Source organism: Perognathus longimembris, chromosome 20 (assembly GCF_023159225.1).
Source record: "Perognathus longimembris pacificus isolate PPM17 chromosome 20, ASM2315922v1, whole genome shotgun sequence".
Classification (NCBI taxonomy): domain Eukaryota; kingdom Metazoa; phylum Chordata; class Mammalia; order Rodentia; family Heteromyidae; genus Perognathus; species Perognathus longimembris.
This window is the reverse complement of record NC_063180.1, coordinates 20348489-20409270: the sequence shown is the minus strand read 5'-3', so window position 1 is coordinate 20409270 and position 60782 is coordinate 20348489. Positions and strand designations below refer to the sequence as shown.

Sequence of the window (60782 nt, the reverse complement as noted above, 5' to 3'; positions counted from 1 at the left end):
TGAACTTAAGATCCTCCTGTTTCAGATCCAAGTCTGTGTGGTCTTTTTTTTTTTTTTTTTTAAATCTCTGTGCTCTCTTCTCAATTTTCACACCAATGTGGGCTGCCTCCATATTCCTCTGACCTACAGAACACACTGTGCCCCAGGGCCTTTGCACTGGATGTCTCCTATACCTGGCTCTCCTGATACAGTTTTGGCTCCACCAGGGCCAGGCTTCCTTCACTGCCCAGCCCCTTGCAGGTACCTGGTGCTGAGCAGGTGCTGGGGGGGGCCAAACCCCCACCATCCTGGGGCCGAGATCTCTCCTCTTGTGAATCACAGAGGGCAGGGGCGATGATTTAGTGGTGTCAAGCTCTCTTTTAGTTGCATATTAAGTCCAGCCTCCAACTGAACGCAAGGGCTGTCTGTGCAGAAGTGGGGTGTGGGGGTGTGGGGGTGTCACTGCTCTGAAACTGGGAGTCTAGAGTGAAGGACTTTTTTTTTTTTAATGGACAGCAGCACTGGGGTTTGAATTTAGGGCCTCACACTTGCCAACCCCTAGAGCCATACCCCAAATTCTTTCTGCTTTAGCTATTTTTCAGATAGGGTGTCAGGTTGTTGCCTGGGCTAATCTGGACTGCAGTCTTCCTCTGTATGCCTCCAGAACAGCAGAGGTGACAGGCACGCTTCACCTCTCTCAGCTTTTTTGTTGATATAGGGTTATTATGCTCACGTTGACCTCAAGCCCTGATCTCCCTCCTCTGTAGCTCTGGAATAGCTTGGATTACAGGTGGCAGCCACCGTACCTGCCCTTAGAGGAGTCATTCCCCTAGCTTCTGGGGGTCATGGGCTGTCAGACAAGCTGGGAATCCCCCTGGCAGGGGAAGAGAGCTGATGGACCAATGGAAACGAGATCAGTGATTGGTCAGTGGTCAGATGGCTCTAGCCTCCTGACTCCAGGCTGAAGGACAGACACCCCAGCTTCTACATTGGGAGTGTGGGAGGGGAGGGAAGGACAGCTGCCCAGACCCACTTCCTTCTCCTCTGTGGATGGGTGACTGATGGGAGTCAGTCCCCCAGTTAGCCCTTCCTTTCCTGGGTCCTCCAATCTGGGGATGAGGTGTGTGTGGGTGACCCCTTCTCTTCCAGGGTCCCCCAGTCTGGGGATGGGGTGTGTGTGTGGAACAAAGCTCAGCACTCTAGTGCCTTGCCAAGTCTTTGACTCCCAACTGTGCAATAGGAGCTAGCTTCCCAGCTGATTCTGGGGAGGGGTGGGGGGAATCCTGGGGGTCTCCCATGAGGGAGGGGCTTTGAGGGTGCAAGGTCCACTTGCAACCCCCCATGTAGTGCCATCCAGGGCAAAGTCACATGATTTGATGTGTTCCCTCCCTCCCCCCCCCCCATGAAACGCCGCAGCTCATGACGTGCCACAAGCCAGGACAGATTAAGCAGGTGACTCCCAGCACCAGCCAGATTTAAATAGAGAATGCTGGGGTGGGTCTGGCCCGGCGCCAGGGCCCCCCACCCTGCCCCCACCACCTCCCCTGACTCTCCCTGGATGCTAGCTGGGGTCCCTCCCTGGGCAGGGTGAAGCCAGGGCAGGGGCAGTGAAGGATTTCAGAGAAACCCAGCCGGGCTGAGTTCCCATAAACTCGAGGGCGCTGGGGCGGGGCGGGCTGGAGGAAGTGGGGAGGGAGGGGAGGCCCAGCCCTGGACTTCCAGTAACAGCCTGCCGGTTGGGCGGGGCTGGCTTCCTGCTCCCGGGGGAGGGAAGCCGGTCCCTCTGGGGATCTACCCTACACCCCCCTCTCACACCCCAACTTCCACTCTCAAGTAGGATGGGAGGTGTGTGAAGAAAAAGGGCTCTGTGTTCTCCACTTTGGGGGTGTGGGGTAGGAAGAGACGCCCCCCCACCCCGTGAGCCCCACTGTCTCTGGGTACTGAGTTCAAGGTTCTGCTATGCACTGTGCAAAGGAATGGAGCTGGCCTTCCCCCCTTAAGGCTTTTCTGGAGCCAGGTCCTGCAGCTTGTCCCTTCTCCCATTTCCTGGGATATACACAGCACCCCAACTCGGAGGCATGGGTCCCCTCTCTTGGAGACTTCAATTTCTAATTCCTCTGTCCCTCATTTCTTTGGGATCAAGCTATCCTGAGGCTCTGTCATCTTTTCTCCCCACCCCCACCCCCTTTGTGCTGGTCTCAGGGCTTGAACTCAGGACCTGGGTGCTGACCCTGAGCTCTTCTGCTCAAGGCTGGCCCTCTACCATTTGAACCACAGCGCCACTTCTGGCTTTTTTTTTTTGGCGGTTCCTTGGAGATAAGAGTCTCAGGGACTTTCTGGCACTGGCTTTGAACTACCCTCCACAGACCTCTGCCTCCAGGCTCTGGCTCTCTTAATAAGGGCTTTGAAGTGCAGCCTGTGGGACTTTGCTTTGTTTGGGGAGTCAGACTTAGCACACCCCCCTGTGCAAAGGGAGGGGGGTGCTGGTGGCTGCCCTTTCCGGTAAAGTCTGGGCCCCAGCAGAAGGGGTTAAGGTTGGAGGGAACAGGGAGGGTGCCTGGGGTGCTGACGTGGGGCAGCTAGCAGCTGGTTGTGGTCAAGTTCCCCCAGAAGGGATTTCCCCGGGCAGGCAGCTGAGGCACAAGTGTTTGTGTTGGGGTTGGGGGGAGGGGACAGGGGACAGAGTGAGAGGGCTGGGGCCTGCACCCTGCTTCCAAGACAACTGACCCGTCCTTCCTGGGGCTGGCCACATGTGACACCTGCTTCATAAGTGGCCAGTGGAGGCATCCAGAGCAAGAGGTAGCAGGGGTGTGTGTGTGTGTGTGTGTGTGTGTGTGTGTGTGTGTGTGCAGGTTTTGGGGCTTGAACTCAGGGCCTGGATGCTGTTCCTTAGCTTTTTCTCTTCAAAGCTAGTGGATTTCTGGTGGTTCCTTGGAGATAAGAGTCTCATGGACTTTCTTGCCCTAGGCTGGCTTTCAACCTTGATCCTCAGATCTCATCTGGGATTACAGGAGGGAGCCATAGGCTCATGACCACCAGCTAATTCAAGCTTTTGTACAAATACATTTCTCCTACAGCTACCCAGGGGTCCTCTGTCCCAGTGCTCAGTCTCAACTAGTGAGCCCTGACTGCATACCCGGCTCTGTTCTGCTTCTCAGTGGGCTGGATTCTAATTATGACAAGTGCTGGGATGGGGCCCAGTTTGCAAAAAGGGAAATTGAGGCTTGGGGCCATGAGGTGGTGAGCCAATGGGTCTATGCACCTTTCCCTGTGGTTTCTTGTCTCCCACCCAATTTCCATGAAAGGGCTTTAGAGACATTGCTTCAGAGAGGGGCACACCTTAGAGTTACTGTTTGTATAGAGAGGGAAACTGAGGCATGGTAGGGCAAGAAAGTGGCCAGCCAAGAGTCAAACCCAAGTCCAATGAGGGTCCATGGCACTGAGTGACAATTAGGCACCAGGCACCCAGCGACACTGTCTCCTGTGCAGAGTCCTAGGGGAGCTCAGGGACAATGCCCAGGCTCTGAGATCATGAGTTCAAGTCTCAGGACCAGCAAGCATCCACACATGCGCACATGCACTCACATACACACACACACACACATCAATCAAGAACATGGGTGCTGTATCACACGCCTGTAATCCTGGCTACTCAGGAGACTGAGATCAGGGTAGCACACTTGGAAGCCAGGCCAGGCTCCCCAAATTAGTGAGACTCTTTATTTCCATAATAGCCAGCAAAAACCTAGGCTGGAGACATGACTCAGGCAGTAGAGCACCAGCATGAAGGAGCAGGAGGCCTTGAGTTCAAATCAGAAAACCAGAAACAAATGAAAAAAAAAAACACATAAGATGACCAAGAAATGTCTGCCTCCTATTTGAATTATGATTTTTAAAAGAGTTTGGGGATCTAGGGGTATAGCTTAATAGATTAGAAAGCATGAAGGCCTGGGTTCAAGGAGAGAGAGAGAGAGAGAGAGAGAGAGAGAGAGAGAGAGAGAGAGAGAGAGAGAGAGAGAGAGAGAGAGTGCAAGCACCATTGCCTCAAAAGCAGTCCCAAGAGATACATGTTCTTAGAAGCCATTTCTCAGAGGTGGAAACTGAGGCTCAGTCGGGCTGGTTGTGCAGGTCTTGGCCTCCCCCCTCCCCCAGCAGCCAGGGGCTGTGTTCGTCACTCACGTATCTCCATCCTCATCTGCTCGAGTGGCCAGCGCAATGTCAGCTGCCAGGGGGTGTTCCAGGGGGTGTGCCATGGGACACATCGTTGGGTACAGGGGTGCAGGTAGGTTCAGCAGAGGGAAGGGGGACCCCAGAGTTGGGGTGGGGTAAAGAGGCAGTAATGGTCCTGCAGAAAGGGGGACAGAAAGGGGCTGGGTGAGGCCAAGCCTTGTCTGAACCTTGGTTCCTGCTGTGCTCCCCCCCCCCCGCCACTTCCAGGTCCCCTTTCCACCTTTTTAATTTTATTTTGGGGCCCAAGACCTGAACTTGAACTCAGGACCTGCCACTTTCGCTCACTGAGGCTCTACCAATGGAGCCATGCCTCCAACCCCCCTTCCCACCCTGAACTGGGTGCTTAAAACCCCAAGATCAAGCTGAGCACCCATCCAAGTCCACAGCCCCCCTCTGAGCTCCCGCAGCCCCCTGTGCCCCCTTTGTTCTCTGCGTCTCCTAAGCGACCCAGCGGAGGTCCCCAGGGGCTTGTTCACTCAGATTTTGTGGTTGATGGGTAAGGGTGTGTGTGTGCAATGAAGAACTGGGTGCCAGTTGTGGAATGAAGGCACAGTGGGTTTGGGGAGAGGGAAGGATCCCTCATCTTTCGCTGGTCAGGTCAGTGAGAAGGAACCTTGATAGAACCACACACACCTATTGTACAGATGGGAAAAGTGAGGCACAGGTTCTAGCTGAGGGTGTGAGAGGAGGAGGGAGAGGCTGGCCTCCTGCCGTCCAGAGGGATGGGCCGCAGAGCCGGTGAGGAGCTAGGCGCACTAGAGGAAGGCTCTGGACAGTTTTGAGGGCACCTGATCACCAGGAACCCCTCCCCCATCCTTATGTTATAAGGATATAGTGGGCAGGCGTGAGTGGCTCATCACGCCTGTCATCCCAGCTACTCAGGAGGCTGAGAGCTAAGGATCACAGTTTAGAGCCAGCCCCCGCAGGAAAGTCCATGAGACTCTTGTCTCTAATGAGCCACCAAAAAACAAACAAACAAAAAAAAGCCAGAAGTGGAGCTGTGGTTCAAGTGGTAGAGAGCTAGCCTTGAGCACAAAAGCTGTCAGGGACAGGGCCCAGGCCCTGAGTTCAAACCCCAGTACCAGCAAAATAAATAAATAAGTACATAAATAAAAAAAAGTTTAAATTGAAAAGATAAAGAGAGTATGTGGCTTTCTCTAGCGCCCCTTCCCATCCATTTAGGCCCAGTTCTTTCCAGTTGCCAGCCTGGGGACTGACACTAAGGCCTCCCATTCAGGGACTGCTCAACCTGTATTTTTTTTTTTTTCTTTTTGTGCCAGTCCTGGAGTTTGAACTCAGGGTCTACACGCTGTCCTTCAGCTTTCAAGGCTCGGGCTCTACTACTTGAGCCACAGCTCCACTTCCGGTTTTCTCATGGCTCATTTGAGATAAGACTCCTAGAGACATTTCTGCCCTGGCTGGCTTTGAACCGCAATCCTCACATCTCATCCTGCTGAGTAGCTGGGGTGACAGCCACGAGCCCCCAACCCCCAGCTAGGCTTTCAATTCTGGATTCCCTGAATTCCCCAGTCCCCACCAGCATCCCTGAATTCCTCAGTCCTCAATGTCCCCCGAGGCCTCCTAACCTTGTGACCCCCAACAGGAAGTCCTGACCACTGGGGAGCACACATACCCAGGTGCCACAACACTGGGTCTCCATCCCCCCCTGCCCTGTCTAGGTCTTGAAGCTTTGAATTTCTAGATGCTGGGGTGTGCAGAACCCCAACTTTATCTTCTCCTATGCCTACTCCTTCCTGATACTTTGCTTCCTGAAACTTTTCACCTCTTAAGACCCCTAATATCTTACAGAACCCCCGTCTCCGGTGGACTGACGGCCTTCCCATCATCCAGGTGCCAGGAACCCAGTTTCTCAGGTCAAGAGTGGATTCCTAACCCTACCAATCTGGTTCACATTAATCTGCTTCTCCAGAGCTTGTAACTCCATGTCTGTGGGTGCCAACTTCTGACTCCTCGGCACCCCCAAATCGGCCCCAATGGGGACTTGTGGCCTGGCTTTCCCCTTATGGGAGACACCCCCTGGGCTCCATTCTTGGGGGTCCCCTCCCCATGCCTTGGGACCCAAGTCACTGCTCCCTGGCTCCCAGATCATTTTGTCTTTGTGCCCCTGGAACCTCAACTTCCATTCTCCTGGCTCCCCAGAGCCCCATCTCTGTGCCCCTGGTTTTGCCTCCTGGCTTGGCAGGCAGTGGCTTCCAGTCCCCCCACCCCATACCCGGCCCTGACCCGCAGAGGGGGAACCACTCACCCGGGTAGTACAGCGCCTCTGGCCTGGCCAGCCCGTGGGGGACCCCGGGGACCCCCGGCGCGTCGCAGCCTCCACGCAAGGGGTCCGCTGGAACCCCAGGATCGGAGGCGCCCCGGGGGACTGCGCACTCCGGGGAGGGCGCGCGGTAGGGGCGCTTGCGGAGCGGCAGCGCGGCCCCGGGGGTCCCGGGAGCCTTGGGCCGGGTGCGTAGGTCCACGGGCCCCTCGTCCATGGCCCCCGCGGGGCATCGGGGCATGGGGCGGCCCGACACGGCCGGCCGGAGCGCGGCCAGGGAGGCGGGATCGCGGGGCACAGGGACTTCCCCCCGCCGCCCGCGGAGCCGAAGGGACTTTTGTCGGCCGGGGCGGTGCCGCCCGCCTCCCCGCCCCCGGCGCCCCTCCCGGGCCACCCCGCCGGCCCCAGGGGTTTCCTGGACCCGCACCGCCCCCGCCGCGCCCGCGGGGGCGGGGTCTCAGCCGTGGGACTTTACCTGTGCGGCCTCCCGGGTGGCCAGGTTCGAATCTGCGTTCCTACTTCCGGGCTGGGTGACCTTGAAGCGGGCACCTGCCCTCTCGGAGCTGCTTCCTCCTTCCTGGAGGTACGGGGACAAACCCCAGCCTGGCTGGGATTGGCACCGGGGCTGGCACCAGGGCAGGATCCCGGCTCTCCTCCCTGGTCCGTCTTGGCCTCTCCCATAGGCCTCACTTGGGGGTGTAAGGGGTACGGGGTACACGTGCAGAAGCGCTGGATGAATGCAGGGGCGTCTCTGAGGCTGGCCAAGGCCCACCGAGCGCAAAGAGGTGCTGGGGAAGCCCCAGATGCAGAGAGAGAGAGAGAGGAGAGAGAGAGAAAGAGAGAGAGAGAGAGAGAGAGAGAGAGAGAGAGAGAGAAACAAGCAGCAGTTTTGGGCGCCCCTGGCCCGGCCCTGCATCTGGGGAGCAAGCAGAGCGCCCCCCCCCGCACCTCTATTTTCCCTCCCACTCTTGGGAGGGGCGGGCTGGTGGTGGACAGGCCGGTGGTGGACAGGCCAGGCGGGTTGGGCACGTGAGTCAGAAACAGATGCGTCCTCTCACCAGGCCACGCCCCCACATCGACCACGCCCACGAAGAAACCACGCCCACGACGGGACCGCGCCTCTCACACAATAGCTCCGCCCGTTCAGACCACGCCCCTCACTCTCCCCGCCGGGCGGCGCGGGGCTTTCCCGGATTTCTCCGGGGGCGGGGCCGCCGCTGGGGTTACGTCCGGGTCACTGAGTCACAGGAGGCTTTGGGTGGGTGGGGGGGGTACCGGGAGATGGTCAGTAGGAACATGGAGACTGCACCCCAGAGATGTCCAGGGGACGGGACGGACGCCCCTGGCTCTCTTGTCCTGGGGGCACCCCCCCCCCACCCTCGGCTTGGCTGTCCCTGCTTCTGGCCCCGCCCCCTTACCCAGGGCCTGTCCAATCCCTGGCTCCGCCCCGCCGTGGCCCTGCCCCTACCAGGGCCTGCCCGGTCCCTGGCTCCGGCCACGCCCCTCCGTGGCCACGCCCCCGCGCCTCCGTCCCTGTCTGTGTCCTCCGCGGCCTCCTCTGGGCCGGACACGGGGTGCGGCCCGGTCCCCGGAAGGGACTTTGGCCGGCTGGGCCCCACCCGAGTGGATGGTTAACCAGAGATGCGGGGCGCAGCGGGGGCCAGGGGGGCTCTCCCTCCTCCTTCCGTCCCCTCCTTACCCCCTTTCGGTGAGGCACGGGAGGGGCATAGGCCGGGTTCTGGTCCCTCCACACCCCCTTTCCCGTGGGACCTCAGCCCCCACTCGTGAGACTCAGTTTGCCCTGGAGAGTGGGCGGCTGTCCCCCGCACCCGGCCGGCGAATGGTGGGCCTGATGCCCACAGCAAACTTGGAAGCAGTCCCCCCACCTTCTCCAGGCCAGGACTTGGGGTGGTGTCTGCACCCCAGGACAGCTAGGAGCAGCTGAGGGGACACCCCCCCCCCCCCCAGGCTGACTGTTCCGTCCCTGTCCCTGGAGTCCTTGTCCCCCTCCCTGTCCCCTCTCATGGACGAGGTGTGATGGAAGAAGGCAGTCTTAGGGGTGGGAAGGAAGAAGACCAGGTCTAAGGGAGGAGGTAGGGGTCTGAGGGAGGAGGTGGAGGTCTGAGGGAAGTGATGGGGGGCCTGAGGGAGGAGGTGGGGGTCTGAGGGAGGAGGCAGAGGTTTGATGGAGGAGGCCGGAGGCTTGAGGCTGAGGCAGTTGGGGAGCGCCCCCCCCCTTGGGGGCAGGGGAGGGAGGCGTGCCTGGGGGCCCAGCCCCGTTGGGGGAGGGGGGAGGGAAGGGAGGTCTGGAGTGAGCCCCGCCCTGCAGCTGTCTCTAATTTCCCAGAACGATCTGCTGCTCAGGAAAGTCCCTGCTCCCACCGCAGCCTCCCTCCAATGTCGGGAATGGAGGATGTGGAACCAGGATGGCCAGCCCCTCCTTCTCCCCGGCCCAGAAGGACGAGGGTCTCCCCTCTCCAGCCCTTGAGCTTCCCGTTGGCAAGGGACAGCCCCTGGATGAGTCCCAGAAAGTTCTCAGAGAAAGCCTGGAAGTCCTGCTTGCTGTCTAACCACTTTCCTTTGGGCAGGCCTGCCTTTGTATCTGTTCCCATTTTCTCTCTCTTCTGCTTCTCTAACTGCTACTGGGGGGAGGGAGGGAGGGCCACATTTTACCTGTTCAAGGTTCCCAGAGGGAAATTAAGCCTAGCTCATGAGGACTGGGGACAGGTTTTGTTTTATTTTATTCTCTCTCTGGGCCTCGATTTCCCCTTCTAGAGGAGAAGATGAAGTTGATCAGACCCTGAGATCCCATCTGCCTCAATTCCTGGGCCTTTGTAGCATTTTGCTTCCAACTGTGGCCCCGGTGCGAATCCTGCCTCCTGCTCTTCAGCTCTGAATGAATGTCACGGAGCTTTGGAAAGGTGAAATGAGGGAAAGCTCCCCTCGGTCCTCTGAGCCTGGTGTGTATAAATTGCTGGAATCAGCCCAACTGCCAGGAGTCACCAAAATGAGAGAATATTCCCCTAACAATCAATCAGTGGGGACCATGGTTCATTGGGAAAGTGGATTTTGGTCTGCTGGATTTAAAAGACATGCCAAGTTTAGAGTCCCAGCTCTGCTAGGTGCACACTGAGTGGCCTTTGGCAGGTGGCTTTCCTTCTCTGGGCCTTGTCTACAGATTCCCTTTTTGTTGTTGTTGATTTGTTTCTGAAGTCAGGGTCTCACTATATAGCGCAGGCAGGCCTCTAACCTGTGATCCTCCTGCCTCAGCCTCCTGAGTGCCGGGGTCATGGGAATGCACCATCATGCCCAGCTCTAACCATTAATAACAGGTCTTACTTCAAATGATGGCTGAGAAAGTGGAGAGAAGTGTGTAGAATGAATGAATGTATATATGAATGAATGATGTCCATTCTCCACACTGTTGCTTTAACCCTTACCCTAGCCTTCATGCCAGAACCTCCTGGGTTTTTCTTTTCTTTCCCTTCCTCGTTCTCTCCTCTCTCTCTCTCTCTCTCTCTCTCTCTCTCTCTCTTCCTCCCTTCCTTCCTTCCTTTGTTTTTTGGCAGTACTGGGATTTGAACTCAGGGCTTTGTACTTGCTAGGCAGGCACTGTACCCCTTGAACCACATCCCCAGGTCTTTTGCTATTTTTCAGCTAGGATCTCAAGGGCCGGTTAAGTGGACCTGGACTGTGATCATTCTACACCAGGCCTCGCACAGAACTGGGATCGCTTTGAGCCTCCTCTCAAAGCTCACTAGTTGAGATGAGGTCTCACTCACTTTCCCCCCCCTGGTGCTGGACTCCAATGTGGGATCCTCCTGATTGTCACCTTCACAGTGGCTGGGATTACAGGTGTGAGCCACTGTACCCTGCTTGGTCACCCTCTGCTGACCCACCACACATGAGACACTGTGGTCCCATTCAGCGGTGGCCAACCGCACACGGAAGGATCCATTTAATCAAATCAACAAGTGTGAGGAGGGAAAAATGTCCAATGAAGGCTGCCCAGGGAGGAGCAGGAAGGCAGGGGGATTTGATATCAGGACTCTGCGCCCTGGCAGCCTGGCTCAGAAAGGTGGCCATTAATCCCAGTCGCTGTGGGCCAGCATCTCTGTCTATGCCCCATAAGTTCCTCTGAAGGAGGATTTAGATGGGGGAAACTGAGGCAGGGGAAGGGGTCACGTGCTAGGGACTGCCCTTTAGCCGCCAGGAACAAGAAGGGCAAGGTAGTGGAGAGAGACCCTGCATGCAGCTGGAGGAAAGAGGGTCAGACTTCCATCGCTCCCGTGATGCGCCTGGGACCATCAGGGAACAAGGAGGTCTGCAGATAGGGAAACTGAGTCTCCAGCCTGGGCCTCACAGGGCTGGTCCTCTACCTTGGACAGAGGCTCTGCTCCCCTGGCTGCCCTGCCCTCCAAGGGAGAACGTGGCAGCCCCTCCTACCCTGAAGCCTGGGCCCTGGATAGAACTGGCCCATTTGGGGCCCAGGCCAAGGCCTCAACTTCCCCTTTCTCCCTCACTGTCCAGCTGAGTCAGAAGATTCGACCATCTGCTCTGGACATCGCCTCCTTCTCAACTGCCCCCATGTGGGGACAGGGTCGGGGGGAAGGCCGTGTGGAGATTGCCCTGAGGGACTGGGGTTAGGACAGAGGCCACAGGAGTCCCACTGAGGCAGTGATAGTTAGCTGGGCTGTGAAACCTGAGGTCCCTTTTGCAAGCAGGACATTCAGATGGTTTGGGTTCAGCAAGGCATGGTAGGGCACGCCTGTAGTCTCAGCACTCAGGAAGGCAATAGGAGAATTGGGAGATCAGAGGCAGTTTAGGTTCTATGGCAAGTTCAAGACCAGCTTGGGTCACATAGTGAGATCCTATCTCAAAAAAGTAAATAAGGGTTGGGAATGTGGCTAGCCTTGCCTAGCATGCATGAAGCCCTGGGTTTGATTCCTCAGTACCACATACACAGAAAAAGCCGGAAGCAGCGCTGTGGCTCAAGTGGCAGAGTGCTAGCCTTGAGCAAAAAGAAGCCAGAGACAGTGCCCAGGCCCTGAGTTCAAGCCCCAGGACTGGCAAAAAAGAGAGAGAGCGAGAGAGCTCAGGGACAACACCCAGGCCCCAGCACCAGAGAGGGAGACAGAGAGAGATAGAGACAGACAGACAGAGAGAGGGGGGTCCAGGTGGGAACAGGGGGGTCTGATGGGGTGTCCTTTTTCTCCAATGCTGCTTCCCCCATCTTTTGTTCCCCTTCAGTTCCACAGACGCTCTGTGGAGCTGCCCCACAGACCTCCACTCTGCCTTGTGCTCACTCGATCTCCCTGGGCCTCAGATTCCCCCTGCGTCACAGCATGACGGTAAGGCCAGAAAGATGCTAGCTGGGAAAAATGGGGCGAGTCAGCCACAAGGCCTCAGGGCAGGACAAAACCTCTCCACAGCACCCGGCCTCTGGTGTCATCCACAGTTCAATGTCTCCATGGCCCCTACAGGACCTGCCCCCACCAATTGTGTGTTAGATGGGGGGGGGGGTGCTTTCAGGCCAGGGCAGGGCAGGGAAGGGCAAGGTTGAGTCTGGAAAGCCCCGAAAAACCTGGCACGCTCTCCCGTCTGCCTGGGACACTCAGTCACCAGCTTGGGAGGGGCATCGATGTACCCTGATAGCCTATTGGGGCCCTGGGGGGGGGGTCATGGCCCTAGAACTCCCAGGCCTCAAACCATGGCATTCCTGGTGCTCTAGGAATTCCTCCTTTCTCAGATCCGTCACAGAGCGAGGAAGGGGAGGCCTGTGACCCCTTCGTTCAGTTGCCAGATGGAAAGGAGAATGGGCCAGAACGATTCTGAGCCAGTCATGGTCGTGCACACCTGTAATCCCGGCGCCAGCGCAGCTGAGCCAGGAGACTGCCAGCCTGAGGCCAGCTTAGGCTCCATAACAAGACTCTGTCTCCAACAAAAAGCAAGTGACAGAGGGAGGGAGAAGGCTATGTGTTCCTTCCTGTACTAGAAGCCCCAAAGAGCAGGCGCAGGAGGGAGGAAGGCCTCTACCTTGGACTAGAGGCCTTGCAATGGAGGCCAAGCTCGCCCATCAGTTTCAAGAATTCCTTGTGCGTCTGACTTGCATTCTGCCTCCTCTGTCCTGAAAACCAGGGAGACTTCCCCCGGATACACAGAGGAGAGGCCTCCACCATCAGGCTTGGCTCTCCATCAGGATGAGGAGGTCTCTCCTCTCAGACTAGCAGTTCCCTGAAGAAAGGGTAGCATGGGAAGGGCCATCGGGCTAGACTGCGTCTACCAGCGTGAGTTAGTTAAGGCTCCGGGAGTCTCATGAGTCTGCCTCCTCCATCAGACTCCAGCAAGACTCCTTCATCTGACTAGAAGCTTCTGCTCTTTCTTTTCTTTTTCTAGTTGATGGTGCTGGGGTTTGAACTCTGGGCCTTCCACTTGCTAGGCACGGCTCTACTACGTGAGCCTAACCCTTCCCCTGCCTTCTTAGCTATTTAGGAGGCTGAGGTCTGAGGATTGTGGTTCGAGGCCAGCCCAGGGCAGGACAGTCTATGAGACTCTTATCTTCAAGGAGCCAGCAAAAAGCCGGAAGTGGAGCTGTGGGTGAAATGGTAGAGCGCTAGACTTTAGGGACAGCGCCCGGGGCCCTGCATTCAAGCGGAGACTGGACACACACACACACACACAATGGAGGCAGGGGCTGGTGGCGGCCCGGCAGGGGGCAGCCTGGGGCCCTGGCACTCTGAGGTACTTGGGAGCCACAGCAGGTTGTAAGCAGGGGGCAGAGCCCAGGGCTGGACACACAGCAGGCAGCCAATCCCAGAAGGTGACAACCTTCTAGCTGGAGAAACTGAGGCACAAAGACATAGGGAAAGGAGGAGAGGGGAGGAGGGAGGAGGGAGGAGAAGGAAGGCGAGGCTTGGGGAGTCCCCAGCCTTGCTGGGTTTGGGCCTACCTCCCCCCCCCCCCACTCCATATCCTCTGGGAGCTCCGGACTTTAACCCCTGCCGCCGCCATGGCGCCATGGAGGGCAGACGAGGGCCATGGGGCAGAATTCCCCCGGTCTCTGTGCCAGGGGAGTTACCCAGGGCGTGAGGCTGGGTGGGAACAGGTATGTAGAAGGAGCCAAGGCCGAGGGAGGGCGCATCTGCAGCCCTGCTGAAAACCGAGGCTTTGCGTTCCTGGGCCTCAATTTCCCTCTCTGGGTTTCGGTTTCCTTCCTGGGATGGAAGCAAGGAGGAAGAATGTTCTGCAGGGGGATGAGGGGTAGGGAGGAAACTTCCCTTCTGGTCTGAGGGGGGGGGGGGGGAGGACTTGGGTTTCTTAATCTGATAGGGGAGTCAAGTTAAGAAGTTTCCCCTAGTCTGAAGAGGGAGGTGGGAGTGTGTGTGTGTGTGTGTGTGTGTGTGCGCGCGCGTGCGCATGCACGCATGTGCCAATCCTGGGGCTTGAACTTTGGGCCTGGGCTCTGTCCCTGAGCTCTTCTTCAGCTCAAGGCTAGGACTCTACTACTTGAGCCACAGCGCCACTTCTGGTTTTCTCGTGGTTCATTGGAGATAAGAGTCTCATGGACTTTCCTGCCCAGATTGGCTTTGAACCGCGATCCTCAGATCTCAGCCTCCTGAGTAGCTAGGATGACAGGCGTGAGACACCACCGGTGCCTGGCTCTCAGCCAGCTCTTGCAAGCCGCAGCCTTGGGGGTCACCTACCTGGCGGCCAGGACGGACTGAAGGCCAGGGGGGCTCTGCTGGGCCCCTTCCAGCTCAGGGCTGCCTGCTCTTGGCCAGGCCCGGGCAGGTGGGGGCCCCGGCTGCCGGCTCACCAGCGCCACCTCATGGCAGCCATAGACCAGGCTCCCACTGGGACCACAGAGCCGCACAAGGCCCAGAAGGGAGGCTGGACCCGGCCCCATGTCCTCTGGCCCACACAGGGCATCAGGGCATCTTTCTGAAGGTCAGTTGTACCCCTGTATTCTCCAGTGTTCTCCACATTTCCATAGTCCCCCCAGTGCTTGGGGAGGAAGACACAAGGCTGGCTCAGACGTAGCCTCCGAGCAGGTTTTTAGTGTGCCACCCTTGGAGCTGACGGCCGCTCCTCCCACAGGCTTTTCCCTGCTCTGAAACACCCTTCCCTGAGCCCCAGAGCTGGGGGTCACACCCCAGGATGCTCCCCACAAGGCCCCAACACCCCCAGGTGTGGTGAATGAATGAGGGTCGTGCAGAACACATGGCTGGGTCTCATGGTGGGGGAGACACAGTCAGCTTGAACGGCATGGGTATGGTTTCTTCTCCGGGACACGGTTCTCAGAAGAGCTGCCCCCTCCTCCAGGAAGCCCCCCTGGACTCCTCTAGCCCCCCCTCAGCCTCCGGGCTCTGCCTTTGGCTGGGCTGTGACTGTGGGGGCTGGTGAGGCTCTCTGGGCATGGATGTGGATTCAGAGGGCCGGGCTTCCCTCTGTCCCAATACCTCCCCCCTCCAAACCATTCTCGAGAGACCTGGGTTTGAATCCCACTGGCGGAGACTTGCGAGTGAATGTAATGTCTCCCCATGCCCCATTTGCTTCCGTGAAACCTGCGGAGCCTCGAGAGCCGCCGAGGAGGCTGGGGACGCCAGGAGATTCTCATGGCCTGAACTGACCCCTGTTGTGGTATGACTTGGGGTGACCCACTTCCCCTTTCGGAGTTTGTCTGGCTGGATGAAGGCCTCTAGGAGCCCCATCCTGTTGGGATGGGGAAGGAGGAAGAGGCCACTGGGGGCTCAGGGGCTTCCCGGACAGGAAGAGGGGTCTGTGGGCTAAGGGGAAACCCAGAGAGCCCAAGCAGTACCGGCTGGCGGTGGAGGGGGAGGCCCGGAGGCCGGGGAGGGGCTCAGAGGGGGGCTGATCAGGCCAGGTGGGCTCAGCTGGTGCCCTCAGGGTGGGCCTGCAGCCTCCCTGCCCTGCTTGGCCCCTTACCACTTCCCTGCCTCCCCCTCCTCCTCCTCCTCCTCCTCCTCCTCCTCTCTCCTCGGCCTTCTGGCTTTTTCATGTTGAACCCACATTCCAGTCCAGTAGGAAAACAGGGCAGGCTTCCTTCCTCTCCTGGGCAGGGCTCCAGCCAGAGACCAGCCATCAGGGCAAGGTCTCCGGGCCACTCCTGCCCTGCCCGCCCCTTCTCTCCCCTCCCATCCCCTTCCCTTCCCCAAGGCAGTGACTGGGGGCCAGGGGAGGGATGAGGCTGAGAGAGGCAGAAGGGTCCTGGAGTCTGAGTCCTGCTCCCTTCCTGGGTTAGTGCTCCAAGCATTAGCCTGATGGAGCCAGGAGCTGCTCCCCAACAGAGGAGGGCCAGGTGTCAGCCCTCAGCCAGAAACCTGCTGTGTGGTCCTAGCCTGGTGTCTGCCCCTCTCTAGGCTAAATCCTGACTATGTGCAAGTCTATATACAAGTTCTCCCCTCCTCCTCCTCTTCCTCCTCCTCCTCCTCCTCCTCCTCCTCCTCCTCCTCCTCCTCCTCCTCCTCTTTCATCATCTTCTTATTCTTTCAGTACAGGATCGCAGGGTTGCCTGCTAGGCTGGCATTCTACCACTTGAGCCATGCCTCTAGTGCGGGCATTTGCTGGGTAATTGGAGACCTCTCTGCCTGAGTTGGCTTTGGACCACCATCTTCTAGATCTCAGCTTCCTGAGTAGCTAGGATTACAGATGTGAACCACCTGGGTCTGGATCTTTGCTTTGCTTTGCTTTTTCTCTGAGATAGGGTCTTGCTACTTCACCCCAGCTGGCCTGGAACTTTTGATCTTACCTCTGCTTCCTGAGTGCTGGGATTACAGGGGTACCCCACAGTGGCACCCAATTACTGTTGTTGTTTTCATGTAGACCATCAATCAGTCCCTATAACTCTTAGGAGTAGGTATTGCCAGTTTTCCCTGTGACAGGGATGGAAACGGAGGCATAGAGAGCTGAAAACCTGGCTCCAGAGCCTGTGGTTCCCCAAGCTGCCAAGAAGGGGGCGCTGGTTGCATGTGGCCTCAGGGCTCTTCCCAGGGGGATGTCTGGGACTCAGGACCTGTGCACATCCTTGCCTGTGAAACAGAGGCAATCACGGCACCCCTCTCCTAGGAGCCACTGATAGCTCAAGCCACTGATAATGCCGGGGAAAACTCGGCGGCTGGGCGGGCAGCTGTGTCCTGGACTGAGAATGAAGGATCCAGTAGCACCTCCAGAGAGACAGGCTCCTGGGGACACCTGATGCCCCCTCCCTGAAGATAAGATATCTGTCTTGACCTAGAAACCTGAGCGGCCTCTTGTCTCTCCCTCCTTCTGCCCCTCCTGCTGGCCTCGTTTTTGCATCCCCGTCCTACACAGCCCTCCAGGTTCTGCAGTTCCACTCTGGGTGTGGCTGGGTGGGGCACAAGGGACAAAGGCCTTTTTTTTTTTTAATGTCCAGTTGGGAGGTCAGCAGTCCATGGCCCAGCCTGCCAGCTACCCATGGAGGGATGCATTCTTCAAGACCACATCAGAACCTGAGGGGGAAAGACTATATTTCCCAGGGTCCCTTGCTGCTAGGGCCAACATGTGACCAAAATGACCAATCAGATTTAAGTAGGAGTTATGGGAAGGCACACACATACACACACGCACACACACTGGCTATCAACTGTCTTAGGGGATCTTTTTTGCCTTTTTCTGTGTGTGTACCAGTCCTGGGGCTTGAACTCAGGGCCTGGGTGCTGTTCCTGAGTTTTTGCTTCTTTTGTTTTTGCTCAAGGCTAGCACTCTACCACTTGAACCACAGCTCTACTTCCAGCTTTCTGGTGGTTCACTGGAGATAAGAATTTTGTGGACTTTTTCTGTCCAGGCTGGCTTCGAACCACAATCCTTAGGTCTCAGCCTCCTGAGTAGCTGGGATTACAGGTGTGAGGTGCCATTTCCTACATCTCTTACGAGTCAGTGAAGAAATTCTACCCAGAATTTTTCTTGTGTGTCACTGAGCCCTGGGACCTGGGGTGGGTGTGGTGGGAATGTGGCTAAGGGAAAGAGGCGCAGGTGATGTTTGAGGGAGACACGGGGGGGGAGGACCCCCCAAAACAATGCAGCAGATGAAGGACCATCTCAACTGGGTGTGATCTAGAAAGTTCTGGAACCTTCTGGAACCCAGTGATGGAGCAAGGTGCAGTGTGGGGGTGCCTGGGGCCCCCCTTTTCCATTAATTGGCTCTGGTTAAAGGGGGCTGTCTTGTCCCCCTCCAGGGAGGCCTGGGGACCACCATGCAGCCATGGGGGCCCAGGGCACTGAATTCTGGGCTGTGGGGGACATGTGTGGGTCCTGAGGTCAGGTCTGCAGTTGGGCAGGAAAAAGCTGACACACAAGTGCGTGAACCAGGACGTTTATGGCCAGTGAGACTCTGTGACAGCTCCAAGTGGGGAAGGAGTGGGGTGCTTCTGGCTCTAGCTAGCAGAGGTGGGGTGGGCACCCGAGGCACGTCCTTGCTGGGAGGCCCATGTTCCCACACTTGAGGGGGTCAGGGGCGTGCTGAGGGTCGCTGGTGCCAAGGGCTCTTCTCGCTTGCTGCTACTCCAGGGCTGCGGAGAAGACGGGGCAGGGGACCAGGCCATCAGCCAAATGGAGAAGCCACCCCGGTGCCCCCCCATCCTGCTGCCCCGCACCCGGCCTGGCCTCCCCTGCCCCTGCTCAGCCGGTGCCAGGGTCAGGCAGCTGCCAAGTTCCGTGTCCTGGAGCCAGGGAGGAGCCTGGCTGGGAGAAGAGACAAGGTGAGGCCCCGGCCCCCCCCATTTCTGGGTTCCCAGGGCCCCAGGCCCCCCCATCCCTGGGTTCCCGGGCCCCCAGGTGCCCGGTCTCAGCTTGGGTGGCAGAGGCCAGGGCCCAGAAGCTTCCAGTCTGAGCAGGACAGCAACACCCCTGACTCAGTCATAGGACGTCCGAGAGTCTGATGGGGGAGGCAAGACTCCAGACTGGGGAAATGGCCTGGTTCCCAGGATCTGGGCATCTGTCTAATGCACTGTGTCACTGACCAGGCCTGTCCGAGTTCTGGGAGCTCCCAGTCTGATGGAGGAGACACGGTCCCTAACTTTCTGGGAGCTCCCAGTCTGATGGAGGAGACATGCTCTCTAATTTTCTGGGAGCTCCCAGTCTGATGGAGGAGACACAGTCCCTAACCTTCTGGGAGGTCCCAGTCTGATGGAGGAGACACAGTCCCTAACCTTCTGGGAGGTCCTAGTCTGATGGAGGAGACGTGGCCCCTGACTTTCTGGGAGCTCCCAGTCTGATGGAGGAGACATGCTCTCTAATTTTCTGGGAGCTCCCAGTCTGATGGAGGAGACACAGTCCCTAACCTTCTGGGAGGTCCCAGTCTGATGGAGGAGACACAGTCCCTAACCTTCTGGGAGGTCCCAGTCTGATGGAGGAGACGTGGCCCCTGACTTTCTGGGAGCTCCCAGTCTGATGGAGGAGACACAGTCTCTAATTTTCTGGGAGCTCCCAGTCTGATGGAGGAGACACAGACCCTGACTTTCTGGGACTTCCCGATCTGGTGGAGGAGACTGTGGTTCTCACTGTCCCCCTGGTACAGGTATCCCCATCACCGAGGCACACTGAGGTCCCTGCGACACCCCTGTGCTCTGGCTCCAGCTGGGTGGGGGAGGCACACACTCACCAGGCGTGCCTCCCCCCAGTTATAGCAGAAGGGGTGAACCATCTTGGGGGGGGTCCACTGAGCTGCAGAAGATGCCTGCCCTCAGACTGTGCGCCCTTCGCCAGCCTTCAGTTCCAAGTGTGGGGTGGCAGGGCCGGGCCCCTCTGAGGAGTCCCTCCAGTCTGATGGAGGAGGCCTTCACCCTCCAACCTAGTCAGATGGAGGAGGCAGGCGTGTTCCCCCCTACCCCCTGGCCCTGTACACTCACGAGCCACCTGCAGCTCCACCTCCAGGGTGTCGGTCCGGCCCTGCAGGGTGACCGTCTTGAGGGTGTAGCGGCCGGCGTCGGTCAGGTTGAGCTTGGCGATGAACAGGGAGCAGTTGGCGAAGCCCACCTCGCGGCCGGTGTGGGCGGGGCCGGCAATCCAGTTCCCTGACGGCAGCTGGCTGAGCAGCCGGTTGGGCTCGGCGGCGGGCCCGCGGTACCAGGCGTACACCAGCAGGTCCTTGGGGTAGCCCTGCACCGTCAGCGTGGCGTCCTGGCCCTCCGTGGGCTTGGTGGGCACCGGCACAATCATCATGGCCACGACTGCCGCTGTGGAGACAGAGAGTTGACCCCGCGGCATCGAGCCTCCCCTGTCTGACGGGCCCTGCCCACGGAGGTGCTGGGGGAGAGGCAGAGGGCAGCAGACATGGGGAAGGTGGTCATCAAGGGCAGCGTCTCCCCCAAACCAGCCTCTGGGGAAGGGGGCATCTACTCTGTCACAGGAACACCCTGAAGGGGTCAGACTCTGTCTCCTCCATCAGATCAGAAATTCTACACTGTGTGTGTGTGTGGGGGGGGTTGGGGTCTCTGCACAAAAGAGGCTTATTTGTGACCCCACACACATCATGTGGGTGCTGTTAGGTCAAGACCCCCACCCCCCATCACGTGAGGCACCCAGCTCCTCCTCAGATACAAAGATTCAAGAGAGAGGAGGCTGAGTCTCCTCCATCAGACTGGAAAACTCCATATTGTTGGAGCTGCGTGCAACTTGGGGGCCCCAGATTTTTTTTTTTTCTCACGGGAGAAACAGTCCTATCCTATCAAATGAGAAATTCCTAGAGAGAAAGAGGGGGGCCAGTACTCCCCCATCAGATTAGGAGTACTGCAGCAGTAGAAAATGGGCCTCCCTCATCAAACTAGGAATATTCTCCTCATCATGTCTCCTCCATCAGAACAGAAGTGCGCCTGGGGACGGCAGGTGAGCATGGCCTCTTCTCTTGAACTGGCAGCTCCTTGAATGAGGCCAGGTCTCCACCATCTGACTAGCCCCTCCCCCAGGTAGGGAACCACCGAGTATCTCTCTGTCTCTGTCTCTCTCTGTGTGGGTCTGTCCCCACTGTTTTTCCCTGACACCTGCCAGGGGAACTCTCAGGGTTATGCATTTGAGGGATGCTCGCTCCACCCTCTCTACATGCCCTGGACACCCCCCACATTGACCCATACAGCCAGGGCTGGGGGGGGGCAGGGGTCCCCAGAAACCATCTGACCCACCACCCTTATCTCCTGCCTTGGCCCCGGGCAGGCGGTGGACTTACCTCTGTGGCCACCATCACCATCTCTGCTCTGGGGTTTATTTGTCACCCCCTTGGGGTGACACCCAGCCTGTGCAGGGGAGGGAAGGGCAGAGGGCGGAAGGAGGGGAGGACCATCCTGCGGGCCCCTCCCCCCGGGGGGGGGCGAAGATCACCGTTTAGGAGAGAAACCCAGGTAGAATTAATGAATTCCTAATGTTCAAAGCCATCCCAAGCCCCCTTCCAGGGGATGACCAGAACCCTCTAGGACGCCCCTGCTCCCCAAAGGCTCCACAAGCCCTCCCCCTCCCTCCCAGGTCAGAGGTGAAGCTTTTCTATCTACCAATGGCTGTGACTTCTGGTTATGTTCCCGCCCCCTCCCTCCCGGGCATGGCATTTGTGTGGCAGGGTGGGGTGAGGAGGAGCTGAGTGGCTGATGGGGGGGGGGGCATCAGGGCGAGGAAAGACTCACCGGAGAGTTTGACCACCACGGAGGCAGACCCCGAGAGCAGGGTTTTGGGGTTCTTGGCAATGCAGGTGTAGGTGCCCTCGTGGGCAGCTGTCATGCCGGAGATGTTCAGGTGTGCACCGCCGTTGCTCAGGGCCTTCCCGTTGAAAGCCCACACGTATTGGGGCTCCGGGCAGGACCGGGCCACGCACCGCAGCCCCAGCGAGGCGTTGAAGTCAACCTTGATGGTGCAGCCGGTGCGCGTGGTGGAGTCCTGCAGGATGGCCACGCGCTCGGGGCCAACTGAGGGGGGGGGGGCGGGACGGAGAGAGAGCCAGGGTGGTGGAGGGCCGGGGTGGGTGCAGAGGTGCCCTCTCACAGCCTTTCCTCCCCAGCCTCTGGCCAGGGGCTGGGGAGGAAGGAATTCCCACCTTTGCCTAACCCACTTGCTGTCTAACTCACTCGAGGGTGGTTTTTATTTCATCGTCATTATTTTCTTTTTAATTTGTGCCAGTACTGGGACTTGAACTCAGAACCTCAGGCTCTTTCTTGGCTTTTGTACTCAAGGCAGGCACTCTACCACTGGAGCCATGGCTCCACTTTTGACTTTTTTGGTGGTTCATTGGAGATAAGAGTCTCATGGACTTTCCTGCCCAGGCTGCCTTTGAACTGGGATCCTCAGCTCTCAGCCTCCCTAGTAGGGGTGTGTGTGTGTGGACTTACAGGCATGAGCATTGGTGCCCAGTCCTTGTTTGAGGATGTTAACAATGACTTTCCTGAATCTTATGTCCTCTTCTCTGTGGGCCCAAGTGACATTTCTTCAAGGGACAGGGGACACTTGGGGCTCTGGTAGGTAAAGGAAGAGTCCAAGTGATTTTTTTTTTCTTCTAGAAAGCCATATTAAGAGTCTAAAATTCGAAGGTTTCAAGAGACCATGCTTCTAGAAACTCTGAGATTCCAGATGTCCGCTAGAATTATAGAGCAAAGCTTGATCTGAGCAAAGCTGAGCTATAGAAGTACCTTGCTGCATGATTCTGGAATCTTCTGATCTTAGGTTTCCTAGATCACCCACCCTCATGTAGCTGGGTGGGCTATGTCCCCCCCTGGGATTTTGTCTGCAAGGTGCTGTGTCCGGGGCTGCCTGATGCTTGTCTCTTCCACATCCCCACCATTCCTGTCTTTTGTGCCCTGGGTCCTCTGTTGGTTTATTGGTTTGAGAGAAGGTTCCACTACGCAAACCTAGGCTGACCTTGAACACCTTGAATGGCCCATGCTGGCTTGGAACTCACCATCCTCCCACCTCAGCTCCTCAGTGCTGGGACTGCAGATAGGGGCCACCATGCTTGGGGGAAGGATTTTGCTCCTGACTAAAGTGTTACTCAAGGCCCCAGGCCCATGTGGCTCATTAGGACCAGGGTTCCTTAACCCCGTTAGGTTCTTCACCAGGACTGCCTGCTGACTGGGTGTGTGCCCATGGCTTTCCTCTCCTGGCCTCAGTTTCCCCATCTGAGACAGTGATTCTGGGGCCCAAGAGGACTTACAGTACACTGTCAGGTTGAGGGGTTCGCTGCGGCTTTCGCTCACGGGGTTCCACACCTCGCACTGGTAGGCCCCGGCCTCTTCCCTGAGGACCCCGCGCCGGGTCAGTACCCGGCCGTCAGGGGACAGGCCGAGGCGGACGGGGACAGGCAGGGCGTCACCATTGAAGAACCAGCGGACCTGGGCTGGGCTGGCACTACTGCAGGTCAGGCGCAGGGTGTCCCGCCGCTCCACCAGCGCAGAGTTGTTGGCTATGACCTTGGGCTGAGCCAGGATCTCTGTGGGGGAGAGGCAGAGGGGGAGGGGGCCGGGCACCACCTGCTCTGGGGGCGCTGCAAGCCCTAGGGAAGGGGTGTGGCCCCGAATATGGGCGTGGTCGTGCGGTGGATGCGGCCTATAAATAAGGCGTGGCCGGGGAAAGCACATGGTCAGAGTGGGCAGGGCCCATGAGCGAGGTCATTAAAGGATGGGGCGTGGTCAATCGAGTGGGCGTGGCCAGGTGCTGGGCGTGGTCGAACCTGGAAAGAGGTCTTGAATGGGGGTCAAAGCGAGCAAGGTTATGAATGAGAGGGCGTAGTCTGCATGCGGGGGCGTGGCCTGAACGTGGGGGTGTGGCCGGAGGGTGAAGGCGGGCTTTGGGGCGTGGGGGTTTGACTGCATCTTTGTGGAGAAGAGTTTACAAGGCAGGTTGTAATCCTGGAAATCATGCTGGAGGTAATGAGACATCTTAGTGGTTTTTTTTTTTTTTTTTTTTTGCCAGTCCTGGGCCTTGGACTCAGGGCCTGAGCACTGTCCCTGGCTTCTTTTTGCTCAAGGCTAGCACTCTGCCACTTGAGCCACAGCGCCACTTCTGGCCATTTTCTGTATATGTGGTGCTGGGGAATCGAACCCAGGGCTTCATGTATACGAGGCAAGCGCTCTTGCCACTAGGCCATATCCCCAGCCCCCTTAGTGTTTTTTTTTTAAGTATTCTTTTTCTTTTTCTGCTTTTAATTTTTTTTCTTTGTTCTGCCTCAGGTTGTGGGGCTTGAACTCAGGGCCTGGGCACTGTCCCTGAGCTTCTTTGGCTTAAAGCTAACACTCTAGCACTTGAGCCACAGCTCCACTTCCAACTTCTTCTGAGCAGCTTATTGAAGACAACGGTCTCACAGATTTTCCTGCCCAGGCTGGCCTCCAACCGTGATCCTCAGATCTCACCCTCCTGAGTAGCTAGGATTCCAGATGTGAGCCACCAGAGTGCCTGGCTTTTTTTGGGGGTGGGGGAGGAGAGGGTATTAAAAGAAGGGTTGAGAAGGAGGAGGGAAAGAAAGCCTGGCCGGGTGGGAAAGGGACAGTGGACGTGTCTCACCATAGACCTGCATGTGTCCGTAGCCCACCTCGGTCTGAAATTGCCTGTTGAGTGTCTGCAGGATGTAGGTCCCCGAGTGGCTGGGCAGGGCACCCTGGATGTCCAGGCTGCCATCGGGGCGGACAGCCTCCCTTCCTGTATGGGCTGGGCCAGGGGTCTCATCCCCTGTGCTCACGATGTAGCTGGCCACCAGGTAGGTGAGGCTGAGCGTGGGCCCCGCATACCAGTTGTAGGCCAGCAGCTCCCCCTGGAGCCCACGGACCACCAGCGAGACGTTGTCCCCCTCGGCAGGCTGGGCCGGCTGGGGGGTGATGGAGATTTCAGCCCCCACATTCAGGATCAGAGCTGAGAAAGAGAGGACCTGGGTCAGGCACAGCTGGATGGGATTCAAACCTGCAGCTCGCTGATCCCTCACAAGGAACCAACTAAAAAACTCTTTCTTAGAGTCTGTCTGGCCCTCTGCCTGGCCTCTCTCTCTTCTTGGGGGAAAACTGAGTGGCCTGGAACAAAGCTCCAGCCTGAGGCTTTGCACATAGCTGTGCCTACTGAGTGCTTCACAAAGCAGAACTTGGGGTCCTAGGGGTCTCCCCAGGGTAAATGCCTCCCCAGAGGCTGAGGCTTAAAGTGACTACACACACACACACACACACACACACACACACATACACATATACACACATTTTTTTGTGTCTCATTATGTACCCCATGTTGGCCTCAAACTCAGGATCCTCTTGCCCCAGGCTCCAGAGTGCTGGGATTACAGGCACTACCACCATGCCCGACACTACAGCACCTTATTAGCAGTTCCAGGTCCTGATGCTCAGGCCAGGCCTTGCAAATGCCATAAGCAGGGATGGGACTGGTGCACCCCACCACCTAGGGGACAGAGAACACCCCCACCCCACCTTTCCCGGGGATGATTTGAGAGCTGAGTGAGATGGTCTGCAATGGCTGGCCCCTACTTTCCAAGTAACTGCTTCTAGGCTTGACCTGCCTTCTGTTATTTTCTAGCCTGAGACAATGTGGTTGGGTGAGAGGGGCTTTGGGTCTAGCTCGTGGCTCTGCCACTGTGTGCTGTGGGTTGCTCTGAACCACAGTTTTCCTGTCTGCAAAGTAGGATCCTTTCACTCAGGGAGAGTTCCTGGACAAAGAAAGCAAACCCATACTGCTCGTGTGACCTTCTAATGACCCGAGGATGGGAAGCTAAGGGTTGGAGGCTGAGGGTCAGGCTGCAACCACCCCAAAGCCCCATCCTCAGGGAGGCCCCCTGGATGCTAGTCAGTCTTCCCTATCTGCACTGGGGTTTCCTGAGCAGCTCTCCCTCCCCAGCCTGCAGGGTTCCCTTCCCCTCCCCGAGGTCCTTGAGGGGTCTCAAGAGCAGGGGTGCAGGGGAGGCCGGGATGTTCCTTGCTCACCACTCAAGAGGAGGTAGAGGCACGGGGCCGGCGCCATCTTGCAGTCCCCGGCCGCCCTTGGCTCTTGGCGATGATGGCGTTGGGGTGCAGCACCCACAGACCCCACAGGCCCTTTGTGGCCAGGGCTCAGCCGCGTCTGCCTGGGGACCTGAGAGGGCTCCGCAATTTGGAGCTGGGGAGGTCACCTGAATTTGGAGGGATCAAGTCACCAAAGATCTGAGGCCCCGTGTGGGTACCAGGGCGGGCGTGGCGGGAACAGCCAAAGGCCTTGACCCGGTCAGGCCTCCTGGGGCCGCTGCCTAAACCTGTTGGTGCCAAAGGCCTGGATTTGGTGCTAAGAGAAGAACCAGGTCACCTGGGGAGGGAGGGACAAGGGACAGGGCATGATTTCAGGGGTGCAGAGACACCCCTCTGCCTGCATGGGGGCCATGGTCATCATTGTGGAAGGGCTAGGCAGAGGCAAGCAGTGGCTGTCCTACTTCTGCCCTCCAGCTAAGCCCAGATGTGGTCTCAGAGGACAGGGGTAGGAAGGAAGTGAGGGGGGGGGCTGGGGGGCCTGGGGGACTCAATGGAGGAACACTTGCCATGGTTTCCATAACAGACATGGAAGGAACAAGCGAATGATGCTGGAGATCTGAACCTTTTGCAAATGAAGAGGCTGAAATCTGAGGATCACAGGTTTGAAGCCTGCCTGGGCAAGAAAGTCCATGAGATTCCTTTGTTGTTGTTGTTGTTGTGATTGTGGGGCTTGAACTCTGGGCCTGGGAGCTGCCCCTCAGTTCTTCTGCTCAAGCCTAGCACTCTACCACTTGATCCACAGCGCCACTTCTGGCTTTTTCTATATATGTGGTGCTGAGGAATCGAACCCCGGGCTTAATGTACGCGAGGCAAGCACTTTACCACTAGGCCATATTCCCAGCCCCTACTTCCAGTTTTTGAGCAGTTAATAGAAAAATAGAGTCTCACAGACTTTTCTGCCCAGGCTGGCTTCAAACCATGATCCTCAGAACTCAGCCTCCTGAGTTGCTAGGGTGATAGGCGTGAGCCCCAGTGCTTGGCTCCATGAGACTCTTATCTTCAATGAACCACTGAAAAAATCCCCAGAAGTGGAGCTGTGGCTCAAGTGGTAGAACACCAACCTTGAATGAAAAAGTCAGAGACAGTACCAAGGACCTGCGTTCAAGCTATGAGACTGGCACAAAAAAAAAATTAAAAGGAAAAGAGGAGTGTACTTACTAAGAGTTGGGAAAAATGGGGGATTAGAAAGGGGATTTGGGAGTTAGTGGCTCATGCCTGTCATTCCAGCTACTCATGAGGCTGAGATCTGAGGACCACAGTTTAAAGCCAGCCTGGGCAGGAAAGCCCATGAGACTCTCATCTCCAAGGAACCACCAGAAAACCGGAAGTGGCGCTGTGGCTCAAGTGGTAGAGCGCTAGCCTTGAGCAAAAAGAGCTCAAGGACAGTGCCCAGGCCTGGAGTTCAAGCCCCACGACCCACAAAAAAAGGGGAAGGGACTTGCAGTGTTTGTAGATGGCACTGGGGTGGCAGAGGAGGTCTAGGGGGGCTTCCTGCCACCTGAGCAGTACCAGATCTGGATGACTTTAGGTCCTGGCACCTCTTCGGGCCTGTGGACACCTGGCTATGCTCACCGCTCCTGGCTAGCTCCCATGGGCGGACGCAGTGTCCCAGGCCGCCCTCTCTGGTGGGGAGGGGAACAGGAGGGGGGTTCTTACCCTCCCCATCTGCAACCTCGCCTCACCCCGTTCAGTCCTGGTCCTTTCTCTGCCCCAGGGGCCTGGAACTGGGTCCTGGAACTGGTGGTGATGTCTCCCCAGTGTCCCTGGGTCCCCGTGACTCACCTGTCCCTGATTGCCCTGGGCATCTTGTCTGGGCCTCTTATCAGAGAAGGCTCTGTGACTTACACCTACCTGCCCCTTCTCCTTTCTCCCCCTCTACACTCATCCTGTTCCAGGTAGATTTGTCTCCCTGCCACCCTTCCAGCCCCGGTTACCAGGGTCCCTCCCTTCCCCCACGGCAGAGAGAGAGAGAGAGAGAGAGAGAGAGAGAGAGAGAGAGAGAGAGAGAGAGAGAGAGTCAGTCTTTCTCTAACAGAAACCTGATCTGGGTGTGGTGATGCATGCCTGTAATCCCAGCACTTGGCAGGCCGAGGCAGGAGGATCACGAGTGAGTTTGAGAGGCGCCGGTGCCACAGAGCACAGCTTGATCTCAAACAGCAACAAAAAGAAAAATTTAAAACAGAATTCTGCTAAAGAGAATTAAAATAAATACATGTTTTTGGTCGGCTGTGGGGATTGAACTCAGGGCCTGGGCATTGTCCCTAAGCTTTTTTGCTCAAGGCTAGCACTCTACCACTTGAGCCATAGCGCCACTTCCAGTTTTTGAGGGGTTAACTGGAGATAAGAGTCTCATGGGGACTTTTCTGCTCAGGCCAGCTTCAAACTGTGATCCTCAGGTCTCAGCCTCCTGAGTAGCTAGGATTACAGGCCACTTTCCCCTTCTGTCCCCAAACCAACCCATAAACCCAGGTTGCAGAAGAGACTGAGGCTCAGGGCCCCCGCCTGGCAAGAAGGCCGTGGGCACCTCTCTTCTGGGCCATCTGAGGACACAGCCCTGTGACCTCATTTTGTCCCTTATCTCATCAGTCCCCCTGGGGAGTGAGGGGGGAGGAGCCTGCCCCCCCCATCACTGGCTTTATCAATTTCTGTCCTGGAGATGAGCCAGTCCTGAGTGGTGGGTTGGGATTCTTCTTCCCTCCCAGGTCACCTGGGTGGGAGGGGGCAGTGTTCACCATGGGGCGTGGCCTCTGAGAGTGGGCATGTTCATCGTGGCATCTGAGAGGCAGGGCTTGGGAGGCTGCAGGCTGGAGAAAGGACTCCAGGTCTCCTCCCAATAATTCCTCACCCAGCAAAGTGCATGATCTACCCGTGTGTAGGGGTGGGGGTGCAGGCTGGGCCTCAGTCTCCCTCCCTGCCCCCCTACCTCCATGGCTGGGGTTTCACCCCATCATTGAACAGACCTTTATTTTTGGAAGGAGGGGTTCAAACAGCACACCAGGCTGGGAATGTGCCTTAGTGGTAGAGTGCTTTGCCTAGCAGGCATGAAGCCCTGGGTTTGATTCCTCAGCACTACATACACAGAAAAAGGCAGAAGTAGTGCTTGGCTCAAGTTGTAGAGCAAGAAGGTCACAGACAGTACCCAGGCCCTGAGTTCAAGCCCCAGGACTGTCAAGGAAGGAAGGAAAGGAAAGAGAAAGAGAAAGGAATAGGAAAGGAAAGGAAAGGCAAGGAAAAGAAAGGAAAGGAAAGGAAAAATGACACCTAATGTCAGGTAGTGAGAAGGACAGGAGCAAACACCAGGAAACCGGGCAGCAGATGGGAAGAGAAGCCCTCCACCCCCTTTCCTCCAGAGGTGCCCGTGGGTATGGATGGCCAAGGTGGGAGGGGGTGAAGGGTGTCTTCTGGTAGCTGGCATGGCAAGTGCAAAGGGCCTGGGGTCGGCTTAATGAGCTTATTAATAAGCTGAGGATGGAGGGGGGGCTGGTGTGTGATGGGGAGAGCAGAGGAAGGGGACACTCGCACGTGCGCACACACACACACACACACACACACATCCTGACAGTGGATGGTCGTGGTCTCTGCTGCCCCCTGCTGGTCGCAGATGGATGTCCATCCTGCCAGTGGTCAGGAGTCTTCACCCCCGCCAGAGATAAAAAGATTCTTGGGTGACCAAGTGTCAGGGACGCCACACCTGACCCCAACACCTCAAGCTGAGCCCACAGGGGCTTCCTGCCCCCCCCTCCCACAGCTCCCGTGGATTGGATCCCTGACCAGCCTCAGCCACCAGCTCCCTCCCGCCCATTGTTTTGTGGTTCTTGTCTAAGACTGGAACCAGAACTCAGTACCTGCCACTTTTGTTCACTGGCTGGTGCCTTACCAATTGAGCCATGTCTCCAACCCCTGTTGTTTTTTCCAAAACACTTTTCATTGGTTGTGGGGCTTGAACTCAGGGCCTGGGCACTGTCGCCAAGCTTTTCTGCTCAAAGCTAGGGCTCTACCACTTGAGCCACAGCTCTACTTGTGGCTTTTTGGTGGTTACCTGGAGATAAGAGCCTCATGGACTTTCCTGCCCGGGCTAGCTTTGAACTGAGATCCTCAGATCTCAGCCTCCTGAGTAGCTAGGATGACAGACCTGAGCCACCAAAACAAGTTTTATGGAGGTATAATTTCCACACCACACAATCCATGTGTTAGTTAATTATTAATTTATTTTGTGTCAGTCATGGGATTTGAACTCAGGGCCTAGGCACTGTCCTCGAGCTTCTGTGCTCAAGGCTGGTGCTCTGCCACACAAGCCACAGTGTCCCTTGCGAATTTTTTTTGCTGCTTCCTTGGACATAAGAGTCTCACGGACTTTCCTGGTCAGGCTGACTTTGAACCACGATCCTCAGATCCTCAGACCTCCTGAGCAGCTGGGATTACAGGCATGTGCCACCATGTCCCGCCTTTGGAGGGGGTTGAAGCTTTGGTGGGGGCAGGCTGAGGGCCTCTGGGTGGTGGAGGCAGTCTAGGGGGGGGCCAGGGAGTTGTGCTGTTCTGTCCCCTTGCCCCCCGCCATGCTGGGGCCCAGAGGCCCCTCCCAGGGAGCCTTGGCTGTGGCATCCCCATGGGCCCCCAGAAGATGGCAGGGGCTGTGCCATCAGGCAGTCGGCACCAGCTGACAGTAAGGGGCTGGGTCCGGGTTGAGCAGGTCCTGGGGGGCAGAGAGAGGAGCCATGATGGGGGTGGATGCCAGAGAACCCCGTGGGGAGAGCGGGGCGGGGGGAGGGACAGAGACACACAGGCAGGCAGGGGACTGTTGCGGGCTCCAAACCCAGGGCCTTGCCTATGCTGGATAAGCTGCCTGCTACTGGTCTCTCCCTCCGCAAGATGGATGGAGCAGGCCTGAGGCCCAGTCCACCGTGTGGGGGGGTGGGGAGGGCTGACCTGCTGCTGTGTGACCCCGGGCCAGTGTCTGTCCTTCTCTGGGCCTTGTTCCTTTTGTGTAAACCCAAGGCCTTGGAGGGAGCAGCATGCCTGGGCCCCTCCCAGATCCCCAAGGGCAGGGTGAGCATGGCCCCCCACCTTGACTGTCCTCACCCACCCTGGCTCCAAGGGGTGTTTCCCCTCCCTGTACCTGGTAGTGTTGGGGTTCCGGCTGTGGCTCTGGCTCAGGAAGTGGGGGCTGCAATTGAAGAGCACGGGTGAGCCAGGCCTCCCAAGCCCCCAGTCTCTGCCAGGGCTGTGCACGCGACCTGCGTGGAGGCCCTGGGGTGCTGTGTTTGTTAGCGCTCATTTGTATGTGTGTGCTGGTCTTGGGCCTTGAACTCAGGACCTGCACACTGATCCTGAGCTTTGGTGCTCAAGACTAATTCTTTTTTTTTTTTTTTTTTTTTTGTCCAGTCCTGGGCCTTGGACTCAGGGCCTGAGCACCGTCCCTGGCCTCTTCCTGCTCAAGGTTAGCACTCTGCCACCTGAGCCACAGCGCCCCTTCTGGCCATTTTCTGTATATGTGGTGCTGGGGAATCGAACCGAGAGCTTCATGTGTAGGAGGCAAGCGCTCTTGGCACTAGGCCATATTCCCAGCCCCACTCAAGACTAATTCTTTACCAAGTGGGCCACAGCCCCACTTCTGGCTTTTTGCTGGTTCAATGGAGATTAGTGGCTCTTGAACTTTCCTGCCCAGGCTGGCTTCAAACCAGGATCTCAGCCTCCCGTGAAGCTTGGATTACAGGTGTGAGCTACCAGCACCCAGCTATTACTTTGTTTTTGAGATAGGGCCTCACTTTGTAGCCCCAGCTGGCCTAGAACTCACTATCCTCCTGCTTCACCCACCCTAAGTAAGCCCCATTACACCTGGCTAAACCTTTGCTTTGTCTGTTTCTCCTTTTATTTCATTAAAATCACTTTTACTCGCCCTTCCTTCCTTTCTCCTTGCTTCCCCCATAATAAAGGGAAAATCCACTCAGGAATCACAGAGGCTTACAAACAGAAAATAGAGCTGCTCGCCCACCCCGCCCATGGCTCGCGCCTGTAATCTCAGCTACTCCAGGGCTGAGATCGAGGATCACAGAGCCAAGCCAGCCAGGGTGGGAAAGTCCGGAAGACTCTGATCTCCAAGGAACTGCCGAAAAGCCAGAAGTGGGGCTGTGGCTCATGTTGTAGAGCCCCAGTGTCGAGTGAAAGGGCTCAGGGCCAGCGCCCGCTCCCAGAGCTCAAGACTCAGGACTGGCACCAAATTAAAAAAAAAAAAAAAGGCTGAGCACAAACTCACCGAGGCTGGGGTCAGGAGTCCCGGGCTGCTGACAGGGGCCAGCAGCAGAACTGGGGACGGCATCACTTCATACACGTTGCTGTCACCTAGGCAGAGGACAGAGGGGGCCCCGGGCTGGCTCTGCATCCATGCCAGCACCTCTGGCCCAACTGCAAGCATCACAGTCCCGTTCCTGCCCTCCTGATCCATGACTGCACAGGGGGCCAGGGGGCCGGGGGTGGGGGGTGTTGGTCAGGGGGGTCAGGGCTGGGGGCTGGGGGGCCAGGGCCCATGGGTAGGGCTGGCCCAGCTCGAGGAACAGTGTTGAGCCTGTCTGCTCACACCCATGCTCAGTGGGTGGACTTGTGAGGGATGAAGTCAAGAAACACAGTGAGAGGCCAGGCATAGTGGCTCATGCCTCTAATCCCAGCTGCTCAGGAGGCTGAGATTTGAGGATTGATGTTCAAAGCCAGCCCAAGGGCCGGAAAGCCCCAGGAGGCTTTTATCTTTGACTACACAGCAAAAAGCCAGCATGGAGGCGTGGCTTTAGTGGTAGAGCACTGCGCAGCAAGTCAAGTGTGAGTTTATGAAGGGTCTTGGGCCCCATGCTAAGTATCCTGAATCTTGTCTGAAGGGCACTGGGGAGTGGGGAAGGGGAAGGAGAGGGACTTTAGAGCAGAGGAGCTGGGGATGGGGACCCCGGGTGTAGAGTGTGGCTTGGGTGTGGGTGGGGGGCAGCGAGATACAAGGGAGATGAGAAGAGGGAGGCAGCTGCCAGGAGGGCACAGTAGGGTGGGGGGCTCCCTGCTTACGTGCGTCATTGCTGGGTCTCAGCTCTGGCTTCTCTGTGGCTGGCATCCTGGGGGGCACAAGGAAAAGCCTCCATGATGGGAGTCGGATGCTCCTTAGACCTGCAGGGGCCTGGCCCACCTCAGAGATCTGCCGCTGCCCCTGCCCAGGCCCAGCCCACCCCAGAGACCTGCCCCTACAAGGCCCAGCCCACCCCAGAAACTGGCCCCTGCCCCTGCAAGGCCCAGCCCACCCCAGAGACCTGCCGCTGCCCCTGCCCAGGCTCAGCCCACCCCAGAGACTGGCCCCTGCCCAGGCCTGGCCCACTGCAGCCGGCAGGAGGAGGCTGAGGGCTGAGAGGCAGGCCTGGGAGACTCCGTACCTGGAACTTTGGTCCCTCCATCCCCGCGTCACCAGGAGATAGGCAAGGCCACCGATGAGGAGGCTGCCCACGGCCAGAGGCCCCACGATGGCAGCGGCCACCACCCCGGCGTTAATGGGCACATGTACGGTGGTGGGCTCTGTGGGTGCTTCTGGAAGTGGCAGAGGATCAGGTGAGTCCCTCGTCCCAGCCCACAGCTCCGTCTGGTTCTCAGACCCCAGCATCCACCCCTCAGGATGGTTTCTAAAACACAGCCTGTAACCCCAGCACTCAGAAGGCTGAGATCTGAGGCTCTGAGTTCAAACCCAGCCAGGTCAGGAAAGTCCAGGAGACTCTGGTCTCCAATGAAACATCCAAAAAGCTGGGAGTGGAGCCATGGCTCAAGTGGTACAGTATTAGCCTTGAGCAAAAAAAGAAAAAAAAATCCCGGGACAATGCCCAGGTCCTGAGTTCAAGTCCCAGGACTTGAACACACAGAAAGAAATGTCAGCTGTCCCCTGTTGTCCCCCACCCTGTCCCCAGTGCCTTTCCCAGAGTTGCCACATCGGTAGACGTGAAGATGGAGGGATGTCCCACATTTCTCAGGATTGAGTAGACCGTAGGCGCTACTTAAGTCCTGGGTTGCTGAATGTAGGCGAGAAGCCAGCAAGATGGCGGGCGTTCCTTGGAGCACGCGCCTGGCCTCAGGCGTTTTGCTAGTTCCTGTGGGTGCAGAGGGACCGGGGCCTTGTGCACAGCAGGCAGGCGCCCCACGGGGCCTCGTGCACAGCAGGTCCTCCACGGGGTGTGCTGATGGGAGCGGTGGGGCCTGGTGTGTGGCAGCTTCTGGGGGAGTGGCAAGCGCCCCCACTTCCTCCTCAGCCCCCCCCCCCACCCGCTCACCGGCCACCTGGACGTGAGCCTTGGCCCGCATGGTCCAGGCCGTGTTGACGGCCAGGGCGACGTGGTAGACGCCGCTGTCGCTGGGCTGGGCATGGCGCAGCAGCAGGGAGCCATTGCGGAAGCCGACCATGTCCCTCTGCCCCATGGCCTCGCCGTCCCTCTGGGGCCGGGGCAGCTCTGGGATGTAGGTGAACAGCCTGGTACCCCCATCCGTGGTCTCTCCCAGGTACCAGGTGACATCCTGGAAGGTGCTGGGGACCCCATGGAGGGAGAGGAGGAGATCCTGGTTCTTCTGGGGCATTTCTGGAATCTTCTGGATGCTGAGGGAGGCCTGGGAGCATCGGGGCAGCCACAGGGCCAGGATGGACACTGTGGGTGGAGGGGATGGAAGGGAGAGGGGCCTGAACTTGTGGGCATGGCCATCAGGAAACCACCACCATCCTCCTTTCTAGACACCCTCTCTCTGGCTGCATGGCACATGGTGCTGGGGTCAATTAGTGATGTCTGCCCTGGGTGCTGGTGTGAGAATTGACCTGGGTACCACAGCTTGCTTGCTGGGATCAGCTAGTGATGTCTGCCCCAGATCCTATGTGGGAAGATGGGCCTGGTTAAACTACAGATTGGACATCCCATTCTCTCAGAAGGTTTTTCTGCCCTGAGATGCTGTGCGATCCACCCCCAAACAGTGGAGATCTCTGAACTCATTCATTTAACCCGCACTTATAAGCACATAAATGGATATGGAGTGTAGGGTGATGGCTGTCAACCAGACAGGATTTCAATTTCCCCAGGTTTCAGCTAGGTCTTGATGGCTCACGCCTGCAACCTCAGCGACTCAGGCGGCTGAGATCTGAGGATGGCTGTTCAAAGCCAGCCCAGGCAGGAAAGTGTATGAGACTCTTAACTCTAACGTACTACCAAACAGCCAGAAGGAGTTGTGGCTCAAGTGGTAGAGCACCAGCCTTGTGAGAAAACCTCAGGGACAGTGGCCAGGTCCTGAGTTCAAGCCTCAGGATGGGCGCATGGGTGTGCACATGTATACACACACACACACACACACACACACACACACATTTAGTACCTGGGGTTTCAACAGGAATCAAAGCCTGTATTTCTGACTTAATAGAACATTCCAGACATGAAATAGGGATGAAGTGATGATTCTGCTGCCCTGCCCTACCCCCCCCCACTTATTTTAATTATTTTATCATCTCCCATAATATTCCCTTTTCCTGAGGAGCCATCCCTCTCTCCCTACCCGGGTTCAAATCCCACCTGTCAGCCTTTGGGTGTGTTCTCTCCTTACCTGACAACAAGAGGCCATTCACCAGGTGGCCCTGGGGGCCCATGAGGGCAGCCATTTGGCGTCCCTTGGTGATCCCCAAGGGTCACAGCTTGTTGTGTCTCTGGTGGGAGCTCCCCAGGGGCCTCGCTGTCCCAGCGAGGCTGCCAGGCGCCAGCACACACCCCACACCCGTCCTGCAGCCTCCCCAGCTCTGCCTGGCACAAGCAGGGACACTGGTTGAACCAGTTCTCCCCAGGTGACAGGGAAGCTCACCCAGGGCTTTCCCCAGCCTCCTCATTACACACACCCCACCCCAGTCTTCCTTCCCATTGCACAGCTGGGGAAACTGAGGCCCAGAAGACTGGCAAGGCTGCTGGGATCAGAGGTTTCATCCCCAACCCCCACTCCCCCACGGGCTGGTTCATGACTTTTTCATTCAGTCAGCACTGGTGGCCCAGGACTGTAATCCCAGCTACTCGGGAGAGGACTGGGGTTCAAAGCCCACCTGTGAAAAGCAAAGTCTGGGAGATGCTTGTCTCCAATGAGCCCCCAAAAAGTCAGAAGTGGCTCAAGTGGAGCACTGGCCTTGGGATAAAAGAAATTCGGGAATGGTGCCCCCAGGCCCTGAGTTCAAGCCCCAAGACGGGCACACACAGACACACACACCATCATCCATTCACTCCTTCCCTGTGCCCACTCCCTGACACAGTGGTGGCGGTGGCTCCTGCCTGTGCTCTCTCCTTGGTGGGGTCACCGGCCTGGAGAGCCCCAGGGGGCTGTGCTGCCACACAGGTCTCGCCTGGGAGATCAGGGAGGGCTCCCTGTGGAGGCGGCGTCTCAGCTGTGACTTGAAGTGGGCAGACTAGTGGGGCAGGATGGTGGGCGGGTGGGGCGAGGCCTCTCGGGTGTGGGGACTGCGCAGGCAAAGGGGCGAAGGCTCAGATGGCGTTTGCACTGCAGTGTGGGAACTAGGAATTGGGTGGGAGGTGTCAGAGGGTGGGGTGGGGAGCGGCTGTGTGTCAGAGGGGGTGGGCAGGAGGGGTGGGTCACTGCAGTACTTAGACTTGAACCCACGTCCTTCTGCATGCAGGGCACTTGTTCCAACTCTTCATTTCCTTCAGAGGGACTTGCTATGCAGCCCAGGCTGGTTTCGAACTCACGTTCCTCCCACCTCAGCCCTTTACTGCTGGGATTGTATGCATGCACCATGCTTGGCTGTGCTTTTCTTTTCGTTTTTGTGCTTGTAGTGGGCTTTGAACTCAGGGCCTGGGAACTGAGCTTTTGTGCTCAAGGTTGATGCTCTAGGTCTTGATTCCGGCTCTAGCTCTAATTCTAGCTCTAATTCCGGCATTGGTGATTCATTAGAGATACGAGCCTCATGGACTTTCCTGCCCCAGCTGGCTTTGAACCATGATCCTCAGATCTCAGCCTCCTGAGTAGCTAGGATGGCAGGCATGAGCCAACAGTGCCCAGTTGTATTTAAACGGTCTCACGTGAGCTGGGCGCTGACTCACACCTGTCATCCTGGTGACTCAGGAGGCTGAGATCCAGAGGATCAAGTTCAGAAGCCAGTCTGAGCGCAAAAGGCCTGGAGACGTCATCTCCAAAGTCACCAGAAAACAGCTGGCCTGGAGACCTGGTTCAGGTGGTAGAGCATTAGTCAAACAAGGAAGTGAGCATGAGGCCTGGGAGGGGGGCATGGGGGTAACCCCCATTGTTCTGAATGTCTGGAAGGCTTTATGATGGGGCTTAAGGGGTAGGGGCTCCCCCCAAAGTCCTCTTCACTGTCTGCCCCTTGGGAAGTTGTTACAATGATTTATTTGCAAGCTAAGCTCTTCTGGATTTTCCAGTTCTTCCAGTCAGTCAGTCATTCTTTCTGTCTGTCTGTCTCCCCCTCTCTCTTTCTCTTTCTCTCTCTCTCTCTCTCTCTCTCTCTCTCTCTCTCTCTCTCACACACACACACACACACACACACACTATTTGAATCCTTTTCCATTATTAAAGGTGACACTCCTGTAATCCCAGCTACGAGGAGGATCTCAGTTCTAGGCCAGCCTGGGAGATCCACTCCATGAGACTATTTTCTCCAATGAACCACCCAAAAGCTGGAAGTGGAGCTGTGGCTCTAGTGGTAAAGCACCAACCTTGAGCAAAAAAAGCTCCGGGACAGCGCCCAGGCCCCTAGTTCAAGCCCCAGGACTGGCACAAAAACAAATAACAAAACCCCCACAAAGTAAAATAAATAAATAAATTATCTTTAATGAATCGCGGGAGGCAGACAAGGTGTTCCTTCAGGAAAACCAGCCATCTTCTCTAAGTCCTCTGACACTGGAGACATCCACTCTCCTTGCCGGGCTCTGGGCCCCACTCCTGCTACCCAGCCAGTTCTCTTCTCTCTTCTCTACCTTCCTTTTGATGCCGCCAAGATCACAAATAAAGATTTTAATAGTTTCCTTTTAGTCAAGCACTGATAGACCATGCCTGTCTTCCTAGCTATCCAGGAGGCTGAGATCTGAGGATTGTGGTTCAAATCCAGCCCAGGTAGGAAAGTCCATGAGGCTCTTCTCTCCAGTGAAACGGCAGGAAACCAGAAGTGGAGCTGTGGCTCAAAGTGGTAGAGTGCTAGCCTTGAGCAAAAAAAAAAAAAAGCTCGGGGACAGTACCCAGGCCCAGAGATCAGGCCCCATGACCAACCCAACCCAAAAATAAATAAATAAATAAACACAGGTTTACTTTTTTTTTGCTGTTCTGAAATGGAGGCTCCTAGTCTAGAGGAAGGTCCCAGGCCAGCTTGGGATTGGTGCTTCTTCAGTAGCTGAGATTACAGGTATGTGCCACCACACCCCACTTGCTAGTGATACTTTAGTGACTTCAATAGAGGAGGTTGAGCACTGGCCCCAGGAGTCCTCTGGGAAGGGCAGCGGCAGCTCCAGTCTGGTGCCCTCAGGGATGCCCTAAGCTTCTTCCCTTTTGCCAGTGTGACTCTCTGCCCTTTCACAGTAATGAGCCAGCTTCCTTCTTGCAGATGGCGGAAGTGGCAGAAGGCATCTCCAGAATCCTCTGGAGGGGTCCTAAGTTTAAACCCAAGGCCTTCTGTTTGCTCAGCTGGTGTGAACACCATTTTGCTATGCCTCCAGGAAGGCTTTTTGCTTGTTAACTGGAGATGGAGTCTTGAAGGCTGGTTTTGAACCTTTGGTTCCCCTGGATCTCAGTCTTCTGAGTCACTGGGCCTGTGAGGCTCTGGATGGGTTGTGAGCTGTGGAGGAGGAGAGGGCCACCAGCCAGGCCGCCTCCCAGGTCAGCATCTGTCTATCCATTCAAGGCACATGTTGGGGGGTGTCGGGGCTGGTGACGCTGTCGCGGGGTGCTGGTGATGCTGTCACGGGGAGCTGGCTTGTGGTGTCTCGTAGAGGAATGGCCTCCTCACTTACAGGTGAATGCGAAACGTCCTAGAAGAGGATAGTCAACCTTTAGTGAGTAATCTTTGTGAGCTTCTCTTTTTTTGGTCAGTTGTGAGGCTCAAAGTGAGGCCTTGTTCAAGGCTAGCACTCTACCACTTGGAGCCACAGAGCCACTTCCAGTTTTCTGGTGGCTCATTGGAGACAAGAGTCTCATGGGCTTTTCTTGCCCAGGCTGACTTCGAACTGCGATCCTGAGATCTCAGCCCCCCGAGTCGCTGGGGTTATAGGCATGAGCCATCAAGACCTAGCTGAAATCTAAGGAAATTGAAATCCTGCCTGGTTGATATCCATTGCCGGGCTTCGCTCTACCACCCCCCATCTACGTGGGAGGGGGGTCCTGGGCTTGTCTGCCTCTTCCGTGTGGGATCCTTTCTCGCTCTCTCACGTCCCCCTGGCCAGTAGGGATTAGTCGCAGAAGCGGGGACCCAAGGTAGCCGCAGTTCGCGTGTGGTTGCGAGATCCCATGCCCGCCAGCCCAAGGAAGACACGGGTGCGTGGGAGTCCTGGAGAAAGCCTCTGGGGTGTTCTGTTTATTCAAAGGAGGGGCCAACAATTTATACCCCCAGGGGAGAGGGGGTACTGGATCCTAATGATTGGCCTGTCCCTCAGGTGATGTCATGGAACTTCCTCTATGGGTGGAGACCACAGCCCCCCAAGGACCGGGCCTCCGCCATTGCCCACGTGGCCAAGCCGGGAGGCGGTGCTGCTTTGTTTCTCTTCCAGCAGAAGCCGGAAGGTGGGAGGGACTACCTTCCACATGGCCCCAGGGCTGGGGGAAGGGCAGCATCTCTAAGGGAGCCCTAGTTGCCCTTCGCCCCTTAAGGCCAAGCTGAATCCCCAACAATCCAACATCCTCCACTCTATATCCACTTATGACGCCCCTCCCTTCTCCACTCACCCCTCCCCTCTTCACTCACCCCATTCGCATGAGTGTCCGACTGTTGCCAACCTGGAGAAACAGGAGGAGATTCTGTCAGTAGGGGAGATGGGGCTTGGGGGCCCCAGGTGCCAACATGGGTCCCCATCTCATCTCCCCCCAGGACAAACCTGGTACACAGCAGACATGCAGTGGGGAGCAGGCCTGTTGGCAATGCTTCTGCTGCCTCAAGTACAGCAGAAGCCCCAGGATCAAGGCAAGCACTGTGACCACAACCATGATGACAATGACCGTGGGGGACATGGAGGCCGGGGGTCTCTCTGGAGAAGAAGGAAACTGGCAGGTAAGGAAATGTTGGGCTGTTTTCTTCTTTTTACCTGCCTGGCATGTTTTACCCCTTATTCTTGAAAGAGCACTCCAGATTTCCTTTCAACAACACCACCTCCCTCTCATTCTCTGCATTCCAGCAGACTGAACTGCACCCAGTTACTCCTAGGATGGGACCTGGGGGAGCTCAGGCCTTTGCCAATCAGAACCTCTCATTTTCCTTGGCTGCTGTGATTGGTTCAGAGGTTGCAGGAGGTTTAAGTAGAGCCAATGAGAGCTGGCGCTGGGACTTTGATTAGACCTACTGACAGTGAGGGATGTGCTCTATTCCCAGAGAGGTTGCTAAGAATGTACTCAGGAGGCTGAGATCTGAGGATTGTGGTTTGAAGCCAACCTGGGTAGGAAAGTCCATGAGACTCTTATCTCCAATGAGTCACCCAAAAGCTGGAAGTAGAGTTGTGGCTCAAGTGATAGAGCATCAGGCTTGAGTGAAAGAGCTCAGGGACAGTGCCTGGCCCCTGAGTTCAAGCCCCAGGGATGTCACAAAAAAGAAAAGGAAAGAAAAAAGAAAGCACATATAAATGGGTACAATGGGTCATACCTATAATCCTATTACTTGGGAGGCAGATTGGGAGTACTGTGGTTTGAGGCCAGCCCTAGAAACAATTAGTGAGATTTACATCTCCAGCAGTAACTGGGAATATTGACCCCTGCCTGCCATCCCAATGGCATGGGAAGAGTAAATAGGAGGATTATGGTCCAGGATAATTTGGCATAAGTGAAAAACTCTATTCCCCAAAATAACTAAAATGGGCTGGAGGGGACATGGCTCAAATGGTGCCTGCTAGTTCAACCTCAGTGCCAAAAAAAAAAAAAAAAAAAAAAGGAAAATAAATCAATCACTGATCAGATATAAGAGATGTAAAGAAAAGTTCCTGGGGGCTGGGAATATGGCTTAGCAGTAGAATGCTTGCTTATCATGCATTAATCCTTGGGTTCGATTCCTCAGCACCACATAAACAGAAAAAGCTGGAAGTGGTGACGAGGCTCAAGAGGTAGAGTGCTGGCCTTGAGCAAAAGGAAGCCAGAGACAGCACCCAGGCAACTGAGTCCAAGCCCCAGGACCGGCAAAAAAGAAAGAAAGAAAGAAAGAAAAGTTCCTGGGTGACATGGTTGGAGTGTGCCTGGATCTAACCATACCTGAAGATGTATTTTCAATAAAGTCTTAATAAAAATTTTTGAGCCATGCTTCCACCAATTATAACAAAGTCCTATTTAGTATATTTAGAAGCACTTTTCTGAACCCCCTCCCAGCCCCCAAATCTGGGAAAGAAGCAAGTGACAATTTCTTCAGCCTTGGTGGGTGGTCGGTCTGTGTGTAGGTAGCGGCTGACCCAGGTTTTAACTGGGTGTGTGTGTGGGGGGGAGGGCATGGGGAAGAGGTGTGGAGGAGAACAAAGCTGACCCCATTGGTCCCATGGTGAGATGCCTTGTCTGAAGCAGGAATCGGGGAGCATCCTGGGGCCAGCCCCACACTGGATGGCCTCCCCTTCCCCTGGGGTCAGGAGGGTGAGGCCCTCTGTCACCCTCACCTCCAAGGATGATGGTCTCTTTTCCCTGGCCAGTCCCCATGGCGTTGGTGGCACTGCAGATGAAAGTCGTGTTGATGGCCTCATCCACGATGGTGATATGGAGCTGGGTGCCCTGGACCTGAGCGGAGCGGGGCAGCGTCCCCGAGGTCCTGGCCCAGAGAGAGATAGATAAGGAGGAGGAGGAGGCCTCTACTGGAGCTCCCAGGTGGGGTGAACGAAGACAAACAGAATCAGGTTATACGGGACCCAAGCTGGGGCTGCGCTGTATCACCGGGGTCCTGATCATCTGAAAACCCTGTGGGCTTCACCTCCTTGCTGCTCTTTCAGCCTACTCCTTGCCTTTCCAGCCTCTTCCTCCTGTCTTTCACTGGATCTATCTGTGCCATTCCCTGTAAGGCCACCAGGGGCGCACCCGAGTCCATTCAGCTCTGTAGCCACCAGTGGCGCACCTGCATTCAGCTCTGTGGCCACCAGGGGCGCACCTGAGCCCATTCAGCACTGTAGCCACCAGTGGCGCACCTGCATTCAGCTCTGTGGCCACCAGGGGCGCACCTGAGTCCATTCAGCTCTGTGGCCACCAGGGGTGCACCTGAGTCCATTCAGCTCTGTAGCCACCAGGGGCCCACCTGAGTCCATTCAGCTCTGTGGCCAGCAATAGTCTGGAGGGAGGTCATGAGACCCCCCTTGGGCAGAGCTGGCCCTGCCCCTGGTGACCTGGCACCTGCTACCTCTAACTACCGCAGCTCTCTGTCCTACCTGCCAAGGTGTGTAGGCTAATGGCAGTGGGCACACAGAGAAGAAACAGCCATGGAGGAAGCAGAGCTGTCCCTGTGGCCTCAGGAGCCCGAAATTGTGCAGTTTGAAACAGGACAAGTAAAGATGACCAGGCTTTTTTGTTGTCGCTGTTGGTGGGGGTGGTGAGGGTGGCACTGGGGTTTGAACTTGGGATCATGTGCTCGCTGGAGAAGGTGGGGCTTCCTCTTGAACTTTACCCCCCCCCCCCCTTGCTCTCCAGGCTTTTTGGCTGTGGTTAATTTTCAGGTGGAGTCTGGCACTTTTGCCTCTGCTGGCTTTGAACCCGGATCCTCCCACTTCCCCCCTCTGGAGTAGCTGGGATTACAGAGGTGCACCACCGCACGCATTTTCTTTAAAAAATGATCTCCTTTGCAAGAGTAGGGATGAACCCGTGTAAGGCAAGCAAGCACTCCCTCTCCATTTCACTCCCAGTGGTAAAGATGCCAAGTTTCGATGGCACTTACTTCCTCTAACAACTGTGACTGCGCCCTTGTTGATTATTTGCTTAGGCCCAGGAATCCAGACCCTAGCCCCCCTCCTCCAGACCCAGGGGTGCAGACCCTCCCCCAGTCTTGCTCCCTCAGTCCCACGGGTGCAGACCCCAGCCTCCGTTCTCAGGGCAGGCCGGCGTGGGGGGGGGGGAGGGTGGTGTCCCCATGACTTACGTGGTCCAGTTGAAGTGCGTGTACTTTGGGTTGCTCTGGATGTGACAATTCAGGGTGACTTCGGGGCGCCCGATAAACCAATTGTAGTCATAGCCAGTGATGGAGACCTCGGGGGGATCTGGTGGGCAGGGACACACGGGGCGGCGGGGGGGGGGGGGGCTGTCAGAGCCACAGGCTGAGCTCAGGGCACGAACTTCCTCAGCAGATCGGGGAGCAGCCCAGGGTGGAGAGGCCCCCCGGGTCCTCTGAGAACAGAGGCCTGCCTGTCCTCCTGGGGGGGGGGGCGGGGGGGCTGAGGAAGCCCGCCTTTGTGCAGTGGAATCTGTGGGGGGTAGGTCCCTGGGGGTGCTGGCGGGCTGTCCCTCGCGCATGCGCAGCGGACGCACTCACAGTGTGCGGTCACGTTCACGGGCACCAGGAGCGGCTCCTCCAAGGTCTGGTGCTCCACGACGCAGGTGACCACCTTGCCATCCACCCGGCTGGAGGGCACCGCGGAGAAGAGGCTGATGACAGAAACGGTGCCGGGCTGGGGTCCTGGCACCCGGGTGCTGGTGGTGGTTCCGTTCAGGTGAGTGGACCAGGAGAGGCGGGCGGGCGGGCGCCCCCCGTGGGCCTGGCATTGCACCACCGGCACCGGCGCAGGCGCAGAGCCCGCCGGGAGCTCCCAGGGGAACACGCAGGGCCCCCGCAGCGGCGGCGCAGGCGTGGAGGAGAGAGAGGCCTCCCACGACACGCAGTCGGCCGGGGCAGAGGTGGTTGGGTGCCCACTGCTGGACACGCAGCAGAGCGGAGGCGGAGCCTGCAAGGCGCTGGCGCTGATATTGGGCGGAGCTGGGGGGATTGAAAGGGAGAGAGTGGACAGTTCAAATCCCGGGCCTGTCTTAGACTGAGCAGCTGGGGGCAGGGAAGACCTCCTTTTGGGGGGAGGGGCCGTGCCTCATTTTCCTTAGTTGTCAACTGGGGATCCCAGCAAGGATGGAGGACACAGACAAAGCTCTTTAGGATGGTTCTGGCCTGTGTAGTAAGTGCTCAATAAATATTGCTAGGTGGGCTGGTGCTGGGGACCCAGAAATGAGCAAGATCACTTAAGACCACCCAGCTCAGCCTTGGGGTACACCACTGCAGGGTGGGGCGGGGCTGGCCTGGACTGAGGAGAAGGTGTGAACGGGGTATCCGTACATCCTGTGCAAACTGTAACCAAACTTTTTTTTCCCCCAGGCCTGGGGCTCGAACTGTGGGCCTGAGCACTGTCCCTGGCTTCTTTTTGCTCAAGGCTAGCACTCTACCACTTGAGCCACAGGTTTTCTATATATGTGGTGCTTTTTCTATATATGTAGTGCTGAGGAATTGAACCCAGGGCTTCATGTATATGAGGCAAGCACTGTAGCACTAGGCCATATTCCCAGCAACCAAACATTCTTAGTCATTTATTTTCCCCTAACCCCTACAGAAAGTAAACTCAGTTCCCATGGAAACAGTGGTCAGGGGCTCCACAGGGCATCAGCTATCTGTCTCCTCCCTCCCTCCCTTCCTGCATGCTAGTTTTAAGGCTCAAACCTAGGGCCTGAGTGCTGTCCGTGGGCTTTTTTGTTCAAGTCTGGTGCTCTACTACTTGAGCTCAGCTGCATTTCTGGCTTTTTGTTTATTTGCTGGCTGGTTAACGAGAAATAAGCATCTCACAATTTTCCTGCCCAGTCTGGCTTCTAATCTTGACCTTCAGATCTCAGCCTCCTGAGTAGCTAGGGTGACAGGCTCCCCTTCTATCTTTACCTTTGAACTTTTCCTTCCTCACCAGCCTGAAAGCAGCCACCGACAACTGAAAGGTGTTATCAGGGCCAGCCTAAGAGGAACCTGGGTTCAAAGTCCTACAACTGGATGAACACTTGGGATGCCAGGACCTTGCTGCATCAGAGGAAGAAAGCAGAGGTGGGGGGGTGGGTGGGGGATATCCACTGTCCCCCCCTCCCCCAAGTTGTCTCTAGCCTCCTGCCCAATTCCTGGTCTCCCCAAGACTTTGGCCCCTAGGATCTCTACTCTCCCCAAGCCCCCTTATGGCACCTGCTCAGTGGAAGACATGTCCTCTGCTCGGGCCTGGCCCACTCTTGCTTGCTTCCCCTCCTCCCCCCCCCCCCCCAGCGTGCCCCTCTTGCTCACCTACCACCTGCAGCCATGTGCTTGCGCTGCCGCTGCCCTGGGGGAAGACAGCGTAACTGCAGGTATAGTTAGCTTCATCTTCAATGCCTAAGGCGGATAGCTCCAGAGAGGCATCCGGCAGGTTGGTGCCCTGCTCGACAGCCAGGAACTTCATTCTCTTCGGATCCTGGTAGAAGAACCCCTGGACGGGATGGAACACGGCGATGCTCTGCTCAGCACCCTGCTTCATCCATGTGATTTGGCTCATCTGGATGCTGGCCCCCGGAGGAGGCTGCAGGCGGCAGCTCAGCGTCACAGACTTGCCTAAGAAGCCCTGCACTTGGGTAGGCACCTGCACACCAACCATCTGGGTCCCTGTGGGGTGGGGGAGACCAAAGGGGGAAACTGAGGCATGGAGTGGTTTGTCCCAGGGCTCCGTGCCACACACCTGGGCCAGGACAATGGGGACAGTGGGACTACAACCTCCAAACTGTGATCCAGAATCATTCCCCTGCCTAGCCGGGCGCTGGTGGCTCGCACCTGTCATCGTAGCTACTCAGGAGGCTGAGATCGGAGGATCAGGGTTTGAAGTCAGCGGGTGCAGAAAAAGTCCATGAAACCCTGATCTCCAATAAACTACTGAGAAAAAGCTGGAAGTGGTGCTGTGGCTCATGTGTGCCAGCCTTGAGCAAAAGAAGGTCAGGGACAGAGCCCAGGCCCTGCATTCAGGCCCCAGAACCGAATAATAATAATAGTAATAATAATAATAATAAATCCTTCCCCCTCCCCTTTCCTCTCCCCTCCACCCTGGCTTGCTCCCCAGTATTATTCACTGTAACCATTTTTAGATCCATCTGGGTGGCCGAGATGACAGCGTTGCCACACCTACCCCGGGAATCACTTTCTCTGGAAAGGTTGCTTCATCTTAGGTATTTGTCATGGGAATGGAGCTCTGGGTGACACAGAGGGGGTGAAAACAAGAGTGCCAGGGGAGAAGTTCACTTTTGTCCTGGGGATAAACCAGCAAGCTGGGCACTAGGAAAAGGGAGGAAGCCCCCACTGGGCCCAGGAGACTTGGGGGGTAAGCCAGTCTAGGGGCTGGAAAGGCAGGGTGCATGGTCCTACCCACAGCTCCCCCCCACCTCCACTCCAATTAGCTGCATGCACAGGGCCTTGCTGTGCAGTGTGGGGTGCCCCTGCCCTTCTTCCTGTTGGAGGGTCCCCCCTCACTGCTGGCTCTTATTCAGCTCAGCAGTTTCCGGCTTTTGTTTTCCTTCCTGCTCCCCACAAGGCCTCTCTACAGTCTTCTCCAAGGTGCTAGGTGTGTGTGTGTGGGGGGGAGAGGTCCTGGGGTTTGAACTCAGGGCCTGGGCGCTGTCCCTGAACTTTTCCACTCTAGTGGCACTCTACCACTTGAACCATAGCTCCACTTCTGGCTTTTTGATAGTTCATTGAGCTAAGAGTCTCACTGGAATGCAGCCCCTGGATTCGAACCAGTATCCTCAGATCTCAGTCTCCTGGGACGCCAGGCGCCGGCTTCCCGGCGCTTTTTGCGGCTGTGGTCCTGGTGATCTTCCTGCCCGGCCGCCTTTGCGATGCCGGGGTCAGCGAACACCCGGGGCCCGTTCTGGGCTGGTGCGCAACCCTGCACAGGCGCCCGCCCGTGCTCTCCGGAGCGGCGGCCCCCGCCCCCGCCCCAGCCCGGGCTCAAACGAAGGCAGCTCGAGGGACTCCCCGTCGGAGCCGGTGGACGCGGGTGAGGAGCGAACGATGAGCCTATGAATGAATCGTGAACGAATGGAAGCCAGCCCCGGCGGTCTGACTTTGGGGATCCGAGCTGTGTGCGGGTCCTCGTGCAGGGGGTGTGTGTGGGGACCAGGTCAGCCTCCCCTCCCGGCAGGGGTCCGGCCCGGCGCGGCCCTGGGCACGGGGCGTGCGGCCCGCCCTGAGTCACGGCTTTCCGGGAACCTCGGCCCAGTGCAGGAACGTCTGGCCTCGTGGTGGCGGGTTGGGGGGGGGGGAAGGAGAACCCCAGTGCGGAGCATGGTGGAGGGGGACCCCAGTGCCGAGGGTCGGGGTCGGGGCGGCTGGGCGGGGGTCGGGGCGCGGGGGTCTGGGGTCGGGGTCGGGGCGGCTGGGCGGGAGTCGGGGTACGGGGGTCGGGGTCGGGGTGGCTGGGCGGGGGTCGGGGCACGGGGGTCGGGGTCGGGGCGGCTGGGCGGGGGTCGGGGCGCGGGGGTCGGGGTCGGGGCGGCTGGGCGGGGGTCGGGGCACGGGGGTCGGGGTCGGGGCGGCTGGGCGGGGGTCGGGGCGCGGGGGTCGGGGTCGGGGCGCGGGGGTCGGGGTCGGGGAGCGGGGGTCGGGGCGCAGGGTCCGGGCGGCTGGGCGGGGGTCGGGGCGCGGGGGTCAGGGCGCGGGGATCGGGGTCGGGGTCGGGGGCTGCACTCACCGGCCCCGAGGGCCCCCGCGGTCAGCACCAGCAGCGACAGTGTCTGGAGCAGGACCATGGCGGCGGCTGCGCCCGCGATCCGCGCGATCTCCGCCGGCAGCGAGGAGCTTTTCCCCAGCCCCCGATGGCGACCCTCGATCCCCTGGATCTCCGATCTGATCACCGATCTCCGGAGCTGCCCGCCTGCTCTCTCCGGCCGCCTAGGGAAGTGGGAAGTGCCGGTGCTGGTGCCGGGCCGGCCTTTTAAGTCTGAGCGCCGCCCCGCACTGGGCGGAGGGAACGGGCAGCGGGGGCGCCGGGCAGGGCGCCCGCTCTGCCCGGCCCGACCCGCCAAGGGGTCCGCGCCACTGGGACAGAGGGGAAACTGAGGCCTGGCCCACCTCACGGGGGCTGTCACCGATCCTGCCTGAGCTGTCACCGGGGCTTCTCCGCTCGAGGCGGGCCCTCCACCGCTCAGCCTCAGCTCCATATCGGGATTTTATTATTTTTTAATTGACGATGAGAGTCTCTCGGGCTTTCCTGCCTGGGCTGGCTTCGAACCGAGACCCTCAGATCTCAGCCTCCTGAGTAGCTAGGATGACAGGCCAGGCCTGGCCCGGTGTGCTTCTGTCTCTGTCTCTCTCCCTCTCCCTCTCTCCTCTCTTCCCCTTCCTTTCCCTCCCCTCCTCCTCTCCTGGACTTGATGCCCAGGGTGGAGAACACCTCCACTGCCTGGGGAAATTTGGGTGGTGGTGGGTCGGTATTCTGAGAATTGGTGATTCCCATCCCAGAGGAGAGAAGGTGGATTTCAGGATGAAATCAGAGGTTGATCTTGCAGAAATCGCTGGGTTTTCTGACATCTTCCTCCTGCTGACTAACTTGAGGACCTGTGGTCGCGACTCTGTTCTTCCTCCTCCGCCTGGGGCTTCCCAGGTCTTCCCCAACTCCCTAGGTTTCTGTAGATCCACAGCCCCTCCTGTCAGCCACCAAAAAGCCAGAAGTGGAGCTGTGGTTCAAGTGGCAGAGAGCGAGACTTGAGTGGAAAAGGGCCAGCGAGACCCAGGGTCCTGGAGTCCAAGCTCCAGCAACCCCCTCCCCCCAATTAATCACATCCTCCACAGGATTGTTCACCATAGCCTAGATAGGGAATCAACCCAGAGGCCCCTCAGTGGGCAAATTGATCAAGAAAACGTGGTTTACATACATGAGGGAGTTCTACATATCCGTCAGGAAGAATGACATTGCACCACTTGTCAGGATTTGGAAAGACTTGTAAAAAAAACAAAACATATTAAGCTTAGTAAGACAGAGCCAAGGAAATCATGCCCAGCTCACATGGTTTCCCTAGAATGTGCCTATAAACACACCGGATGGTAAAAGAAAAAAGAATCCACTGGGCTATGGTAAGTTATGCAGGTCTCCAGGCATTCACACGGAGTGAAACCAAAGGGGGGTCATCTTAGGAGAGGGTCCCAAAGGTGCAGAAACTATGTGCATCTGGTCATATGAAGTAATATTTACTGAAATGAAGTCTAGGAAGTGGAAAGGAGGCGTGTGTGTGTGTGTGTGTGTGTGTGTGTGTGTGTGTGTGTGTTTTCTTGGTTACTGTTTTGTTTTCCGTTTCCTTTTGTCTGGTTTGCTCATTTATCTGTCTTTGGGAGAGTAAGGGTGAGTTCTGAAATGGAGGAACAAAGGTTGAAAAAAATGCAGCAGTGGTACTCACTGGACACTATGTTGAAAATGAGCTATTTGGCTTGTAGGTGGGGATGGGAGGGAAAACTTGAGAGGGAGGGAAGGAAAGGGTGGCATTGTCCAAAAAGAAATGTACCCTAACCCGCATACATCACCAATACAAGAACATGAAACAAATGAAAAAGTAACCATCTTAATGGATACAATGGATACAAACAGATAGGAAGGGATGACCAGATACAAAAATAAAAAAAAGTAACATTGTTAATAAGCTAACCAGATACAAAACAGTTACAGAAAATAAGCCAAGGGGTTGGGAATGTGGCTTAGTGGTAGCATGCTTGCCTAGCATTCATGGGTTCTGTTCCTCAGTACCACATACACAGAAAAAGCTGGAAATGGTGCAGTAGCTCAAGTGGTTGAGTATTAGTCAAGAAAAAAAAAAGCTACAATAACCAGTAATAAGAAATGTTGAGGATGAAAAAAAAACCCATCAAAGAGTGACAAGGAGAAAAACTTGAAATAAACACCAGAATACCTCATAGGGAGCTGGGCGGGCTCCTTGTTAAAATGAGTAACATAGAGCTAGGAACTACTGTCAATTCTACAAGTATTTATTGCGCACCTATTCTGTATTATTTGTTTTTTTGTAATTTATTTATTAATTAAAGAAGAGGTTTTTTTGGACAAGGTGTTGTGCAAAAAGGGTACAGTTACATAGTAGGGCAGTGTGTACATTACTTGTGATATCTTACATCCTGTTTTTCTTTCCCTTCCCTAGGTCGGTAGACATACATACAATATACAATGTACCAAGAACATATACAGTAGCCACGTGGCCTACGCCGAAGAAAATTCGCCTAGGGCTTTAAATGTAATGTCGACAATAGACATATGTTGACAGTAGTCTTATATGAACGTACATACATAGCTTTTGAGCTATTGTATTCCACTGAGAGGTCAATTTTTGACCTTTATATGTTGAGTAGTTGTTTGGTTTTAGTTACATAGTGTAGGGTTGCTGACCCAAACCTGTGGGAAATACCATTTGACAAGAAGTTTTTGGTTTCACAGACCTGGTCTCTACTGTCTCCCCCTCTCCCCACCTTAACAGTCATATATCAGGGAGATCATGCCCTTTTGTTTTCTGTGTTCTAGGCTTGTCTCGCTCAACATTATTTGTTCAAGATCTGACCATTTCCCTGCGAATGCCAATATTTCACCATTTCTAATCTCTATGTAGTATTCCATTGTGTATAAGTACCATATTTTTTGGATACATTCATCTGTGGAGGGGCATCTGGGTTGTCTCCATATTTTGGCTATTGTGAATTGTGCAGCGATAAACATGGAAGTGCAGATGTCTTTTTGATATCTTGGGACCTGTTGTTCAGGATAGATGGCTAGGAGTGGTATGGCTGGGTCATAGGGTAGGTCTATGTTGAGCTTTTTGTATTATTTGTTTTGTTTATTTATTTCTTTTGGGCCAGTCTTGGTGCTTGGACTCAGGGCCTAAGCACTGTCCCTGGCTTCTTTTTGCTCAAGGCTAGCACTCTGCCACTTGAGCCACAGTGCCACTTCTGACCATTTTCTATATATGTGGTGCTGGGGAATTGAACCCAGGGCTTCATGTATATGAGGCAAGCACTCTTGCCACTAGGCCATATTCCTAGCCTGCGAACCTATTCTGGGATAGGGACTTTTTTTTTTTTGCCAGTCCTGGGGCTTGGACTCAGGGCCTGGGCCCTGTCCCTTAGCTTCTTTTGCTCAAGGCTAGCACTCTACTATTGCGCTAAATTCCCAGCCTGGGCTGGGAACTTAAAAAAAAAAAATTAAGGTGCTGGGACTATAACAATGATCAAAATAAATACAAATCCTTTTCCACATAGACAAAAGACCAAATATTGAAAATATGTAGTGTGTTGTGCAGTGAAAAGTTCTTTTAAAAAATAAAAATGAGGGCTGGGGATATGGCCTAGTGGCAAGAGTGCCTGCCTCGGATACACGAGGCCCTAGGTTCGATTCCCCAGCACCACATATACAGAAAACGGCCAGAAGCGGCGCTGTGGCTCAAGTGGCAGAGTGCTAGCCTTGAGCGGGAAGAAGCCAGGGACAGTGCTCAGGCCCTGAGTCCAAGGCCCAGGACTGGCCAAAAAAAAAAAAAAAAAAAAAAAATGAGAAGAAGGAGCCTGGTGCTGGTAGCTCACCTCTTGGGAGGGGTCGTCACCTGAGGTGTGGTCAGTCGAACTTTGGGCACTCAAGCCACAGGCTGCAGAGCCCACTGCACAGCCACCCTGGGGTAGCGGTGGTTGGAAAACACACCTGCACTTAGTGCTTGAGGTGGGTGGGCTTCACTGGAGCTTCACCAACAGGAGCCCCTCACAGTGTCTCAAAAGTGTTTGTCCTCTCTCAGGACTCAAACTCATTCTCTCATGCATCCACTCCTTGGCTGGTGCTCTACCACCTGAGCCACACCTCTGAGCACCTGCCTTTTTTGGGGGTCCTGGGGTTTAAACTTGGCCTGGTACTATCCCTGAGGTTTTTTCACTAAAAACTAGTGCTCTGCCACTTTGAGCCACAGCTCCATTTCAAGTTTTCTGGTGGTTCATCAGGGATAAGAGTCTCACAGGGGGCTGGGAATATGGCCTAGTGGTAGAGTGCTTGTCTCGTATACATGAAGCCCTGGGTTCGATCCTCAGCACCACATATATAGAAGATGGCCAGAAGTGGTGCTGTGGCTCAAGAAGCAGAGTGCTAGCCTTGAGCAAAAAGAAGCCAGGGACAGTGCTCGGGCCCTGAGTTCAAGGCCCAGGACTAGAAAAAAAAAAAAGATCCTCCCATGTAAATAGGATTACAGACCTGAGCCAGAAGTGCCCGGCCCCTCTGAAATTTCTGAAGGACCTCGTTCAAATAAGTTCTTTTCAAAGGATTCTCAGATGACTAATGGTGGCTTTTCCACCAAGAGGGGTCTTGCTAGCTTTTTACCCAGGCTCTCCTTGAACCATGATCCTCCCAATCTCCACCTTCAGCAGCTGTGATGCCAGCTTATTTGTTGGTCTGTTCTCTAGGACTGATCTGCTGTGTAGCAGCAGAGTCTGGGGGAATATCAGCTTTTAAATAACAAATGGGGGCTGGGAATGTGGCTTAGTGGTAGAGTGCTTTTCTAGCATGCATGAAGCCCTGGGTTCCATTCCTCAGCATCACATACACATAAAAAGCTGGAAGTGACGCTGTGGCTCAAGTAGTAGAATGCTAGCCTTGAGCAAAAAGAGCTCAGGGAGTGTCTAGGCCCTGAGTTCAAGCCCCAGGACTGGAGAGAGAGAGAGAGAGAGAGAGAGAGAGAGAGAGAGAGAGAGAGAGAGAGAGAGAGAGAGAGAGAGAGAGAGAGAGAGAGAGAGAGAGAAAATAAAGGAAAGGAAAAGAAAAGAAAAGAAAGAAAAGTCCAGGAAGGAGCAAACTTCAAGAATGAGCTGGGTGCCAGTGGCTCACACCTGTCATTCTAGCTACTCGGGAGGTTGAGGTCTGAGGATTGTGGTTGAAAGACAGCCTGGGCAGGAAAGCCCATGAGCCTCAGCTCCAATCAACCATCAGAAAAATGGAAGTGGTGCTGTGGCTCAAGTGGTAGCCTTGAGCACAAAGAGGCTCAGGGACAGTGCCAGGCCCTGCATTCAAGCCCCACAACCACTAACAACAAAAAACAAAATCTCAGCCTCCTGAGTACCTAGGAGGTATGAGCCACTGGCTCCCAGCTGATGCTATCTTTCCAGCAAGTTCCATCCTTCTGGAAATTCTTAACAATACTAGGCACTAACTATGCTTTGGAAAACATGGATCTGGCACTTAAAGGGCCGAGAGGAATTTCTGTTTGTTTCTAAGGATTTTGAAATGAGATTGTGCCTGTTGGTTTTGATAAGCCATCTTCTTTGGGAACGCGAAGTACTTGAAGTCTTGCTCATTAAAAAAGTTGCTCCATCTTAGGGCCTGTTGCACTGTTGGCATGTGCTCTAGAATCCTGCTCTCTTTTTTTCTTTTCTTTTTTTTTTATTAATTGAACATAAATTTTTTTACAAGGTGTTGTGCAAAGAGGGTGCAGTTACATAGTAGGGCAGTGTGTACATTTCTTGTGATATCTTATGACCTGTTTTTCTATCCCTTGTCTAGGTCAGGTAGACATATATGCAATATACAATGTATCAAGAACATATACAGTATTCACAGACTTGGTTTCTACTGTTTCTCCGTCTCCCTTTGTTAACAGTCATATATCAGGGAGATCATGCCCCTTTGTTTTCTGTGTTCTAGGCTTGTCTCACTCAACATTATTTGTCAGAGTTCTGACCATTTCCCTGCGAATAACAACATTTCACCATTCCTAACCACTATGTAGTATTCCATTGTGTATAAGTACCATATTTTTTGGATCCATTCGTCTGTGGAGGGGCATCTGGGTTGTTTCCATATTTTGGCCATTGTGAATTGTGCCGCGATAAACATGGAAGTACAAATGTCTTTTTGATATCTTGGGTTTTGCTGTTTAGGATAGATGCCTAGGAGTGGTATGGCTGGGTCATAGGGTAGGTCTATAATGAGCTTTTTGAGAAACCTCCATACTGTTTTCCAAAGTGGTTGTACTAATTTGCACTCCCACCAACAATGGAGAAGGGTTCCTCTTTCCCCACAGCCCCTCCAGCATTTGTTGTTTCCTGAGTTCAGAGTATAGGCCATTCTAACTGGGGTAAGGTGGTATCTCAGGGTTATTTTTATTTGCATTTCCTTTACTAGCAGGGATGTTGAGCATTTCCTCATGTGTTTCTTTGCCATTTTTATATCTTCTCTTGTGAAGTCTCTCTTTAGCTCTTTTGCCCATTTCCTAATAGGTTTATTGGGCTTGGAGGGGCTTAGTTTTTTTAGTTCTCTGTAGATGACCGATATCAGGCCTTTGTCTGTTGCTGTGCTGGTAAATATCCTTTCCCATATCGTTGGCTGTCTTTCTATTTTGGTGGCTATGACCTTAGCTGTGCAGAAACTTTTTAATTTGTAGTAGTCCCATTTGTCGAGTCTTTCCCCTATTTGTTGTGCCCCTGGGACTCTACTCAGGAAGTTCCTTCCTGTGCCTATAAGTTCTAGTGTCTTTCCTACTCTGTCCTTCAGTAGTTTCAAGGATTCAGGTCTGATGTTGAGGTCCTTGATCCATTTTGAGTTGATCTTGGTGCATGGTGATAGGCTTGGGTCTACTTTGAGTTTTCTGCATATGGCTGCCCAGTTCTCCCAGCACCAGTAGTTGAAGAGGCTATGTTTATTCCATTGTATGTCTTTAGCTCCTTTGTCTAATATCAGTTGGCTGTAAGAGTGCGGTTTTATTTCTGGGTCTTCAATTCTAATCCACTGGTCTTCCGATCTGTTTTTATACCAATACCATGTTGTTTTTGTTATGATGGCCTTGTAGTAGAGCTTGAAGTCTGGTATTGTGATACCTCCTGCACTATTTTTTTTTTTTTTTTTGCCTAGAATTGCTTTGGCTATTCTAGGATTTTTGCTGTTCCATATGAATTTATGGATTGGTTTCTCTATTTCAGTGAAAAATGTGGCTGGGATTTTGATAGGTATTGCATTGAATTTGTATAACAGTTTGGGCAATATGGCCATTTTCACTATATTGATTCTGCCTACCCATGAGCATGGGAGGTCTTTCCATCTCCTTGTGTCTTCTTTGATTTCCCTTATTAGATTTTTGTAGTTTTCATTGAATAGGTCCCTCACGTCCTTGGTTAAGTTGATCCCTAGGTACTTTATTCTTTTTTTTGCTACTGTAAATGGAATTGTTTCCATAATTTCCTTTTCTGTTTGTCTATTGCTGGTGTACAGAAAAGCTGCTGATTTTTGTGGATTGATTTTGTATCCTGCTACTTTGCCAAATTGGTTTATTAGGTGTAGGAGTTTGGGTACTGAGTTTTTTGGGTCCTTCAGATATAAGATCATGTCGTCTGCGAATAGGGATAACTTGATTTCTTCCTTGCCGATGTGGATCCCTTTGATGTCCTCCTCTTGCCTTATTGCTATGGCTAGGGATTCCAGCACTATGTTGAACAGAAGTAGGGAGAGTGGGCATCCTTGTCTTGTTCCTGAGTTTAGGGGGAATGATTTAAGTTTCTCTCCATTTAATATGATATTAGCAGTTGGTCTGTTGTATATGGCTTTTATTGTTTTGAGGAATGTTCCATCTATTCCTGTTCTCTCCAAAGCTTTTAATAGGTATGGATGTTGTATTTTGTCAAAGGCTTTTTGGGCATCGACTGAGATAACAATGTAATTCTTAATTTTAGATCTGTTTATGGGGTGGATTACGTTGATTGACTTACGGATGTTGAACCATCCTTGTGACTGAGGGATGAAGCCTACTTAGTCATGATGTATGATTTTCTTGATCAGTTTCTGGATCCTGTTAGCTAATATTTTATTGAGGAGCTTTGCGTCTGTGTTCATTAGTGATATTGGTCTGTAGTTCTCTTTTTTTGTTGGATCTTTGCCGGGTTTGGGAATAAGTATGATATTAGTTTCGTAGAATGAGTTTGGGATTTCTCCCTCTGTTTCTATTTTATGGAAGAGTTTGAGGAGTATTGGTATTAGCTCCTCACTAAAAGGTTTTGTAGAATTCGTTGGTGAATCCATCTGGGCCTGGGCTTTTCTTAGTAGGGAGGTTCTTGATTACCTCCTGTATCTCACCGTAAGTTATTGGTTTATTTAGTTGATTTAGTTCTTCTTGGTTCAGCTTGGGCAGTTTGTACTTCTCTAAGAATTGATCCATTTCTGTAAAATTATTGTTTTTTGCTGAGTAGAGGTTTTGGAAATAGCTCCTTATGATTGTTTGAATATCGTGTGTACTTGTTGTAATTTTTCCGGCGGAGTGCCTGATTTTACGTATATGAGTCTCTTCTTTTTTTTTGTAAGTCTTGCAAGGGGTCTGTCAATTTTGTTTATTTTCTCAAAGAACCAGCTTTTAGTCTTATTTATTTGTTGAATGGTCTTTCTATTTTCAATCAGATTTATCTCTTCTTTAATCTTTGTGATCTCTCCCCTCCTAGTCGTTTTAGATTCTGTCATTTCTTGTTTCTCCAGTTGTTTTAGTTTCATCGTGAGGGTATTCATCTGCTCTGCTTCCATTCTTTTAATGTGGGTGCTGAGTGCAATGATCTTGCCCCTCAGTACTGCCTTAGCTGTGTTCCATAGTTTTCTTTGTGATGTGTTTTCTTTGTCATTGTGGCTTATGAATTCGTTGATTTCATCTTTAATTTGGTCTGTGGCCCAAGTGTTGGATAGCAGTGTGGCGTTTAGCCTCCAAGAGTGTGTATAGCCTCTGTGGTATCCTTTGTTGTTGAGGGTTACCTTTAATCCACTGTGATCAGATATAATACATGGGATGACATCAATACTTTTGTATTTGCTGAGGTTCTTTGTGTGGGCTATGACGTGGTCTATTTTGGAATATGATCCGTGGGCTGCTGAAAATAAGGTGTATTGGGTCTCTGTAGGGTGGAAAGTTCTATATAGGTCTGTTAGATCCATTGGGGAAATGGTGTTATTTAGGTCCTCAGCTCCCTTACTAATCCTCTGGGTGTTGGATCTGTCTCTTGGAGAGAGAGGAGTATTAAAGTCACCCACTATGATTGTGTTTGCGTCTATCTTGCTCTGTAATTGTGTGAGAATTTGCTTGACATATGTAGGGCCTCTTTTGTTCGGTGAGTATACATTTATCAACGTGATTTCTTGATTCTGGATTTTTCCTTGTATTAATATGTAGTGTCCTTCTTTGTCTTTTTGAGTGGACTTTAATGAGAAGTCCAGCTTGTCTGAGATCAGAATGGCTACACCTGCCGTTTTGGTGGGTGCATTTGCTTGGTAGATCTTGCTCCATCCTTTCATTCGCAGCCTGTTTTTGTCCCTTGCTGTAAGGTGGGTCTCTTGTAGACAGCAGATGTCAACTTTTTGTTTGCGAATCCATTCTGCCAGTCTGCTCCTCTTTATCGGGGAGTTTAAACCATTTATATTTAAAGAGATCAAGGATAAGGGTGTTTTTTTCTCCTTCCATTTTCTTGTTGGGCTGTTTTTTCCTCTTTTTTTTTTTTCCCTGTCTTTAGTGAGCTGGTCTTTCTGCTGGACTTTGGCTATTGAAGTTTCTTTCTGATTCTGTCTGTGTGTCTTTTACGATCTCTGTTGGGTGGGGTTCCCCTCTTAATATTCGCTGTAGGACTTTTTTTATTCACATACTCCTTTAGCTCCTCTTTGGTGTGGAAAGATCTGGTTCTCCCTTCGAATGTGAACTCCAATTTCGCTGGATATTTGATCCGAGGTTGTAAATTGTTATTCTGAAGTACTTGGATGGTGTTCTTCCACTCACTTCGAGCTTGGTAAGTTTGTGTGGATAAGTTGGATGTTATTCGAATCCTCTTCCCATTGAAAAAAGTTTACTTCTTCGCTTTGGCTGAATTCAGAATTTGCTCTTTAATCTTGAGGTCTGTAGTCTTGAATATTATGTGCCTTGGGGTGGTTTTCCTGGGGTCTGGCCTGCCAGGTGTCCTATAGGCTTCGGTTACCTGGATGGGGTCCCCTGTGAGATTGGGGAAGTTTTCTGCAATAACTTTATTGAGAACATGATTAAGCCCTCTGTTCTGGTATTCGGCTCCTTCTTCTATTCCAATTATGCGCAGATTATATCTCTTGTCTTTGTCCATTAGTTCCTGGATTAGTCTTTCCTGACGCTTCACCTTTTCTTGGAGTGTGGTCATTTTCTGGTTGTTGTCAGCTGCTTCATCGTCCAGGCGAGAGATTCTGGATTCTATATGGTCCACTCTTTGTATTATGGTTTCCATTGCGGAGTTTATGGATGTCAGAGAGCTATTTATGGTTGTCATATCAGCTCTGATCGTGGAAATTTCTTCCTTTAAAGAGTTGTATTTTAAATCTATTTTTTCATGCATTTCAATTCTCAGGATGTGGAGATTTTCTTTAAAGGTGGCTTGCATTGTAACCATTTTTGCTTCCATTTCTTTAATTGAGGCTTGCATTGTATCCATTTTTGCTTCCATTTCTTTCTTGGCTTCCTGGGTGTCCTTCCAGATTTCCGCTCTAAACTCCTGGAATTGTTTTCTGATTTCATTTCTGACGCTTTCGATCATTCCTGTTAACATGGCCTCATTTGCTTTTTTAGTCTCCATCTCCTCTTCAGTCGTGCTGCTTTTTGGAGCTGGTGAGTTGGCTTGCCCTTTGATGAACTGAGTTATGTTTCTTTGTGATTTGTGCATCTGGAGGTCTGTGTAGATCTTCCCTCCCTTCTGTGTAGGCGTGTCTACGGCAGCAGGTGCTGTTGCTGTGGCCCTGCCCACCAGTGCAGGGTACGCCTACCAGAGCGGGCGCTGTCGCCAGGGGCCCCGCCCTCCTGTGCGCTGTGCGTCCACTACAACAGGCACTTTAGCGGGGTCTGCCTCCCAGAGAGAGTCCTGGGTTGTTGGGTTGTGCTTGCGCCCTCCCGCGAGTCCATTGGGGGGGGGTGGTATGTGTGGGGCCCAGTGGGATCGACTGTCCGGGTGTGGCTTGGCACCCTCAGACCTCGCCTCCGCTGCGAGGGGGGGGACGTGATCAGGCTCAGGTGACCCTGCTGGGCTGGTATTGCCCACCAGCGCCTGTGATTTTAGTTGTAAGAGTCTGCGAGGTCCAGGCGCCTCGGGTGGGGCTTGCACAGCCGGCCGTCTCCCGGCCCCTGTTGGGAAGGGGGCGGGGCTGGTTCTGCCAGTTCAGGAACCTGTGGGGGCTTGGCGCTGTTCCGCCCTTCCCCTGCTAGACTGACTTCCCAGCGCCTGATGGGAGCTTCCTGCCTGATTTGGGGGTTCTTTGTTCCCTCAGGGGTGGGGAGGGGGAGGGAGGGAGATCTAGCTTCTTTGTCGGGCTTGGGTCTCTGATAGCTGGTCTCCCGTTGGGAGAGGGGATAATGGGGGACTCACTTTTGCTGCTTTGTGTGTGTGTCCCGCGCAGCCGTTGGCCCTTCAGGGGTTGGCTAAGTGTCGTGGTGGCTTCCCCGGTTCCCTCTTTCTGCCGTGCTGGGTTCCCTTGTCCGAACCCGGTGTGGACCCGAACTTCTCGTCGCTGCCGGTGTGTGTCTTGGTCCGCACCCTGCCTTGTGTCGGTGGGGTCTCCCGCTATATGAATTCTGCACTCCTGGTAGCCTGTCTGCCGATCGCTGGGTTCCCCTTTCCCAGCCTGGCCCTGTTTGGGCCAGGGTCGGCTGGTGGGGGGAGGGTGCCCCAGAGATTCTCCGGCTCCGTGTAGGTTTTCGGTTCTTCTTTTTTGCTCCTTTTTGTTTTCCTGCGTTTCTCCACTGCTTCTGGCTGCTGGTTTTGCTGGGTTCTTGATGGGGTGTTGGGTGTTGGAGTTCCCAGCTCGCTATTCAGTTGGAACGAGTCGGGGTGCCTCCCTATTCTGTCGGCGCCATCTTTCTCCTCCCTGCTCTCTTCTTTTCTAAGCCCAGGTTCCAGGGCCAGAGCCCAAAAGAAATCCACATTTTTCTTACCGGTGTTCTCCCGCTATTTGTTTGTCCTGGGACTTGAAGTCAGGGCCTGCATGCACACTGTCCCTGAGCCTCTGTCTTTTTGCTCAAGGCTAGTGCTCTACCACTTGAGCCACAGCACCACTTGGAGTTTTTGAGTAGTGCACTGGAGATCAGAATCTCACAGGGATTTTCCTGACCTGGCTAGCTTTGAACTGTGAACCTCAAATCTCACCCTCCTGAGTAGCTGGGATGACAGGTGTGAGCCACTGGATCCTGGCTTAGAATGTCTTCTGTGTTCTTCCACACTTGACCACCATCTTGGGCAGAAGAGAGCCAGCTTCGAATGAGAGCGTTTTTTGAGGCAGCCCCATAACAGGAAGTACAGGCTTGATGGTTCATAGCAGTTGGTGATTAGAAGGGGCAGTTAGTCAATGAAGCAGCAAGAAGAGCAAAAGAGACTTCTGTAGGGATTGACAGGTGACCTGCTGCTCTCCATGAACTTGGGGAGAAGGTAGCTCTCTCTTCCAGTCTGACCTCACTGCCCAATGGCACTCAGAGGAACCATTTTCATCAGCAGATGTCTCACACTAGAGAAGCCATGGTGGCTCTGCTGGGAACACTCACCTGTAGCCAGGCGACAGCATGGAGCCTAGAGGGAATAACAGGCAGAGGAGCCCCTGGGGACCTCACCTGGCTCCCCTCCCAGGATTCCAGGAAGAGATGAACAAAGCATCGCTGGGTGCCACTGTTCAACACCTGCCATCCCAGCTCCTCAGGAAGCTGAGATCTGAGGAATTCAGTTCAAAGCCAGCCTGGCCAGGAAAGTATGTGAGTCTCTTATATCCAATGAACCACCAGAAAACCAGAAGTGGAGCATGGCTCAAGTGGTAGAGCTAGCCTTGAGTGAAAAAGCTGAGGGACAGTGCCCAGGCCCTGAGTTCAAGCCCCAGAACAGACTTGCTATAGGGCTCGGGGGGGGGGGGGATAAAAGCTCCTAACAAATGCGATTGCAAGTTAGGAATAACATGTAGATGACATCACACAAGCCCCTTAGCCCTGCAGATGCAGGTACAGATAAACAGTTTTACACCGAAGCCCCAATTCTGGCCCTATTTATATTATAGCCAATTTGATTACATACCAACTTTACTCATATGCTCTAATTTTAAGACATACTGATACCATTTGTTACATACTCAAACTTTCTA

At 54.8% G+C, this 60782-nt stretch overlaps 4 protein-coding genes across 4 annotated transcripts in view; all 4 read right to left on the bottom strand.

Annotated features, from left to right (window-relative positions):
* Bcl3 (BCL3 transcription coactivator) overlaps window positions 1–6871 on the bottom strand; it is an 11484-nt gene extending 4613 nt beyond the window's left edge. The window contains exons 1-2 of the mRNA XM_048329616.1: window positions 6476–6871; window positions 4159–4324 (exon numbers count right to left, since the gene is read on the bottom strand). Coding sequence (XP_048185573.1) covers window positions 4159–4324; window positions 6476–6731 — 422 coding nt within the window. The 5' untranslated portion in view covers window positions 6732–6871. The remainder of the gene's footprint in view (window positions 1–4158; window positions 4325–6475) is intronic.
* Window positions 6872–13321: 6450 nt separating this feature from the next.
* On the bottom strand, window positions 13322–25512 carry Ceacam16 (CEA cell adhesion molecule 16, tectorial membrane component). The gene is made up of 7 exons (XM_048329987.1): window positions 25417–25512; window positions 24002–24346; window positions 22656–22931; window positions 21139–21417; window positions 19378–19704; window positions 14194–14401; window positions 13322–13334 (listed from the first exon to the last, which is right to left on the bottom strand). Exons 1-7 carry the CDS (start codon window positions 25451–25453, stop codon window positions 13322–13324), a joined length of 1485 nt encoding a protein of 494 aa, XP_048185944.1. The 5' UTR covers window positions 25454–25512.
* Window positions 25513–30105: 4593 nt separating this feature from the next.
* On the bottom strand, window positions 30106–35177 carry Ceacam19 (CEA cell adhesion molecule 19). Its single transcript, XM_048369525.1, has 7 exons — window positions 35086–35177; window positions 33780–34148; window positions 32898–33048; window positions 32539–32585; window positions 31748–31833; window positions 30611–30658; window positions 30106–30187 (listed from the first exon to the last, which is right to left on the bottom strand). The coding sequence occupies exons 1-7, from the start codon at window positions 35138–35140 to the stop codon at window positions 30134–30136; spliced, it is 810 nt and encodes a 269-aa protein (XP_048225482.1). The 5' UTR covers window positions 35141–35177; the 3' UTR covers window positions 30106–30133.
* A 3129-nt stretch (window positions 35178–38306) lies between these two features.
* LOC125338954 (poliovirus receptor homolog) lies at window positions 38307–47832 on the bottom strand. The gene is made up of 9 exons (XM_048329986.1): window positions 47744–47832; window positions 47364–47563; window positions 44936–45289; window positions 43172–43612; window positions 42782–42899; window positions 41322–41470; window positions 39573–39722; window positions 39443–39474; window positions 38307–38513 (listed from the first exon to the last, which is right to left on the bottom strand). Exons 1-9 carry the CDS (start codon window positions 47830–47832, stop codon window positions 38382–38384), a joined length of 1665 nt encoding a protein of 554 aa, XP_048185943.1. The 3' UTR covers window positions 38307–38381.
* Window positions 47833–60782: the final 12950 nt, after the last annotated feature.

What these genes read in the sequence shown, in the direction of transcription:
- Ceacam16 (XM_048329987.1), bottom strand. Translation starts at nt 25,453, where the DNA reads ATGGCGCCGGCCCCGTGCCTCTACCTCCTCTTGAGTG. An exon ending in CCTCAACCTGACAGTGTACT is followed by an intron (nt 21,418 to 22,655) that starts GTAAGTCCTCTT and finishes CCCCCCCCTCAG; the next exon opens with TTGGCCCCGAGCGCGTGGCC. An exon ending in GGTGGAGCTGCAGGTGGCTC is followed by an intron (nt 14,402 to 19,377) that starts GTGAGTGTACAG and finishes TGTGTGGGCCAG; the next exon opens with AGGACATGGGGCCGGGTCCA.
- Ceacam19 (XM_048369525.1), bottom strand. Translation starts at nt 35,140, where the DNA reads ATGGCTGCCCTCATGGGCCCCCAGGGCCACCTGGTGAATGGCCTCTTG. An exon ending in TGGAGGGACCAAAGTTCCAG is followed by an intron (nt 32,586 to 32,897) that starts GTACGGAGTCTC and finishes TGTGCCCCCCAG; the next exon opens with GATGCCAGCCACAGAGAAGC. An exon ending in GAGACCCAGCAATGACGCAC is followed by an intron (nt 31,834 to 32,538) that starts GTAAGCAGGGAG and finishes TCCTCTGCCTAG; the next exon opens with GTGACAGCAACGTGTATGAA.
- LOC125338954 (XM_048329986.1), bottom strand. Translation starts at nt 47,832, where the DNA reads ATGGAGCTGAGGCTGAGCGGTGGAGGGCCCGCCTCGAGCGGAGAAGCC. An exon ending in CGCGGGGGCCCTCGGGGCCG is followed by an intron (nt 45,290 to 47,363) that starts GTGAGTGCAGCC and finishes CCCACCCCACAG; the next exon opens with GGACCCAGATGGTTGGTGTG. An exon ending in AGAGACCATCATCCTTGGAG is followed by an intron (nt 39,723 to 41,321) that starts GTGAGGGTGACA and finishes CTTCTTCTCCAG; the next exon opens with AGAGACCCCCGGCCTCCATG.